This window comes from Trachypithecus francoisi, unplaced genomic scaffold (genome assembly GCF_009764315.1).
Source record: "Trachypithecus francoisi isolate TF-2019V2 unplaced genomic scaffold, Tfra_2.0 Lachesis_group20, whole genome shotgun sequence".
In the NCBI taxonomy this organism is placed as follows: Eukaryota; Metazoa; Chordata; class Mammalia; order Primates; family Cercopithecidae; genus Trachypithecus; species Trachypithecus francoisi.
In genome coordinates this window covers 16492254-16553201 of record NW_022681466.1, presented here as the reverse complement: position 1 = coordinate 16553201, position 60948 = coordinate 16492254, and the positions used below count along the sequence as shown (strand labels likewise).

The 60948-nt window shown below is 47.4% G+C and overlaps 2 protein-coding genes across 8 annotated transcripts in view; one reads left to right on the top strand and one right to left on the bottom strand.

Moving 5' to 3' along the window:
* Positions 1 to 6068: 6068 nt before the first annotated feature.
* MPP3 (membrane palmitoylated protein 3) lies at positions 6069 to 39727 on the bottom strand. Of its 4 annotated transcripts, XM_033182833.1 has the most exons (20): positions 39489 to 39727; positions 39148 to 39206; positions 38281 to 38342; positions 37975 to 38093; positions 37660 to 37737; positions 36433 to 36513; positions 36057 to 36194; positions 34166 to 34247; positions 32121 to 32206; positions 30303 to 30377; positions 27192 to 27388; positions 24351 to 24415; positions 22969 to 22989; positions 22333 to 22374; positions 20487 to 20651; positions 20301 to 20381; positions 17448 to 17541; positions 17139 to 17247; positions 15599 to 15721; positions 6069 to 7145 (listed from the first exon to the last, which is right to left on the bottom strand). In XM_033182833.1, the coding sequence occupies exons 3-20, from the start codon at positions 38303 to 38305 to the stop codon at positions 6969 to 6971; spliced, it is 1758 nt and encodes a 585-aa protein (XP_033038724.1). In that variant the 5' UTR covers positions 38306 to 38342; positions 39148 to 39206; positions 39489 to 39727; the 3' UTR covers positions 6069 to 6968. The 4 variants fall into 4 exon arrangements, 3 of the variants coding, with proteins under 3 accessions (XP_033038724.1, XP_033038723.1, XP_033038725.1); XM_033182832.1 differs by lacking the exons at positions 39148 to 39206; positions 39489 to 39727 and having other exon boundaries at positions 38281 to 38395; XR_004430542.1 differs by lacking the exons at positions 15599 to 15721; positions 39148 to 39206; positions 39489 to 39727 and adding an exon at positions 15025 to 15565 and having other exon boundaries at positions 7009 to 7145; positions 38281 to 38395.
* A 14340-nt stretch (positions 39728 to 54067) lies between these two features.
* CD300LG (CD300 molecule like family member g) overlaps positions 54068 to 60948 on the top strand; it is an 8445-nt gene continuing 1564 nt past the window's right edge. For 2 of the 4 annotated variants that reach the window (XM_033182831.1, XM_033182827.1), the window contains exons 1-3: positions 54068 to 55222; positions 56489 to 56824; positions 60152 to 60253. In XM_033182831.1, the coding sequence (XP_033038722.1) occupies positions 55180 to 55222; positions 56489 to 56824; positions 60152 to 60253 (481 nt within the window). In that variant the 5' untranslated portion in view covers positions 54068 to 55179. The remainder of the gene's footprint in view (positions 55223 to 56488; positions 56825 to 60151; positions 60254 to 60948) is intronic. The other 2 variants (XM_033182830.1, XM_033182829.1) reach the window with 1 other exon arrangement.

Below are 60948 nucleotides of genomic sequence, written 5' to 3'. Positions count from 1 at the left end.
TCAAAGGTCTTTTCTGCATCTATTGAGATAATCATGTGGTTTTTGTCTTTGGTTCTGTTTATATGATGGATTATGTTTATTGATTTGCATATGTTGAATCAGTCTTGCATCCCAGGGATGAAGTCAACTTGATCGTAGTGGATAAACTTTTTGATGTGCTGCTGGATTCAGTTTGCCAGTATTTTATTGAGGATTTTTGCATCGATGTTCATCAGGGATACTGATCTAAAATTCTCTTTTTTGTGTGTGTCTCTGTCAGGCTTTGGTATCAGGATGATGTTGGCCTCATAAAATGAATTAGGGAGGATTCCCTCTTTTTCTATTGACTGGAATAGTTTCAGAAGGAATGGTACCAGTTCCTCTTTGTACCTCTGGTAGAATTCGGCTATTAATCCGTCTGGTCCTGGATTTTTTTTGGTTGGTAGGCTATTAATTATTGCCTCAATTTCAGAACCTGTTATTGGTCTATTCAGGGATTCAACTTCCTGGTTTAGTCTTGGGAGGGTGTGTGTCCAGGAATTTATCCATTTCTTTTAGATTTTCTAGTTTATTTGCGTAGAGGTGTTTACAGTATTCTCTGATGGTAGTTTGTATTTCTGTGGGATTGGTGGTGATATCCCCTTTATCATTTTTTTATTGCATCTATTTGATTCTTCTCTCTTTTCTTCTTTATTAGTCTTGCTAGCAGTCTATCAATTTTGTTGATCTTTTCAAAGAACCACCTCCTGGATTCACTGATTTTTTTAATGGTTTTTTGTATCTCCATCTCCTTCAGTTCTGCTCTGATCTTAGTTATTTCTTGCCTTCTGCTAGCTTTTGAATGTGTTTGCTCTTGCTTCTCTAGTTCTTTTACTTGTGATGTTAGGGTGTCAATTTTAGATCTTTCCTGCTTTCTCTTGTGGGCATTTAGTGCTATAAATTTCCCTCTACACAGTGCTTTAAATGTGTCCCAGAGATTCTGGTATGTTGTGTCTTTGTTCTCATTGGTTTCAAAGAACATCTTTATTTCTGCCTTCATTTCATTATGTACCCGGTAGTCATTCAGGAGCAGGTTGTTCAGTTTCCATGTAGTTGAGCGTTTTGAGTGAGTTTCTTAATCCTGAGTTCTAGTTTGATTGCACTGTGGTCTGAGAGACAGTTTGTTATAATTTCTGTTCTTTTACATTTGCTGAAGAGTGCTTTACTTCCAACCATGTGGTCAATTTTGGAATAAGTGTGATGTGGTGCTGAGAAGAATGTATATTCTGTTGATTTGGGGTGGAGAGTTCTGTAGATGTCTATTAGGTCTGCTTGGTGCAGAGCTGAATTCAATTCCTGGATATACTTGTTAACTTTTTGTCTTGTTGATCTGTCTAATGTTGACAGTGGGGTGTTAAAGTCTCCCATTATTATTGTGTGGGAGTCTAAGTCTCTTGGTAAGTCTCTAAGGACTTGCTTTATGAATCTGGGTGCTCCTGTATTGCGTGCATATTATTTAGGACAGTTAGCTCTTCTTGTTGAATTGATCCCTTTACCACTATGTAATGGCCTTCTTTGTCTCTTTTGATCTTTGTTGGTTTAAAGTCTGTTTTATCAGAGATGAGAATTGCAACCCCTGCATTTTTTTGTTTTCCATTTGCTTGGTAGATCTTCCTCCATCCCTTTATTTTGAGCCCATGTGTGTCTCTGCACGTGAGATGGGTCTCACACTGATGGGTCTCGACTCTTTATCCAATTTGCCGGTCTATGTCTTTTAATTGGAGCATTTAGCCCATTTACATTTAAGGTTAATATTGTTAAGTGTGAATCTGATCCTGTCATTATGATGTTAGCTGGTTATTTTGCTCGTTAGTTGATGCAGTTCCTTCCTAGCATTGATGGTCTTTACAATTTGGCATGTTTTTGCAGTGGCTGGTACCAGTTGTTCCTTTCCATGTTTAGCGCTTCCTTCCAGAGCTCTTGTAAGGCAGGCCTGGTGGTGACAAAATCTCTCAGCATTTGTTTGTCTGTAAAGGATTTTATTTCTCCTTCATTTATGAAGCTTAGTTTGGCTGGATATGAAATTCTGGTTTAAAAATTCTTTTCTTTAAGAATGTTGAATATTGGCCCCCACTCTTTTCTGGCTTGTAGAGTTTCTGCCAAGAGATCTGCTGTTAGTCTCATGGGCTTCCCTTTGTGGGTAACCTGGCCTTTCTCTCTGGCTGCCCTTAACATTTTTTCCTTCATTTCAACTTTGGTGAATTTGACAATTATGTGTCTTGGAGTTGCTCTTCTTGAGGAGTATCTTTGTGGCATTCTCCATATTTCCTAAATTTGAACATTGGCCTGCCTGGCTAGGTTGGGGAAGTTCTCCTGGATAATATCCTGAAGAGTGTTTTCCAACTTGGTTCCATTCTCCCCGTCACTTTCAGGTACACCAATCAGATGTAGATTTGGTCTTTTCACATAGTCCCATATTTCTTGGAGGCTTTGTTCATTTCTTTTCACTCTTTTTTCTCTAAACTTCTCTTCTCACTTCATTTCATTCATTTGATCTTCAATTACTGATACCCTTTCTTCCACTTGATCAAATCGGCTACTGAAGCTTGTGCATGCATCACGTAGTTCTCGTGCCATGGTTTTCAGCTCCATCAGTTCATTTAAGGACTTCTCTACACTGTTTATTCTAGTTAGCCATTCACCTAATCTTTTTTCAAGGTTTTCAGCTTCTTTGCGATGGGTTCAAACATCCTCCTTTAGCTTGCAGACGTTTATTATTACTGATCGTCTGAAGCCTTCTTTTCTCAACTCATCAAAGTCATTCTCCATCCAGCTTTGTTCCATTGCTGGCGAGGAACTGCGTTCCTTTGGAGGAGAAGAGGTGCTCTGATTTTTTGAATTTTCAGCTTTTCTGCTCTGGTTTCACCCCCTCTTTGTGGTTTTATCTACCTTTGATCTTTGATGATGGTGACGTACAGATGTGGTTTTGGTGTGGGTGTCCTTTCTGTTTGTTAGCTTTCCTTCTAACAGTCAGGACCGTCAGCTGCAGGTCTGTTGGAGTTTGCTGGAGGTCCATTCCAGATGTTGTTTGCCTGGCTATCACCAGCAGAGGCTGCAGAACAGCAAATATTGCAGAACAGCAAATGTTGCTGTCTGGTCCTTCTTCTGGAAGCTTCTCTCAGAGGGGCACCCGGCTGAGAGGTGTCAGTCGGCCCCTACTGGGAGGTGTTTTCCAGTTAGGCTACTTGGGGGTCAGGGACCCACTTGAGGAGGCAGTCTGTCTGTTCTCAGATCTCAAACTCTGTGCTGGGAAAAGCACTACTCTCTTCAAAGCTGTCAGACAGGGACGTTTAAGTCTGCAGAAGTTTCTGCTGCCTTTTGTTCAGCTATGCTCTGCCCCCAGAGGTGGAGTCTACAGAGGCAGGCAGGCCTCCTTGAGCTGCCGTGGGCTCCACCCAGTTTGAGCTTCCAGGCCGCTTTGTTTACCTACTCAAGCCTCAGCAATGGTGGACGCCCCTCCCCCAGCCTCGCTGCCACCTTGCAGTTCAATCTCAGATTCCTGTGCTAGTAGTGAGTGAGGCTCCATGGGTGTTGGACCCTCCGAGCCAGGCATGGTATATAATCTTCTGGTGTGCCATTTGCTAAGGCCTTGGAAAAGCACAGTATTAGGGTGGGAGTGTCTGATTTTCCAGGTACCGTCTGTCACGGCTTCCCTTTGCTAGGAAAGGGAATTCCCTGACCCCTTGTACTTCCCAGGTGAGGTGATGTCCTGCCCTGCTCCATGGGCTGCACCCACTGTCTGACAAGCCCCAGTGAGATGAAGCCAGTACCTCAGTTGGAAATGCAGAAATCTGCGTCGCTCATACTGGGAGCTGCAGACTGGAGCTGTTCCTATTCGGCCATCTTGGAACCTCCCCTCTGAGCCAATTTTTAAATTTTTATTTTTATTTATTTATTTATTCAAGACACAGTCTTGCTCTGTTGCCCAGGTTGGAGTGCAATGGCATGATCTTGGCTCACTGCAACCTCTCTGAGGTTCAAGTGATTCTCGTGCTTCAGCCTCTTAAGTAGCTGGGATTATAGGCACGTGCCACCATGCCTGGCTAATGTTTGTATTTTTAGTAGAAACAGGGTTTCACCATATTGGCCAGACTGGTCTCAAACTCCTGGCCTCAAGTGATCCACCTGCTTTAGCCTCCCAAAGTGCTGGGATTACAGGCGTGAGCCAACATGAGCCAATGCTGCTGGCCCTAATTTTATGTTTAATAGAGACAAGGTCTTGTTATGTTGCCCAGGCTGGTCTTGAACTCCTGAGCCCAAGTGATCCTCCTGCCTCAGCCTCCCAAAGTGCTGGGATTACAGGCGTGAGTCACCACACTTGGCTAAGGATCACTTTTTAATACTCTGCTTCATAATACATATAAAGAGAATTACTATCATTTCATCTGACAATTGTGTAAAAATATTATGTAAGCAGCAGAAAACGCCTGTGGAGTGGTATAAAATGCAGAAAGAATGTCATCGGGTGCCCAACCACTGTGTTCCCACACTGGAGGGAAAACCGCCTACATGGGACTTTGAGACTTGATTAGGATCTCCACCATAGTGCCTCCCAAAGGGATCTTCAAAAGTAATTTTTAATGTATGTGGGTTTGTTTTGTTTTTGCCTGTGAGCAGACTTCAGATCTCAGCTCTCCTGAATAACAACTTTTTTTTTTGAGACAGAGTCTCACTTGTCACCCAGGCTGGAGTGCAGTGGCACGATCTCAGCTCACTGCAACCTCTGCTTCCCAGGTTTAAGTGATTCTCCTGCCTCAGCCTCCCAAGTAGCTGGGATTACAACAGGCCCCTGCCACCATGCCCACTATTTTTTTTTTTTTTTTTTTTTTTAGTAGAGACGGGGTTTCACCATTTTGGCCAGGCTGATCTCAAACTCCTGACCTCAAGTGATACACCCACCTCCGCCTCCCAAAGTGCTAGGATTACAGGCATTATCCTGCATAACAACTTTGCATGTGCTAGTTGTCCACTTCAGGGACAGCTGCCCTCCCTGGCCTAGCTCTCTGTGGATCAGCTCAAGACCAATTTCACTTGATAAGAATCCAATACTCTCTAAGTGCAAAGAAGTCTCCATCTTTTTGCTAGAAAGTTCTGAAGAATGTGATCCTGTTACGTGGACCTACCAGGTTCATGAGCTAGAGAGTTGCAAAGGTATCCTTGTGTAGAAGGTAAAATGGAAATTTCTAAATGGGTGGCAAACCTTCTCCCTGGTGGTTCACCTTCAACCTGGCCTCCTTTTCCTTTCATGAGTAAAAGAACTTGAAAATGTACACGTGTGTATGTAGCCTTTTCAGTCTTAGAAGTTATAGTCACACTTCATATTATAAATTCTAGCTGTGAACACATTCATCATTTACAAGTGAATTACATTAGTAGCCTCGATTATGGGTCCACAAAAGAATGAGGCAGTATAGTATACTGGTTAACAATCATCTCTGGTATTTGGGAGATTTAGGCTCAAATACCATAGCTCTGCATTTTTTTATTTTTTAAATTTTTTTTTGAGGTAGGGTCTCACTCTGTCACCCAGGCTGGAGTGCAGTGGCACAATCATGGCTCACTGCAGCCTTGACCTCCTCGTTCATCCCACCTCAGCCTCCTGAGTAGCTGGGACTGCAAGCACACACCACCACACCCGGCTAGTTTTTGTATTTTTTGTAGAAATGGGATTTCAACACATTGCCCAGACTGGTCTCGAACTCCTGAGCTCAAGCAATCCACCCACCTCGGCCTCCCAAAGTGCTAGGATTACAGGCATGCACTACACTGCCTGGCCTGCAATTTTTTTTTTTTTTAATCTGTGCAAACTTGGGCACATTATTTAAACTGTCTAAGCTTTATTTTTTTTTTCTCATTTGTACAATGAGATAAGAATCCTACCTTATTAGCTTGGTGTATTTATCAGGGTAATGTATGTAAAGGCCTTAGCATAGCATCCAGCACAGAATAAAGACTGTTGTTGGCTATTAATAATAATAAAAAAATTCTCTGAGCAGCTAAGATATATCATGAATCCTGGGTGATAATCATTTTTGCTCAGAGACAACCCATTAGGCCCACACTCTGGGTCTACATACTTTTATTCTTGACAAATGGTTTACAGCGGCGTAGCCATAGTTTTGACAGGGAGAGTCATTTGGTTTCCCAAGATCTAGCACAACAGGAGCCCCTATGATCTCATGGCAGGGACTGGCTAGGACCAAGGCAACTGTCAGTAACAAAAGGAACAATGGATGGAATAGAACAAATCAAACAAAGCAAGGGCTCAATGTTAGGAATCTGAGGGTATTCAGAAAGGGGAAAGGCAACCTTACATTCCTCCAGTCCCTGAAGGCACCACTGCAGTATAGAATAGTACAGTGATTCATGTTGATGGTGAAGTGTGCCTCAGCCTTCCAGAGACAATTTACGTATATTCACTATTTTAAAATAGGCAGAGAACCAATTTTCTATTACCAGGCAAGCACTTCAAAACAAGGTTAAGATCAACATTTTAGTGCTTGAAGACAGGGAATTTCAGTTACATGTAAAATCCCCTTGGATAAAACAAGTTAGCTTCCAAATAAACTACTAAGCGTCACTATGTTTAAAATGCTTAAATTAATTCTGCAAATCAGTACTGTATAAATTAACCACTATCACCTGCAAAAGACAGTGGCTACTTAACTTTGGTACAAAGAATCAGGGTCAGCTTGCCTGTGATACTTTAATGAATGAAATGTGCTGTTTTCTGATATGCCCCTTTCAAATCATGATCCAAAGAGGTGCAGTGAAAAACAACAGACAAAAACCAACAACAAACAAGACTTCCCACTTATACTCTTCTCGACAATGCAGTTTGTGGAGAATTCTCCCCCTCTCTGCGCTCAAGATTCCTTGATGGTAAAATGAGGGAGTCTGGACTAGTTGATCTTCAAGGTCCCATGCAGCTTGGATGTTCTGGGATAAAGTCACCTGACCCAACTAACAGGTACCCAGTGAGTGTCCTTGCTCAGCTTCTCTAAGACTACTTTGAGCTGGCTGTAGGCACCCTGGAGATCCTCCTTCACCAGCACGGCGTCTACCAGGTGCCCGTAATGCTGGTCTATGAAGGCGGCGGAAGCGGCCATCTCTTGCTGCTGCTCATCCTGCAAGGAAAGGGGTGGTAAAAGGAGCAACTGGGTTGTTCTCCTGTAACAAACCTATAGCCTTTGTCTTGAGCAATGTTCCAACCTTTAACTTTTAAGTGATGAGTGGATGACTACGTCTCACTGACAAACCAACCGTGTACACAAGAACAGAGTGTAGGGACAACATCACGTCAAACTTCAAAGAAAGTTAATGGGCAGTAGACACAATCACTGTTCAGTCATTCACTCACAGGATATCTCCTGAGGACCTATGAACTCAAAGCCATGATAGGAAGTGCATTGGGAATGCTGATTCTATATCCGTGTATATATGCCAATATCACACTTCCTGGCTCAGAAGTACTTCCAAAGAAGTAGTAGTATTGTGCTGCATGGCATTTAGTACACAAGTTAAATAATTGTAAGAAAGAACTATAAATAATAACTATATAAAAACAGAGCAAACATTTCTGTAATCAACTAGTGGAAGAAGAAATCATTCCAATGCCCTCCTGAAGACGCCTAAATTCATAGTGTAGAACTAAATTCTTTTCATTTCCTCACACCAGAGCTAAACACTAGCACAGCAAAGTGGAGTTATTTAAGAAAGCACTGGACAATTCTAATCAAATTCCCCATGTCCTTAGGGCAGCTGATCTCTTTAATCAGATTGCCTTCCTGACACCTAACATTAAGGTATAGGCAACAACTCCATCTTACCCAATGTGGGCACTGTTTGCATCTCCATTCAAAAGAACCTCTAATAAGTATCAGTTCGGGTGAGTAGCTGTCTGACAATCTGCCTGGTTTTGGAAAACAGGAAAGTGGTAGGCCCATTCTAAGTAAAATTACAAAATGAAATTTTTTTTTTTTTTTTTTGAGGCGGAGTCTCGCTCTGTCGCCCAGGCTGGAGTGCAGTGGCCGGATCTCAGCTCACTGCAAGCTCCGCCTCCGGGTTTACGCCATTCTCCTGCCTCAGCCTCCCGAGTAGCTGGGACTACAGGCGCCCGCCACCTCGCCCGGCTAGTTTTTTTTGTATTTTAGTAGAGACGGGGTTTCACCGTGTTAGCCAGGAGGGTCTCGATCTCCTGACCTCATGATCCGCCCGTCTCGGCCTCCCAAAGTGCTGGGATTACAGGCTTGAGCCACCGCGCCCGGCCTACAAAATGAAATTTGTTGCTGGCATTCACTCATTCCCCTTTTTAGTCCTCTGTTGCCATCTCCGCTCTGTTTCTAGGGGCTCGGTGTTTTCATGCTGCCACAGGGAAAGGGTGAGTTCTGTTCTCTCCCAAAGAGACGTACATTCCAAAATATTCCCGTCTTCTCTCTGTCACCAGTCAAAACCCAATTCCTACTTTAGTGAGAGCATCTGAAATTTCAGGATTTGAGTCCTCAAGATCTAGGAAAAGGGTGTGGCATGCTACTTCAAAGACAGTTGAAATGTACTATCTAAGAAGGCTGAGATAATTTCTTCTTTTCTCCTCCAGGAGGGAAAAAATTGGATTAAATTGGGAGACATTTCTCAATTCTATATTCCATATAGAATATTCTTGCAGGGCTACTTTCATACTCAGAAGCACTTCGCACTATCCCATAACTGCCCTCTGGCTCTTCAACCCCTCCTTTCCCACTCCCTGACACACATCCATCCTATAGACCTGTCTGCTGCTTCCCGTTTCTCCTCCTCCAGGCACCCACATGGTTCATCCTGGAAGCATTTGGCTAGTTGAGAAATTATAGAAGAAAAATTTTTGCCACAAAGAACCACAATCTTCCTAATAAATATCTGCATCTCAAAGAACTTCAGTAAATCTCTAATGGAATAAAAACACGTGACATTTGCTTTGCAGTCATAAATCCCCTGAAACCCTTTCCTGGCCTGTAAAGATGGAACTCGCCACCTATGTCTTCAGCAAGAGTCACAGTCCCGAAGATCACATAGGAAAGATTCCCCCATGCTGTCCATCACCCCCAGGTTGGATTAGCTTTGCTGGGTCAGAAGCCAGAAGCCTCATTAACTTGTGGTCAGCAAGGAAACAGACAGAGGATGTTTTGGGTCCCCTACCAGGAACTCAGGTGGGGGAGACAATGGACAGATATTTAACGTTACACAAAACCCATGCCTTTGTGAGGAATTTCTCCAAATGTCATCTGGGGTCTGCCAACATACATCAAAACCACATGAAAGGCTGTGTGTTTAAAAATGGAGTGCCTGGGCCCCACTCCAAACCCCCTAGGTCAGAATCTCTGGGAGTAGAACCGGGGACTCTGTGTTGAACAGCCTCACTGTGACCTTGCTGCCTACTCACAGCTGCAGGGTGGTGGAGCTCGAATGGACCAGCTGCATTTCATCATCAGCCCACCTGCTTGGAATGCAGTATTCTGGTGGGCAATACAAGAGATGGGATAGACGGCAAAACGGGCCAGGCTGGAAGGACACTGGGAATAGAGTGCAGCTGCTTCTCTTGAAATAACAATCATGGGCCAGGGAGGGTTCTGACTCCTAGAAAGCTGGCACTGCCTGTGGACCTGATTATTTGGCAGAACCTTCCTTGAGTCCTAGAAAGCTGCCTCTTATTCTCCTAATGACTTCTTGACTCTTTGAAAAATGAGCCATTTCTCCCCTGCTTATTCAAACCTGAAATATTTGCAAAACAAAACAAAGCCAATACAGTAAAACGAATGGGCAGATTGATCCTAAAACTCATATGGCAATGCAAAGGACCCAGAAGAGCCAAAACAAGCTTGAAAAACCTGAGTTCAAAACTTACTACAAAGCTAGTAATCGAAGCAAGACGGTGTGGTGCTGGCCTAACAATAGACATGTAGACCAGTGGAATGGGACTGAGACTCCGGAGAGAAACCCTTACTTTTCTTGCCAATTGATTCTAGACAAGGGTGTCAAAATAATTAAATGAGAAAATAGTTTTTTCAACCAGTGATGCTGGGGTAACTGGCTATCCACCTGCAAAGAATGAAGTTGGACCCCTACTTCACACAATCCACAGAAAATAACACAAAATAGATGATGGATCCAAATGTAACTGCTACAACTATAAATATCTTAAAAGAAAACAAAGGAGTAAATCTTTATGACCTTGGATTCAACAATGATTTCTTAGATACGATACCAAAAATATAAGCAAAAAAAGAAAAAACACATTGGGCTTTATCACATTTTAAAATGTTATGCCTCAAAGGACGCTATCAAGAAAGTAAGGGCCAGGTGTGGTGCCTCCCAGCACTTTAGAAGGCCGAGGCAGGCAGATCACCCAAGGTCACGAGTTTGAGACCAGCCTGGCCAACATGGTGAAACCCCATCTCTACTAAAAATACAAAAAAAATTAGCCGGGCGTGATGGCATGCGCCTGTAATCCCAGCTACTTGGAGGTTGAGGCAGGAGAATCACTTGAACCTGGGAGGCGGAAGTTTCAGTGAGCCAACACCGCACCATGGCACTCCAGCCTGGGCAAGAGCAAAACTCTGTCTCACACACAAAAAAAAAGAAAGTGAAAAGACAACTCACAGAATGGGAAAAAATATTCGCAAATCATGCATCTCACAAAGGACTTGTATCCAAAATAAAGAATTCTTACAACTCAATAATAAAAAATGGACATTTAAAAATGGACAAAGTATTTGAATAGACATTTCTCCAAGAAAGATATAAAAATGGCCAATAAACACATGAAAAGATGTTCAGCTTCACTGATGATTAGAGAAATGCAAATCAGAACCACAATGAGATACCACTTCACAACTACTAGTAATGCTATGATTAAAAAGACAGACAATAACAAGGGCTGGTAAGGATGTGGAGAAATGGGAACTCTTGAACGCTGCTGCTGGGAATGTAAAATGGTACAGCTGCCATGGTAGAGTCTGGCAGTTCCCCCAAATGTTAAACATAGAGCTGCCCTATGACCCAGCAATTCCACACCAAGGTATACACCCAAGAGAAATGAAAACATGTTCACACAAAAACTTGTATATGAATATTCATAACATGATTCATAATAGCTGAAAATCCATAAATGTTCATTAATTGATAAATGGGTAAACAAAATGTGGTACTCTATACAATGGAATATTATTCAGACATAAAAAAAAAGAATGAAGTACTGATACATGAATGAACCTTAAAAACATTATACTAAGTGAAAAAAGCCAGATACAAAAGGTCTTATATTGCATGAATCCATTTATACGAAATGTTTAGAATAGACAAATTTATAGTGACCATAGATTAGCAGTTGCCTGTGGCTAGGAAGGGGCTGGAGGAAAACAGATAATGGGAAATTCTAATGGGCTCAAGGTTTCTTTCTGAGGTAATGAAAATGCTCTTAAATTGACTGTGGTGGTTGCAACAACTCTGAATACATCATTGAATTGTATGCTTTAAATGGGTGAATTGTACAGTATGTAAATTTTATCTCAATAAAGTTGTTAACTCCTCTTCCAAAAAACACACAGTAAAACACAGAAAACAAAAATTAGTCAAGAGCCCACTATTCAGGGAGAATTGCCTTTAGCATTTGAGTGTATTTTGTGTGTAACACAAAATTAGAATCCTGATTTATTTTCTGATTTATTTTTTCTTGTATTTAGCTATGTCATCAAATATTCCTCCAACACATGGCTTTTAAGTATTTAGTTAGTTTTTTTTTTTTTTTTGAGACAGAGTCTTGCTTTGTCGCCCAGGCTGGAGTACAGTGGCACGATCTCAGTTCACTGAAAACTCTGCCTCCCGGGTTCAAGCGATTGTCCTGCCTCAGCCTCCCAAGTAGCTGGAATGACAGACGCCCGCCACCATGCCCAGCCAATTTTTGTATTTTTAGTAGAGACGGGGTTTCACCATGTTGGCCAGGCTGATCTCAAACTCCTGACCTCTGGTGATCCACCCACCTAGGCCTCCCAAAGTGCTGGGATTACAAGCGTGAGCCACCACGTCCGGCCCCAACATATGGCTTTTAACTGGCTAAAATAATATTTCAATACATTCTGTAAGTGTCATGTAATGGAGTATATTGAACTGAGTCCTGATAGTGAACATTTAGGTTGTCTCTGATTTTTTTGTTATGTGATGGGCATACTGTACATTTCTGGTTTTCGTTTTTGAGATGGAGTTTCACTCTTGTTGCCCAGGCTGGAGTGCAATGGCACAATCTCGGCTCATTGCAACCTCCGCCTCCAAGTTCAAGCAATTCTCCTGCCTCAGCCTCGCAAATAGCTGGGATTACAGGCACGTGCCACCATGCCCAGCTAATTTTTTTTTTTTTTTTGAGACGGAGTCTCGCTCTGTCACCCAGGCTGGGGTTCAGGGGCCGGATCTCAGCTCACTGCAAGCTCCGCCCCCCGGGTTCCCGCCATTCTCCTGCCTCAGCCTCCCGAGTAGCTGGGACTACAGGCGCCCGCCACCTCGCCCGGCTAGTTTTTTGTATTTTTAGTAGAGACGGGGTTTCACCGTGTTAACCAGGATGGTCTCGATCTCCTGACCTCGTGATCCGCCCGTCTCGGCCTCCCAAAGTGCTGGGATTACAGGCTTGAGCCACCGCGCCCGGCGGCTAATTTTTTGTATTTAATAGAGACGGGGTTTCACCGTGTTGGTCAGGTTGGTCTCAAACTCCTGACCTCAGGTGATCCACCCGCCTTGGCCCTCCGAAGTGCTGGGATTACAGGTGTGAGCCATTGCACCCAGTCAATACTGTATGTTTCTAAATGATTCTAAACTTAAGTTGATACTCCCCTTAGAGTTTCTTGTGTGTGTGTGTGTGTTTTTTAAGACAGAGTCTTGCTCTCTTGCCCAGGCTAGAGTGTGCAGTGGCGTGATTTTGGCTCACTGCAGTCTCTGCCTCCTGGGTTCAAGTGTTTCTCCTGTCTCATCCTCCCGAATAGCTGGAATTACAGGCACGCGCCACCATACCTAGTGTAATACACAAAATCATTTTTGTATTCTTAGTATGAGACGGGGTTTCGCCATGTTGGCCAGGCTGCTCTCCAACTCCTGACCTCAGGTGATCCGCCTGCCTCGGCCTCCCAAAGTGCTGGGATTATAGGCGTGAGCCACCGCGCCAGTCTTCCCCTTAGAGTTTCTAAAGGAGAAAATTTCTTTTTCTTTTTTTTCTTTTTTTTTGGAGGCAGTCTCACTCTGTCACGCAGGCTGGAATGCAGTGGCATGGTCATGGCTCACTGCAGCCTTAACCTATGAGGCTCAAGTGATCCTCCCACTCCCATCTCAGTCTCCTGAGTAGCTAGGACTATAGGTGTGTGCCACCACACCTGGCTAATTTTTGTAATTTTTTTGTAGAGACGGGGTTTCACCGTGTTGGTCAGGTTGGTCTCAAACTCCTGACCTCAGGTGATCCACCCGCCTTGGCCCTCCGAAGTGCTGGGATTACAGGTGTGAGCCATTGCACCCAGTCAATACTGTATGTTTCTAAATGATTCTAAACTTAAGTTGATACTCCCCTTAGAGTTTCTTGTGTGTGTGTGTGTGTTTTTTAAGACAGAGTCTTGCTCTCTTGCCCAGGCTAGAGTGTGCAGTGGCGTGATTTTGGCTCACTGCAGTCTCTGCCTCCTGGGTTCAAGTGTTTCTCCTGTCTCATCCTCCCGAATAGCTGGAATTACAGGCACGCGCCACCATACCTAGTGTAATACACAAAATCATTTTTGTATTCTTAGTATGAGACGGGGTTTCGCCATGTTGGCCAGGCTGCTCTCCAACTCCTGACCTCAGGTGATCCGCCTGCCTCGGCCTCCCAAAGTGCTGGGATTATAGGCGTGAGCCACCGCGCCAGTCTTCCCCTTAGAGTTTCTAAAGGAGAAAATTTCTTTTTCTTTTTTTTCTTTTTTTTTGGAGGCAGTCTCACTCTGTCACGCAGGCTGGAATGCAGTGGCATGGTCATGGCTCACTGCAGCCTTAACCTATGAGGCTCAAGTGATCCTCCCACTCCCATCTCAGTCTCCTGAGTAGCTAGGACTATAGGTGTGTGCCACCACACCTGGCTAATTTTTGTAATTTTTTTGTAGAGACGGGGTTTCACCAAGTTGCCCAGGCTGGTCTTGAATTCCTGGGCTCAAGCAATCTGCCCACCTCAGCCTCCCAAAGTGCTGAGATACAGGCGTGAGCCACCATACCTGGCCAAGGAGAGAATTTCTAATGTTCCTTGTATGTATGCCATTGTAAATAATTTACTGAGACCAGGTATGGTGGCTCACACCTGTAATCCCAACACTTTGGGAAGCTGAGGCAGGAGGATCACTTGAGGCCAGGAGTTTGAGACCACCCTGGGCAGCACAGAGACACCCTGTCTCTATAATTTTTTTTTTTAATTGGCTGGGTGTTGGTGGTACATGCCTGTAGTCCCAGCTACTTAGGAAGCTGAGGAAGGAAGACTGCTTGAGCCCAGGAGTTCAAGGCTGCAGTGAGCCATGATTATACCACTGCACTCCAGCCTGGGCAATATAGCAAGACCCTGTCCTAAAAAAAATAAAAGGCCAGGCACAATGGCTTACACCTGTAATCCCAGCACTTTGGGAGGCCAAGGTGGGAGGATCACTCGAGCCCAGGAGTTCAAGACTAGCCTGGACAACATAGTGAGTCCCTGTCTTTAAAAATAAAAAATAAAATAAAAAATCTATCAATGTGGACAGTTAAAACTGAAAATCAGTATGAACTAGGACTGAATCAAAATCTTGACTTGGAGGGAGCTTCCTGACCAAGGGGAAGGATCCGAGAAGGCCTCCTTCAGATGAAACCAGCTATATAGGACAGCAAGCAAAGTCTATTCTGGGACTGAGTTGCTTCTGACTGCCCCCACCACCCATAATAACTTCCAGCTCATTCTGCTGACTGACCCTGTTAAGAACCAAAAAAGATGAGTCACCGAGTCCATACCTCCTGGAAGAACTCTGTCAAATACTTAGGTTTTGGGTGAGGGTTTCGCCATCCTGACATAGACTGGGCTGAACAAAGAATCTATGACAGTGAAACAGAAGTTCATTTAGGATACATCAGATGATCTCATCCACGAGTTTTAGAAATCCCTTCATTCATTGATGATTCAAACTGGTTTGAAAGCAGTGATAATGACCTTGTTAGTTGGGATTTCAATTAAAAATACTTGGGTTTGGCCTAGGAATGTAGTTTGATGAGTGTAGTCTGTCACACTCACATGAGGTCCCTGACAGGTGTCATATTTTGGGGGAGGGTGTTTATGTGAGGGAGTGGAGGGGTGTGAGCCCAGGAAAAGCCACCTGCCTGGTTTGGGAGGCACTTCCAGCTGTTCATCTTGAGCCTTCTGGCCATGCAATCATCTTAAGTTTTTCAATAGGCAAAATGGAAAGACAATCATGTGCAGAAGGTGCATCCCGCATCCCTCTTCAGCTGCAAGCACCTTATGCAGCTAGAAGCATTCCTGTAACAGCCTCCCTTAGGCCTTCAGAAAAGAAACAATCAACTTTAAACTTACAAATGGGGCTGCCGTGTCCTCACAAGCTGGGGACATAGGTGGGGTCTTTCTTTTTTCCTGAATTGCAGGCTTTACAAATATAATATAGGGTTTGAATTCTGAGGTCCTCAGTTGTTTCAGTGCCTGAGAAAGAAAGTTCAGGATTATTATATACTTTTGAAGTGTTTTATTGTGAAATATACTTTGGAAAACTCAACGTGTGCTTCAATCCCATAACCTCAACAGCAAAGGTCCTGGTTACATGGGTCCCATGACAATGGACTTCAGTGGGGCAGACCAACTGCTCCTTTTCTCGTCCTTCACTTCGACATTGAAATCAGTGGGGCCCTGAAGTCACACTCACTGCAAATAGAAGGTTCCTAAGCCTCAGCTCAGAGAGAGTTGCTGTCTCTCTTAGCTCTGACCCTTCGGGCTATAATTAACCTTCTTAGGCTCCTCTCCACCTTCCATTTCTGATGGGTGAGGACGCAGGAGTCAGTGTGTATCTATTTAGTCAAATGTCATCAATTGGACTACACTATTACCAAATTTGTGCTATTACATCTCCTCTTGGTATTCAAAGAAAAGGTCTGCAAAGCAAATGAGATTACCGAACAGATCACTTAAACTGTAGACTGTAGAAACTGTACTCTTGATTAACGCATTTTTATCTAGAATGTAAGGGCTCCACTTGGAAACACTAAGTATTAAACTGCTATATGCATTATCTGCACCCTTGATCAATAAAGTGATCCATAAAATCACTTTTCAAAAAAAATTTTTGAAACTCAGACTTTTAATTTTGATTACTAACTCCCTGTAAGTCCAAATGAGTGAGCGTTTTCCTTTGTAGGCATAACGTGCTTTTTGGAATATGTTTCAAGCAAACTTCTTTAAAATAAAGCCTACAGTTTATATCATAAAATCAGAGAGCTGTTTCTATAGAGGGGAAAAAAAAATCCCAGATTGAGTTCAAAGCTTGGAAGTTTTTCTAAAAGACAAGGTTAAAAAGATGGCTAAGCCCCTGCTGAGCCCACAGCATGCTGGGTGTGCAGGAGTGGAAATGTTTTTGAAGCACTTCACAGGGCCATGTCTCCCTCCCTCTTTGTCCCCTTTAAACTGCTCTCCTCACTGCCTCCCTGAGTGGTTCTCTAAGCCACTGACTCCACCTGCCTTGGTTGGGGAGGGGGAGGCCTGGCACCGAGCGCTCAGCCTCAGCTTCACCTGGGTACTGACATCTAATTCTCTGGCACATTGCAATGGCCAATCAGCGCCACCAACTATAGCATGATCTGTTCCATGCAGGGGTTACTAGCCTGGGTCTGTGGGCCACCAGAGTGTCCACAAGCTCCCTACAATTAATGCAGAATTTGTGGATAGAAGGGCATGTTTTGGGGTACAAGGCTTTCATTTGATTCTCAAAGGAAGACCCAAAGAAACTGAACAGTTAGTGTTCCAGACTAAAAATTCCTTAGGCTGAGGTTAAGTGTTGTATAAAACGTACAATCCCCTAGTTATAAATTCCATTAACCAGAAATGGCCAGCAGGCCCAGGAACTCACTTCTGGCTCCACATCCACCAAACAAACTTTGTTTTTGGCCATAACAGCCTGAATGGCCTCCAGGCTGGTTCCATAGAAATTTTCCTTATATTCACCATGTTCCAGGAACCTAAAACACCACCAAAGGGGAAAAGACCTTTAGTTCCTCAGCTTTCCTAAATTAGCAAAGGAAAGGGGACCTCCCAACATGACTTCTCTCCCGCTTCCCCCATCCTTTCTGGGAGCCCTCCCGGGAGCTCCAGTGGAATACAGGCAGATACAAAAATACGCAGCTGCCTAGAAGGCCAACTGGCCCATCAAGCAACGTACTTGTTGTGATGTAAGTCGGCCTCAAATGCTTGCTTAGACACAAAGTGATATTCCACTCCTTCCTTCTCATGGCTCTTTCGGGGCCTGGTGGTATCTTTTAAAGAAAGAAGGAAAGCTGGGCAAAGAGATATCACAGCACGCGGGGACAGCAGCAGGCTTAGGCACTCATTTGGGAGTTGGCTGCTGCTGTGTCTAAACCAAGCACTTCTACCTCATCGTATGTCCCTGTATCAGGCACTGTGCCTTTCCAGGCAGGTGTATCACTGATTCACACAACAACTCTTCGATGCAGCTGAGAAAACTGAGGCACAGAAAGGCTCGGCACTGTGCACAGTGACACACAACCAGTAAAGAGCACAGCCAGAATCGGTCTCTCTGCCAAATGCCCAGCTTATACCCTTAACCACTCTGCTAACTGACTCCCTGATGCTCTGGCTTTTTTTTTTTTTTTTTTTTGAGACAGAGTTTTGCTCGTTCCCCAGGCTGCAGCGCAATGGTGTGATTTCGGCTTACCACAATCTCTGCCACCCCGATTCAAGCGATTCTCCTGCCTCAGCCTCCCGAGTAGCTGGGATTACAGGCATGCACCACCACGCCCGGCTACTTTTGTATTTTTAGTAGAGACGGGGTTTCTCCACGTTGGTCAGGCTGGTCTCGAACTCCCAACCTCAGGTGATCCACCCGCCTCGGCCTCCCAAAGTGCTGGGATTATAGGCATAAGCCACTGTGCCCAGCAGATGCTGTGGCTTTTGAAGAATCACTTAAGAGACCCCTAGGTCCTAACTTTTAATTCTTCAATGCTTTTTCTTTTTTGAGAACAAAGGAGCCACATATACACTTGACCCTGATGTATGCTTTTAATTCTTTAGTCAATTAGTTCTCATCTCCAGAAAAAGGAGACAGGAAGACAGATCGTCCCTATATGGATTGGATGTGTTTCAGCAAGGCTGGCTCTCAAACAAAAATGTTAAAACACATGGTGTTTTCTCATTGATTTCCATAACAGAATTGGGATGCACACTTCTGAGGAAAATCAGGTCTTCCACATAACAAGGGCACACACAAAGCCACACACGCGGCATTTCCCAAAAGATAAAATGGGATCTTGGGGCGCTGTGTCTTCTGGCCCATAGGAACCATCCAGGGGATGCCCTGTTTTCTATCTGTGGCATCTTAGTCCAACCTCCGGCAGAGCTGCTAGGGTCACTTTTCCAACCACATCATCCCCCTGCTTAAAAACTTTTATTTATCTATGCATTACATTCTAAACACCCTAGCTGAATATATGAGACCTGCATGATCTGCCCAACCTCTCAGCTCCATTTTCCAGCACATCATCCACACTAATCTCCCTAGTCCCTAACACTGCTCTGTCCCTTCACACATGTTGTTTACTCAGTACGGAAAACTATTCCTTTCTCTTCTGCCTGGAAAACTCCTATTTACACTTCAAAACCCAGCATAAAAGTCACTGCCTCTGGGAAGGCTTCCTTGACTCCCCCAGTTTCTAAAACCAAGGAGGAAAGTCTCCTATCTGTGGAGTGCCTAGAAGCAGGTGGGCCTGACCATCCAGGTACCTCTTCCCCAGAGGATGGATCCAGAGGGTTCGGAACAATCAGTGTGTTAGCAACCCCTGCATGTCCTGTTTCGCTCCCCCTGAAACTTGGAAGGCTGTGGCTCCCTGAAGCCCTCCAGGTTCATCACAGGTGTCCTGCCAGAATGGCCTCCCCAGTGCCACCACCTCCCCCACATCCCTGCCACTTCAAATTGGGCTCTGGAAGACAGCTCTGACAACCCACAGACTAGGTGCTGGGCCCAGGGAGAGCAGTGTGATCAAAGTAAGGCTTCGTGGCTGCTCTGCCCCAGAACACTCTGAGGAAGCCCCATTACCACGGCCACAGCACCCCTCTCAGTAGCCACCAGGCATTCACATTGCATCCCTCTGAGGCCAGGGGGACTGAGAGTGAGTCCCAGAAAGGAAAGAGGCAGCCAAGGGCACGAAGTGGCAGGCAGCAGGTGAGAGGCCATTGTGCACCCTCATTAAGAACATGACTGGGGCAGGCTGCCTGGGTTTGAATCTTGGCTCCACCATTTACCAACTGTGTGACATTGGACAAGTTAGTTAATCTCTGTGACCCTCACTGTCTTCCTCTGCCATACAAGACGATAACAATCTCTCTTCTCAGGGGTACTGGGAGGGCTGACCCAGGGGACTGCACATAAAATCTCTTGGCATATTACCTGGCACCTTCATTCTCCTCCTCCTCATCCTCCTTATCACATTCAGAACCAGGATCCTCTGCCCACTGGAGCTTGACATCCCAGAGTGCCCCTAGCAGCAGCAAGCCCCAGGAATTGGCAGGGGAGGCATCACCCAGGAATGTACCCAGCCACCCTGACAAACTGGAATCTGGCTATGAGAGAGTGCCAAGAAATACCACTCACAGGGTTCTGTGGCTTCTCTGACCTGCCCTCTCATCCAAGCAGAGGGCAGGGGCCATCGGAGTCAAAATTCACCGTGATGAGGAGGAATGCCCCCTACTGTGGGGGCCCCTTGGTGTCAGGTTGAGGCTGCCACTTTGCCTACAATGTGCTCTGGACTCACCTCCCACCCCAGGCAGGAACCAAGCAAGTGGTCCTCCAGCTTCTGCCTCAGAGGGTCTCAGAGGACCACTGAGAGTGGATTTCTTCCCATCATGCCTTTGTCCCATAATTTGCCAATAGCAGGCAGTACCTGGTGATCCTTTAAACCCAAAGTAAGGATTTGGATGAATCTGGGAAGTTAAGTCCCCATGAAATACTTGTGCGTGTGCGTGTGCAGGCAAACACACACCCCCACATGGGCCCTCTTACGTGGAACAGCGACACCAAAGTGCTGTGGGTTCTCGGCCACCACCTTTTGCTTCAGCTCGTGCAGTCGGGCTCCCAGAGACCCTGGGAGACAAGAGGAAGGCTGACCAGGGTCCCTGGTGAGCTCCCTCCCCACCTGCTCCAGGGAGGAAACCAGATCACTTCCTGGAAACACAGGATGGCACCTACCGATCAGAACCACCAGGCGGGGCCGCTCTCCGGGCTGGTGTTGGTACCTGGCCACCTCCTCATAAGTCAGCAGCTCTGGAGACTCAGCTCCGGAGGACATCTTCCCTTCCTGGGAGCCACCCAGTCTCTCCCTACAGCCCAGCCGGAAACTCCTCCGCAGACCAGCTTGGAAGGAGGGGCAGAGGGACACTATGGCATTTGTCTCAGGATCTCCCAGAAGAGACTTTTTCCACCTGGCCAGACCTGGAGATGGGACTGAGTCCCACTGACTTCTCCCAACCTCCTCCTGCTACTGGAAGAGGTTGTTCGGGAAACACAATGGTAAGATGAAAGGGTGACCCCTGCATTCATAAACTAGGGCTCAAGATCACTGTTTTACTTGGCACGTGACTGACCTTGGACAAGTCCCTTCATCTCTCTGAGCCTCAATTTCCTTATCTGTGAAATTAGGATATGAATCTACAAATACCATGTGTGGTCCTAGATCAGATCCTGGACCAAGGGAAAATGCCATAAAGGACATGATGGGGACAACTGATAACATTTAAATAACAGCATATAATAGATTTGGATGCATTTTAAATTCTCAAAATTTGATCACTGCCCTGAGGAAGTCCTTGGCCTTGGGAAATACATGCTGAGAGATTTAGCGGGAAAGGGACATGATGTCTACAACTAAGTCTCATATGACTCAGGAAAAAAAATGCAGAGATGTGGGAAAGGAAATTGAGCAAACATGGCAAAGGAGCAACAACTGGTGAATCTGGCTGTGGAGTATATGGGAGTTCTTTATATAATTCTTACACCTTTTCAGTAAGTTTGAAATTACTTCAAAATAAAAGCTAAGGGGCTGCGTGCAGTGGCTCATGCCTGTATCCCAGCACTTTGGGAGGCCGAGGCAGGCCTGGGATCACTTGATCCCAGGAGTTCACAACCAGCTGGGCAACATGGTGAAACCCTGTCTCTACAAAAAATACAAAAATTAGCCAGGTGTAGTGGCATGCACCTGTAGTCCCAGCTACTAGGGAGGCTGAGATGGAAGGATCGCTTGAGCCTGGGAGGCTAAGATGGAAGGATCGCTTGAGCCTGGGAGGCTGAGGCTGTAGTGATTTGTGATCACACCACTGCACTCCAGTGTGGGTAACAAAGCAAGACCATTTCTCAAAAAATAATTTTAAAAAAAAGTTCAAAAACTTTTTGGAAAGGAGGATTGCTTGAAGCTAGGAGCTTGAAACCAGCTTGGGTAACATAGCGAGACCCCACCTCTACAAAAAAAAATTTTTTTAATCAGCTGGGCATGGTGTCAGATGCCTGCAGGCCCAGCTACTCAGGAGGCTGAGGTGGGAGGATTGTTTGAGTCTAGGATGTTGAGGCTGCTGCAAGCTGCAATGTCACTACTGTACTCCAGCATGAGTGACAGAGCAAGGCCCTGTCTCTAAAAAATAACCAAAAAACAAAACAAAATTTTTGCCTATCTCTAAGACCTCTGAAAAAACTGACGAAAGTAAAAGAAGTGAAAAGGGGCTCTGGAGAGCCATCAACACCCCTCACTGTGTGGTGGTGGTGTTAACACTGAATAAACTCCAACTGTGATGATGGTGATAATAGAACTGGTATTAATGTAGGGGTGTGTGCCCCATGGCTGGGTTAAAACCTGGGTGGGGACTCAATGCCTGGGCAGGCTCAGCTCCCGCTCAGGCTGAGAGAACTGAGGAGAGACGGGGGTCCCACAGGCTCTGCTGCTCCAGGACTCCTGGGGCTCACATCACCCTGCTTTGACCTCTCCCTGCCTCTGCAGCCTGGGGTGGGGCAGGTTGTGCATGTGGGTGTCAGGGGAGCTACTTACCCACATAGTGCCCTTTGAGGTAGCCCTCACAGTCACAGGTCTCTGGGAAGCAAAAGAGGGAAGGAAGCCAGTGAGTCCCGCCAGACACATCTGGCCCGGGGACCCAGCCCCTGGATGGCCGGGCAGGAAGAGCCCCCTGGGATGGTGTCTCATGGGGAGCTCAGGGGAAATCCCATGTCCTGGATACCCCCAGAAAGCAAAGTCTTCTGTTTTGCTCAGTTTTCCATGCTTAGGCCCCTAACAGCCTTTCCAGGCCCTAAGGGGGATTCTAGGCCAGCAGGCCTCCCCAGTCCCTGAGTGTGAGCAGTGTGAATAAGGAGGGATTCACTCCCGCCTGCCCTGCCCTCCCACCCCTTGTCTCCTACCCAGCCCCATCACAGCACAGCTGAGTCCTGGAAAGGCTGGGCCCCGCATGTCAGGAGGGCAGGGAGGGGCCCCAAGGCCTTGAACCCTGTCCCCACCAACTCTGCCTGCCTCAAGAAACAGCCCAGTCTGGCTGGCAGAGCAGGAAGAGGTGTGCAGACAGCGGGAGGGACAGAGCTGCCCACATGGGGAAAGAACGTGAGTCCCTCAGGCCCCAAACGTTCCATGGAAAAGGGGCCGCGCCTGTGGACAGCGGACAGATACTGGGCCTACCTTTGTCACAAGGCTGATCATCTGCAGTTTGCACAAAAGACAGATGGAACAGCGTTAGTGGAGGGAAGCGGGGACCCTGCGGCTGAGGGCAGCCACGGCCCGGGTGCCTGAGGAGCCCGCCATCTGGCCTCTCTCCCTTTCCTCCAGTGAACCTGTGATCTGAGCTGTGGTACATTATTAAACCCCAAGACCTGCTCTAATTAGTCTTCTTGTGTGTGTCTCATTAGCAGCCCAGAGAAAGCCAGCTCGTCAGTGGCGCAGCAGCCTCAAAGCCACTGCACTCAGTGGCCCTTCTAACCTGACAGCAAGTCTGGAAAAGTGGCCGTTGTCAGGGCCCCAGGGAGCAGCTTACTCTAGGATCCTGCAGTGAGAATAGGACCCACTCTCTCTTTTCTGGGGCTGGAGTCTGGCCCTGGAAAATGCAGATGCCTGAGGGTGGAGCAGGGTGGAGCAGAGCTGCAGGCCATCTGTGTTCTGGTCACCTGGCACCTGCTCAGGCCACTCATTCGGTTACAAGTCTGCCCTCTAGTACCGGAGAGATCATGCCCTGGAAAAGCTTCCTTGCTACATGGGGTCCTACCCTGGGGCTCTGATCACAGGCCTTCAGAAAATGTGACCCCACCTCTGCTCACTTAACCTTGTGACCCTACATATTCCCAGCTTAGAAAAAATACCTGACTCTACTGACTTCATAGCGTTCCAAGAAGTAGGTTGACGTGTTTTCTAAAGTGTAAAGGGCTACACGGTGTAGAGTTGCCAGATAAAGTGCAGGACACCCACTTAAACTTGAATTTCAAATAAACAACAAGTAACTTCTCAGTGTAAGTATGTCCCAAATATTGCACAGGACATACTTATACTATAATAAAAACTAAATAAAAACATACTTATGCTATAAACCAATCTGTCATCTATCTGAAATTCAAGCTTCAACTGGGCATCATTTATTTGTATTTGCCCAGTCTGGCAGTCGGCAGCCCTACCAGAGGCATCGGGTCACACACGGCCTTCTCCATTCCCTTCCAACGCCACTGCTTCTTCCATTTTCAGGGTCAGAGAGCCCTTGGGAATCTAACGAAAGCTGTAGATCCTCACACGCACATGCATACGCGCGTGAACACACACACACACGTCTGCACATCCTTTTGGGAAAGTTGTTAACATATCCCCCAGCATCATCTATGGATTCCAAATATACAAGCTCCTCTCCAGGGACTCCAGCCACCTGCTACTTCCCACCTCCTCCTTCCTCTGGAGTCCATGAGCTCAGACAAGACCCCTGATGCCCCCTCCACCCCACTGCCTGCTTCTTCCCAGCCTGAATCCTCCCTCATCCTAACCCCGGGCCCTCCCCGGAGTGCCATCTCTGACAATCTACTCACAGGGCGGCTTCTTGAGGCTCTGGGGACTCGGCAGGGTGCCCGCGGCTCTCCGGTAGCTTAGTCGTCTGCAGGGGCACAAGGGGATGGGCGGGCCCGTGAGCTGGGCCAGAGAATCATTTGAAAGGAACTTTCTGGAAAACTTGGGAAACCAAGGCCTGGATCCCACAGGTGGGCACACACTGGACACTCTGAGGGCCTCCTGCTTCGCACTAAGTTCCAACAAAGGGAACACTTTCACAGGGCTCACTGGTTCGCCAGGAGGAAGAAACTGAGTCTCTAAGTCCAGAAATAGCTCATCCAGCTCAAGATGGCCACACAGGGATCCAGCCCAGCATACGATCCTCAGCTGGTCATTACTCTCCTATGGCCCATTTCCAAGGAGAGGCGGCCCCTTCTCTACTCTCCAGCCTCCCCATCTCTGAGGGAGCTGGGAAACAGCAGAATGACTCCCAGGAGAGGCCGAGGACAGAAGTGACTCTAATTTAACACTCTCCCCTCAGTGGAAGGCTCAGCCCGGGCAGACTGTCCAGTGTGGCTGTCAGTGGAGAGGTGAGGCTCTCAGAGGTGTCTAGATTTGCACATTGAAATGCAGCCGAAGGGTTGGGTGTGGCGGCTCACATCTGTAATCCCAGCACTTTGGGAGGCCGAGGTGGCAGGATCACTTGAGGTCAGGAGTTCAAGACCAGCCTGGCCAACATGGTGAAAAAATACAAAAAGTAGCTGGGCATAATGGTGCACGTCTGTAATCCCAGCTCCTCGGGAGGCTGAGGCAGGAGAATCACTTGAACCTGGGAGGTGGAGTTTGCAGTGACCTGAGATCACACCACTGCACTCCAGTCGAGGCGACAGAGTGAAACTATGTCTCAAAAAAAAAAAAAAATGCAGCTGAAGGGCCCTCCCCACATTCTCTGGTAAGATGTTGCCAAGACCTGTGAACCCTAAAATGGAGATGGGTCTGGGGTTCCCGAGGGGACAGAGCTTCGTTCTCAGACTTCGGCACCTCAGAATCAGCTGGAACATTTGTTAGAATGTGGAGTTTCTGGGTGGGACCCATGGATTTGCATTTCTAACAAACTCCCAGGTGATGCTGAAGGCCCTGGCCAGGGGGCCACACCTTGAGGGCCACTGAAATGGGTGAACCCTGAGGTTCTGTCCTTACCACAGTCCACACACCAAAAGATGTGAGGGCTACAACCCACAGAGGAAGTCACAACTGCCACCCTCTGACCCAAGACTGAACTTCTTGGAAGTCTAAAGAAATAATTTGAAATATGAGGAACAGTCTATGTGCAAGGTAAGTATACTGAAGCCTTTTAACAGTGAAGAATTGGGAACAACCTAATAAAAGTGCAGCCATAGGAAAGCAGTGAAATCACTTAGCTAGTTCCTCCGAGAAGCCTTCCCTGCATTCCTGGATGAGGACGCAGTCTCCTAATATGAACTCACAGAGCACCACGTCCTCCTCCCTTGCACCCATTACATTTATATAAACTGTTTGTTTGAAGAGTGTCTGACTTTTCCACTGAACTATAAGCTCCTCCAGGGCAGAAACCCCAGGTTCACAGCAGCCTGCAAGATGCTCAGCACAAGGCCAGCTCAATTCATCCTAAGTACCTGCCGCCTAGGAATGAATGGCACAGTTTCTGATGAGTTAGTATATAGCCACTAAAATCACACCACAAAAACGATGCTATAATATGGAAAATACTCATGCCAAAAATGTTAAAAAGGAAAAAAAAAAAGGCAAGACCCCAAATTCTGTATGCAACACTCACATAAAAAGCACAGTAAGGAAATAAACTGCTGTTAAGACAGGGGTGAGGCATGGGGAATTTTCTTTCATAGTCCTCCTCTTCTGTATTTTTTTTTTTTTTTTTTGAGTCAGGGTCTCACCCTGTTACTCAGGCTGGAGTGCAGTGGTGTGGTAACAGCTCACTGCAGCCTTGACCTTCTTGGGCTCAAGTGATCCTCCTACCCCAGCCTCCCAAGGAGCTGGGACTACAGGTGTGTGCCACCATGCCCAGTTAAGTTTTTATTTTTTGTAGAGATAAGGTCTTACCATGTTGCCTAGGCTGGTCTCGAACTGCTGGGCCCAAGGGAACCTTCTGCCTCGGCTTCCCAAAGTGCTGAGATTACAGTTGTGAGCCACCACCATGCCCAGCCTCTCTTCTGTATTTTTATATTTTGTTTTTCAGCATTCTCTAAGCATGCATTATAAAATATACATTCACTTAGGCTGGGCCCAGTGGTTCATGCCTGTAATTCCAGCACTTTGGCAGGTTAAGGAAGGTGGATCACTTGAGGCCAGGAGTTTGAGACCAGCCTGGCCAACATGGCGAAACCCTGTCTCTATTAAAAATACAAAATTAGCCAGGCATGGTGGAGCACGCCTGTAATCTCAGCTACTCAGGAGACTGAGGCAGGAGAATCGCTTGAACCCGGCAGGTGGAGGTTGCAGTGAGCTAAGATTCACCACTGCACTCCAGCCTGAGTGACAGAGTGAGACTCTGTCTCAAAAAAAAAAAATGTGTGTGTGTGTATATCTATATAGATATATATATACACACACAAATATATATATTTGTATATATACATGTATTTTGTGTGTGTATATATATATATATACATACACACACACACAATAGATTCCTTTAAATCTCAAATAGCCATCACCACTAGTTATGGGAAAAGACCAAACACAAGTGCAGCTGGTACTTACCTTGGGGAAACAACGCTCAGCAGGCCCCTCTGGCTGTGAGGACACAGAGACTTGGGGGCCTGTCATGTACCTGCACCTCTGCCACTCTGGAACCAGCCCTTCACAACACACCCCAGACCCACCTCTCCTGGAACCGCTTGGAGGGGATGAGGCCGGCTCGAAGGTTGGTGTCCCCGACTCGCTTGGCCTGCCACCACGTGGGGTCGTCCTGGCTCACCACTTCCAGGACCTGCCTGCGCTGGAAGGGCAGGCCCGCCTCCTGACAAGGGATGGCCCGGTCCTCGCGAGGGTTGTAGTGGAAGAGGGCGCGCATGAACACCTGCACAAGGAGGGCTCTGGTGAGGCGGCCCTTCCCCACGTGAGCACAGACAGGTCATTGCCACATCAAAGGCCACATGACAACGACCACCCACACTTAGGAAGGCCAAGCGGCCTTTCGAATAGAAAGCTACTTGGAAACACTGCACATACATTCTTAACTGTTCTTCAACCATTTGGGATACTATAGTCAGGAATTCCATCAAGAATCAGAAAATTAATAGGCCCCATGACTGAATATCTCTTTCTCACCTAAATATTTCCTTATTTACTTGACCAGCTGTCCTCATAACAGCCTCTTAGCATACACACAGCAACAACTAATCCTGGGAACAAAAAGTAAAGGCAAGCACAATTTCTAACTCAAGTGTTATTTTTGACACACCAACTGAGCTGACGGAAGGCAGCAGCCATCTGTTATAGAAGTAATCTAGATGTTTGGGTAAGAACACAAATATCAACAAAACTACTGTTACTGACTCCTCACCATCACTTTTCAGTGGGTAATTGACACCCACACCTCTTACAGCTCAATCCTGCCTCATCGGCCATAGACTCGGCCAAGCCCCAATTCCCCCCTCTACTCTAGAGTCACCCTCTCTGGGGAAGATGGTGTGAGTACACAGCATTTTTCACACTTCCTTGTTCTCTTCTATAATTTGGTGGCATGCGTTAATTTTATTTATATTTTCAGACCATTAGAGCCCAATCACTTCAGTGGCAAACAGAAAAAAAAAAAAAAAGCAATCAGGGGTCTTCCTCAGATACAAACTGTATTCCTTTATATGTCAACCAGAAAAGATTCCATTGGACAACAGTAAGAACTTTCTGGCATACGTTGTGGGGACAGATACCCTTAACCAGCCACAGATGTTACCAGGGTCCTAAGCACTCAGAAGAGTGTAATCTTAAGTGGCCAGCCCAAATCAAGCATCTGGATCAAGAAGAAATACTCAAGAAGGATGGGCTGGGGGACAGGCTACTCATTTTGTCCTTTAGGAAAACCAAATTCTCTTCCTCAAAGAGGGTTCCTCAAGTCAGAACCCTCAAAGTTGCATATGGGGACCACATTCGCTTGCCCTAAAAAGAATCACTTTCCATCAGGTAACAGGAAATATTATGCCCTGGGATTTAACCAAAGAGCACAAATAAGAAACAGCTATCTAAAGATTATTTCTTCACTTGCTGCAAAAAACTGTCATTGAAGACACAGTCCATTACAAATCCACATTCTTCGAAGTATCGACTGACATACCCTCTGTGCCAGATGCTGTAACGTCTCTTCTTTCATGCATTAAGTACGGACAGGCAGGTATGGGAATCAATCTTGAAAAACTGGCATGCTTCCTTCCATTCTCTGCTCAACAGTATGTAATTCATTACGCTATCCTTTTTGCCTTGGCTGCCAGGAAACTCAGATCCAAATGTACCGTGAAATCAAAGTGATGCCCTCCTATCTCATCAACCACCATCTCACAGTTCAGGTCTTAATAACGTCTCACCTGGGCTTTTACAAGAGCCTTCTACCAGGCCTCCCTGCCTCCAACCTCTACCTCTACCCACTCCATCCTCTCCCCTTGGCTGCCTCAGGGAGCTTTCTAAAACACAAATATAACTGTACCACTCCCATCCTTAAAAAACACACACACACACACCGAAAAAAAAAACCACCTTTAAGAGCTTATTAGAACCTATGGGACTATCTCTTGGGCTGTGGGATGCCTTCCCATATGCCCCAGGGCTGGACCACTCAGTGCAGCCTGGGCTGACTTCCAGCTGCCAGCACCTGCATCTCTTTGCCTAAGGACTTACTTTCTCTGGCCACTGGAGCCTGCTCTTCTCTAATCCAGCAGGCAGAAGTTGCTAGGAATTAATCCCCCAGGTGCAGCCTGGCAGGAGTTGGTGTATAGATCGCCCAGCTCCCAGGGTCCCTGGGTGGGATGATAGAGGCATGTGTGCCACAGGGGAGGAAGTAGTTCCCCAAGTTCCCAGCAGGACTAAGCTCCAGCTGCCCATAGTGGTAACCTGCTTGATAACACACCCTTAGTCAGATCAGCTGTCTTCCCTTTCCCAGTCCTGTACTGGTGTTTCCTGGGGCCACTTCCCAAATAAACCATTTGCATTAAAATCCTTGTCTCAGGGGCAGCTTCTAAGAGGCCCCAAACTAAGCAAGGATTATGCCAAAACCCTTAACAAGGCATTGAGGCCATTCAGAACATAAGCTTAACCCACCTCCCCAGCAAAACTCACCACCATCCTCCCTGCAAAGCCCCACCACATTGCCCTTAACGTGCTCCTTTCCAGAATGCCAGGGAGCCTCTGTATGGGCAGACCCCACCAAGGTCCTACTCTTCTTTACCTTCTTCAGGCCTCAGTTCCAACACCCCCACTCTGACACCCTCAAAGGTGACTGTAACTCTTTGTACAGAATCTTGACAAAGCACTTATTACATAGCAAGGAAAGATTTGATGCCCTTTTGCACCAGGAACCCTTGAAGCTACCAAGAGTCCCTGTCTCCAGCATCTGGCAGAGTGCCTGGCACAGAGGAGGTGACCAAATAAGGCAGGCTCAGCAACCATTAAACAAATGGCAGTTACTTAATTGGTTCAGAATTCAGCACACTTGGTACCTTCTCCTCCTCTTCATGGCCCTGAGTTTCTATTTCAATTAAAATAACCTCGTCTTTTATTATTAGTAAGCCACGTCAAATCCCGTTTAGAAAGAGGCAGGGTACAAACAAATGAATCACTTTGTGACGGAATTAAAGTCCTTCAATGGGCACAGATTACTAGGACCAGATATATGATCTGTTCCCGAATGACTGTTTCAAGAGGCTGGACTGGATCCAGCCCCCAGCCAGCGAGCTGCATCTCTCAAGCTGAGAGAGGGCACCGCGAGGCCCATCTCCCCATACCTTGCTCTCCTTTAAGCGATCTTCCTCCTGGGTGGCTGGGATGATTTTTAGGGTGATGGATCCCTGGGACTGGGCCTGAAACGAGAGAGAACAGAAGCTTCTCGCCTACCAGGTCTAACCCTCCAAGAGCTCAACTCCTACTTCTCAGGCCTAAAAACTGATGTTCAGAAAGTCAGACTTGCAGCCTCCCAAGGCCCACCCTTCTAGGATGGTGCCCTGGTTGAATGAACTAAAGCAAAACTCAGTAACCAAGTAACTGTACCTTTTTGTATTTTTTTGTATTTTTATTATTTTAAAGCCAGTTCAAATTTAGCAGTGGAGGGTTGGTAACTGTATTTTCAAAAGACAAAGAGACGGAAGACTTTCCATGAGAACCCAAGGACTACGTGTTGAATTCCAATCCTCCATCCCTGCTGACCGCTAGGGCCCCAGAGGGCTCCCTTCCTTGCTTTCCTCTTGGGTCATTTGAACAACCCATTTCAGCTTCCTTTGCCTCTTTCCTGACTGATTTGGGGCTGGCCTCTGATTAATACTTCCCTCTTTGCTTCCATCTCCCCAATCTCAGGTCATGCCCAGCTTTCCAGGAGCTCCCTTCACCCTCATCTACAGAGACCCTGCAGCCCAATGCCAGGGGCCCAACAAGGAAGAATGCTGTCAGACCAGGACAGCAGGGCCCCCAACAGACCACCTCCTGGCCTCTCCACTACCCAGACAGCCCACACCCTTGCTCTGGAGCACAAGGAAGTTGGCACCCAAAGCCACAAAAAAGCAAGCTTGGGCAAAAGGACCGAAGGGCCTGCCTGCAATCTGCATCCTCTACAGAGGGGGCTTTATTTTGTTGGGTTTTTGTTTTGTTTTGTTTTTTGAGATAGTTTTGCTCTCATTGCCCAGACTGGAGTGCCTGCAACCTCCGCCTCCCAGGTTCAAGCAATTCTCCTGCCTCAGCCTCCCAAGCACCTGGGATTACAAGGGCCCACAACCATGCCCAGCTAATTTTTTGTATTTTTAGTAGAGACGGGGCTTCACCTTGTTGCCCAGGCTGGTCTCGAACTCCTGACCTCAGGTGATCCACCTGCCTCAGCCTCCCAAAGTGCTGGGATTACAGGCGTGAACACTGGGCCCAGCCCAGAGAGGGCTTTAAACAGTGGGCCTCCTCTCTTCCTATCTTATCCTGTTTCTGCCCCCAAAACTATCAGAAGTTAGCAAAGAGTATCAGGTTGGGGGAGGAATTCTGAGGATAAAGGGGACCAAGCTATGATTGGGGCTTTTCACAATTTCAGTTTTGACTTCAACTCCCCAGAATGGACCATGGAGGTTTTCAGCCAAGCATTGAATACCTTGAAATCCCCTTACACTTCTGAAGGGCTTTACCCTTTTCCAGATGTTGGCATCCCAATGATAACCACACATTGGTTGAGAAAGAATCCCTATCCCAACGTTAAAGGAAAGGAAATGGAAACTCAGATGATCTGATGGCTTGTCCAAGGTTGCATAGCTGGAAGGAGGCAGAGCCAGGATTCATACCCAGGACCCAGGACCCAGGACCCAGGAGGGACCTTGTGAAAGGGAGCCAGGGGAAGGAAGGAAGGCTGTGCTGAGAAGAGGGTCTAAGAGAGGCAGATGGAAGGGAAGTTCCCCTCCTCCTGCCGCCACCCCATACCCCAAGCACACCGTGAGGGGCACACCATAAGGCCACTTTGCCTGCCACCTCCTCAGGATAACAGCAAGGCTAAGCCAGAATCTGCCTTGGCTCCGGAAAGCGCCCCGCTCTGGGTGTCTGAAGACCCAGCACATCCCTAGCAGGCATGTAGCACGGACCAGAATCTGGCTGATCTCGTCGGGCCGCTTGTGCAGGACTGCGATCCCGTTCACTTCTCGGAGCTCGTCTCCAACGTGGACCAGGCCTAGGAGACACAGGGACTGACCATCAGCACAGGAGGAGAGCCTGAGCACCAATCACTCAGAGCTCCAAGCACCACAGGGGCCTGCCTGAGGAGCCCACTGCAGGGCCAACTAGAGGTTTAAAGTTGATGGGTGGGACTCGGGCAAACTAAGCCCCTGAGTGCTGGGCACCTCACTCGGCACGGAGGGCTCAAATTACCCAGTAAAATCTCCATTTTACAAGTTGGCACCTGAGACCCAGGAAGATTAAGCAGCTTGCATAAGGCCACATTGCTAAGAAATAACGAAGCCAGCATTCAAACAGTTATTCTGATGTAGAAAGCCTGTGTTCTTTTTGCTATAACCTCTGCTTCTTTAGAATTATCATTAACTCTTCACCTTCCTAGGTTTACAGATATACTCCTACAATGGCGTTCTTAAGTCTTAACAAGGAAAGACAAAAGCACCAGTGAAGACATCATTAAGACTGTAAACACAATATGAGCCTCTGCCTGAATGACAAATGTCTCGGCATATTAGGGCCCTATTTGCTACTCAAAGTGGACACTGGCCTGGCTGCATCAGCATCACCTGGAGGCAGGTTAAAAGTGCAGAATCTTCAGCCTAGCTCAGACCTGCTGAATCAGTCTGCATTTTAACAAGATGCTCAGGGAATTCGTGCACTTGTTAATGTTTGCAAAGTGCTGGTCTAGGATTCTCTGCAACGGTGACCCCCCAGACTTTGGGGGTAACATCCCCCTATATCAGGAGGTTTGTCTCCCAGCTTAGTAGCTCTTCCACACACCAGTGATTCTCAACCGTTCTACCCAAATGAATCTGGGGCACAAACACTCTCTTTGTAATAGCGGCTTGACAAGACCTGGGGTGGTGGGGAAGGGTGTCATCCCTGTCCCACAGTTAGTAATCCCCTAAGCCCATGCTATATTCTTAACTGTCACAGTCCTTGGACTAAACCAACGCATGAGCTTTTTCTCAATCACCCCAAAGTACTCCATGACTATATTATATATATATATATACACACGTATATAAAAAAAATATATAAAATATATACATATAAATGTATATATAATTTTTTCTTTTTTTTTTTTAGAGACAGTCTCACTGCGTCACCCACGCTAGAGTGCAGTGGTGTAATCACAGCCCACTGCAACCTGAAACTCCTGGGCTCAATCTTCCCACCTGGGCCTCCCAAACAGCTAGGACTATAGGTGTGGGCCACCACACATGGCCTATATTTTCTTTTTCTCTTTTTTTTTGAGACGGAGTTTTGCTCTTGTTGCCCAGGCTGGAGTGCAATGGTGTGATCTCGGCTCACCACAACTTCCACCTCCCAGGTTCAAGTGATTCTCCTGCCTCAGCCTTCCCAAGTAGCTGTGATTACAGGCACGCGCCACCAATCCTGGCTAATTTTGTATTTTTAGTAGAGACGGGGGTTTCTCCATGTGGGTCAGGCTGGTCTCGAACTCCCGACTTCAGGTGATCTGCCTACCTTGGCCTCCCAAAATGCTGGGATTATAGGTGTGAGCCACAGCACCCGGTTTTTTTGTTTGTTTGTTTTGAGACAGAGTCTCACTCTGTTGCCCAGGCTGGAGTGCAGTGGCATGATCTTGGCTCACTGCAACCTCCACCTCCCAGGTTTGTGTGTTTAGTAGAGATGGGGTTTCGCCATGTTGGCTAGGCTGGTCTCCAACTCCTGACCTCAAGTGATCCGCCCACCTTAGCCTCCTAAAGTGCTGGGATTACAGGTGTAAGCCACCACGCCCAGATGGCCTATATTTTCTATTAAAATTTCTACTGACTTGGGAAGGAGATGAGAATTCCAGCCACAACCCCAGAAAGCAAAGCACATCCCAAACAGGTGGTCTGATAGGAGAGAAGGGGACCTATGAGCAAAGGTGGAGGGCTCTGGAACAATGGCCATGATCGGGGGTGGGCCAGCTTTGCACGCCGCCACTCACCGCTCCTGTCTGCTGCGCCTCCTCGCATGATCCTGGCCACCACAACAGCCCCTGAGTGCTCGTCCCGCCGGATGGTGGCACCCTGAACCCGAGACAGAAGAGACAGGTTCGTTAAGCAGCAGCTCCAAATCTCAGACCCCTACTCTCTGGACCCAACACAGCCTCCCCAGTCCCTCCCTCTGACAGTCCTGAGGGCAGATCAGTGGGGACCTTCTCAATGCTGAAGACAAAACAAAACCAACATCCCCCATTAGTACAGCCCCGCACTTTTCAGTTTACAAGGCACAATAACACTGCAACATTTTAGATGAGGGTCTGGGGCTTAGAGAAGTTAAATATCCTCAAGGTCACCCAGCTGGTAAAGGGGAAAGCTTTTTGCGATGCCAAATCCAGTACGTTCTTCATCACATCTCTGTCATATCACAGTTCCTACCACTTGTAAAGACATTTAATAATGAGGATGATACGTGCCAGCTAATTCTCACCCTGCCTCTACCCAATCACAGGGTTACCAGGCCTTCTGCTGCTGCTGAGGGAAACCAATTATGCACCCCAGCCAGAGCTTCGGGACCAGGACTTGGCCCATGAAGCACAGCAGAGATGACACTTAGGATGAGAAAGGCACTAACGAGCCCTCGATTTCCTGCACCACAGAGGCTGGACTGCAGCAGGATAGCAGAAAGCTTAAGAGCTAAGCTCTAGGGCTGGAGAGCCCTGGGTGTGAACACAGTTCTGCCATTTACAAAAAGCATGTGGCCTTAGCAAGGAAATCTCTTATCCTCTTCAAGCCCGTTTCCTGTGAGATGTGGGATAGCATTTAACTCAGTGTTGTTGTTGCAAGGATTCCACGCAAGGCACTTAGTACACAGTAAGCACTCAACATATGTTAACCACTTATTAGTGGCTGTAACTGCAAACACATTTGCACACTTATTGTTAACATCATCTGTGCCATCTATTTGAAGTACATAAAATAATTATTGCTAGAAAGAGAGGCCATCAACTAAGAACCCCAGGACTTCTAGCCCCCCGAGACCTGAGAACTTTACAGCATCGCTATCCATCATTTATTCGGCTCTGAACTGCCAGCACCCAATACAGAGCCTGGATAGGAGGGCTCACAATGTGTTTGCTAAATCAATGGATGGCTGCTCCATTTTACAGGTGAGGAAACAGAGGGAGAGGAGAGATCCTCATCTGCTTGCAGAAGAGGCTCATCCGAGGTCATCTGGGGAAAGCTGGAAATAGAGAACGCCAGCTGTAGGATCTTCTGGAGCCAATCTCAATTCTCTGGGCTTCCACCACTTCTGTGCATCTCATAAACAACACTGTCCCTTTGCTCAGTAAATCAATGCTGAACCAGGACCAAAGTGATAGCAATCTGTCTACTGGGGAGAGGAATGCCCCGTGCTTCCTCAATATTCAGAGCAGGCATTGTCACACGTTTTCTGTAAGAGGCCACACGTAAATATTTGAGGCCAGCTACACAGTCTCTGTCACAATGACTCAACTCTGCCATCGCACTATAAAGGCAGTCACAGCCTATCTGTAAGTGAATGGGCCTGGTTGTGCTCCAAAAAAGCTTTATTTTAAAAAATAGCTGTGGGCTGGGTCTGGCCCTTGGGCTATAGTTTGTCCATTTCTGGCTTAAAGGATGATCAGGGTCACCCTATACAATTGTGCAGGTTATTTACTGCACAAAGGGGGTTGGCCACAGTTGGCCAACTCTGCGTGCCCTGCACACAGAGGCGCCACAGGGACGAGCAGCAACCCCGGCAAAGCTGCTGTCACTCACTCTGAAGACTTTGGGGAGGGTCTTGTCCCAGTGTTCTGGGTGGGGGTGAGAGGCAGGGGAAGAGTGGGTGAGAGAGAAGCAGGCAGCAGCACCTACCAAGGGTTCCTTGTTCTTCACCAAGCGGACAATCTTCACAGATTCCTCATCAAAATCCTCATCGATATTGTCAGGCAGAGGCGGGAGAACGGGGTCAAAATTCTTCTGGGCAACCGTGTCATGTACCATGAGCACAGCCTGCCGGGGAAGCAAGAGAAAAGGAGGGCTGGCCCGCCGCTCACAGGGTCAGCAGGCCGTGGCTGGGTGGTGGTCTGGAGCGTTGCAGATGCCAAGCCAGAGAGACAACTGCCCAGACACTAGTGCTGAGGATCGCTCCCTCAGAAGTCTCCACTCCTCAGCCTCACGAGGAGAGCTCCCTCCACCTCCATCCCAGGAGACACAGAGGCATGGGTGGGCAGGGGCTCTGCACGACTACCCTCAGGTGCGGGGTGGACAGCAGCTGGAGCAGCTCCCTCTCATCACTGTGCACGGAGGCGGCCTGCAACTCCTCCATCACCTGCAGAGAATGAGACAGGTGCCACCGATGGCTAGAGGTGCCCCTGCCCCACATCTGCTGGGTCCTTCCTCTTTGGGCCACAGACCCAAGGGCCCACCCAGCTGCAGCCCCCAGGGGCTGAGGGGCAGACCCTCAAGCACCCCAGGATGATGATCCCGGGAACATCACACCAGGGGTCAGGAGCAGCTCGACGGGGCCATCCTCCAAGGAGCCACCATTTTAAGCCCTATGTGTTTTCTGCTTTATGTGGATCTTCTCGCTGAACCCTGCAACCAACTCGATGCAGAGGGTCTTGTTACTTTGCCATTTTACAGATGAGAATTCTGAGACTCAAAGAGATTAAACATCTTGCCTGAAGTCACAGAGCTCATATACAGCACAGCTAGGATTTGAACCTGGGCTTACCTGGCTCTCAGATGCTATTTTATGAATGAGGAAATGGGAGCTCAGAGAGGTTGAGAGGCCTACTTAACATCACAGAGCCAGTGGGACAGGCAGCGCTGAGTCTGGGAACCCGGCACCTAATGTGCCCCTAATCACATTCCACAGTGGAGAAGGGCCCAGGGCTCTGCACCCACAGGCTGCACTCATCCCTCCCCAGGCCATCTCCTGGGGTTAGGAGAGTTTATTCAGGAGTTGATCTTAGTAATCAACCAGAATGGCTTTTCCCCAACCATGCAACACAGACGACTAGGTCCACAAGAAATTAAGAAGCATTCCTTTAAAAAATGAGAAGCCTGAGCCAGTATGCGGGGACACACTCTAGGTCCCTTGACTTCAGGAAAGCACAGATACAATGTCTAATTGATCTATTCAAATCACCGGTGTTCAGAGCAGTTTGGGAACAGCTCAGCCAATCCAATGCTCTCATTTACAGCAGAGGAAAAAGACTTGCTTAAGAACACACAGATAGTGGGCAGCCCCATGTCAGTGTCTCCCAACCCAGTCCAAGGCTCACCGGTTTCTCCCTGCCTTTCGGGGAACCCAGACAGAGGAAGAGAAAGAGGAGGACAAGGGAAGAAAACACCTCTTCACCTTTGCGCTCCTGATTCCTGGTGTCCCCAGACTAAGCAAACGACGCAAGATGAAGAAATTCTACAGGGTAGGGAGTGGGGCAGACACTCGAAGGAGAAACCTGGGGCTTACGTCCTCAGCGAGGGCCACAGCGCTGTGCAGAACTGGGGTTGGACTTTGCCTTTCATAATAGCGAAGCTTCTCATGAATCTGCAAAGACAGAGTATTTCAGATGCACCCTGGACACCACACATCCCACCCATTGCTGTGGGGACAACTGGGGCAGCAGACTGGGCCACTGATGGGGCACCGTAAGAGAAAGTCCTGTGCAGTGGGCAAGTGAAGGCCTTCCTGGGGCAGGGAGATGACTAGGATGATCTCAGATGGAAACAGACAGCTAGAAAGACCTCTAGACACCCTTCCAGGCAGGATGACGTGGGACTTCACCTTCATTAAGTAACTGAGGCTTTTTTCACTGAAAACATCCCTCAGGAAGCCCATCTCCTCCTTGTGGTTGGAGTCAGGTCTGAGCTGGGAGGTCAGCAGGGCCAGGGTTTCATGCAAACCTGGGGAGAGGTGAGAAAAACAAAGGATAGCAAACGCAGTAGGTGCTCCCTGCCCCCAAGGAGCCCAAGTGGGGCCTCAAACAGCACTTCCGTCCTGCCGTGAGGACATTCTCTCCCCAGGCTCCCACTGCCAGGGCCTGGAGGCTGCCAGGCAGGCTCTTGTCTTCAGTCCGGGGGAGGTACTTACCAGAGTCCTCCGATAGCACTGGCATGCTGGTCTTGTCACGTCCTGACCTCTCCCTGCAGATTCTGGGAGAAGGGGATGGGGGTGGGTATTGAAGCTCCATCAGGCATATTTATTCAACAAACTGACTACACATCTACTGTGTTCTCTGAGACCAAGCTGTGGACAGAGAAGATGGGAACAAATAACTCTGCTCACTTTTTTCAGAGAGGAAGGAAATAAAGCTAAGATGTGCTGAGTGTCCTCAATGTGCCAAGCATTGTGTGGGGTGATTTCTATGATAAATTTTTTGTCTGCACAAAGTCCTGAGAAAAGACTGCGAATGTTCCCATTTTATTGATGAAGAAACAGCGGCGTGGAAGGGTTCAGAAAGTTGTGGGTCAAAATCCACATTCAAGCGGGCTCTTCTTCCAGGCTGGCCTTGGAAGTGCCAAGTGACCCTGCCTGACAGTGTCTGCTGTCCTCCGCAGCGCGCCCCCTCCACTATAACCTTGTAAGAGTCCTGGCTCAAGCCCCCGCTGGGATCCACCTTCCACAACTACCGGGCTGGGTCTACAAGCCCCCTCTCCCCGACCCCCCAAGACCCAACCCAAAGGGAGTCTCCAGACTGGAGTGCAGAGAGGAGGGGGAGAAATGGGAGTCGGGCTTCCACTCTGCGGGGGGGACTCCTATCTCAGTTGGCCCCCCAAGGTGCTCTGCAGCACGTGGACCTCAAAAAGTCCTCCTTAGGAAGAGGAGAAGGAGAGTCATGATTGATTCATTCCGCAAACATGGAGCCAGCCCGCGGCGCCGAGCCCAGGTGCCACTAAGAGGCATAAGAACCGCCCCGGGCCCGCCAGCCTCGGCCCCGCCCCGCCACGCCGGACTCACCCTTGGGCTGCTCCCCGCAGGAGGCTGAGCACCGACTCCCGCTCGCTCTCTGAAGGAACCTGTGGGAAGAACAAGGAGCGCGCTGGGTGCAGAAGCGGCGACCCCAGGGGACCTCGGAGGGCGGTCCCGAAGGACGCGGAGCGGCAGGGAGCTGGGGGCGCGCGGCAGGGCGGGCGCGGGAAGAGGGAGGCGGGGGCCGAGGGGCGGGGCTGAGACCCCCGCGGTGGGCTCGGTGGGCCGCGAGGCTGCTGGGGAGCACGAGAGGAGGGTCTCGGCCCAGTCTCCCGCCCCTCCCGCCGCGGCGCCCAGCTCCCTCGTCCGTTCCCCGCACCGCCTCCTACCTCGTCGCGCCAGGATGTGTGCTCCGCGAACGCGAGTCGCGCGGGTGCCCCGAGCCTGGGCCGCCGCTGGCTCCGCCTTCCTGGGCCCCTCCCTGCGGCTGCCGCGCAGGGCGAGGGTGGCGGAGCCGGAGGAGGCGCGGCGTGGGGAGGAGGCGGGGGAGGAGCGGAGGCCGCCCTCCGCGTCTGGCACCGCCGCCCCCCCGGGCCGGGCTCCGCTAGCCGGCGTCGTAACCCCTCCCGCTCTCCCGCTCCCTGAGCCCCCTGCCTGTGTCCCCCCCCCGCCCTGGCACACAGCCAGCCTTCCCTTCCGGCCGCACAACCCACCCTCCGCGAGTGGAGGGGTGGACACCTGCTCAACAGAGAATTCGATTTTACAAACTATTGAGCGCCCTCCAGATGCCAGGCGCTGTGCCGGGGGCCGGGGCTTCAAAGACGACCAAGGCAGAGATCTGGGTTTGAAGATCTCCCGAGCTGGGGCGGGGGGCCGGTCGGATGCGAGGGCAACTCGCTGTAACAATGCAACGCGCTGGGAAAGATTTATCAGTGCACGCTGCCCTGGGGGCGCGGAGCAGGGGAGGAGAAGTCAGGCTGGAGAGAAGGGAAACTCCATTCTGCCTGGCTGCAGGGGGGTGAGGCTACATAGCAGAGGCGACCAGCATCCAAGGGCTTTACTGGAAAAAGAGCTCTGAAATGGCCATGACGATAACTGCCTTCCATTGTGCTATCTCTACGCCCAGGTACTCCTCAGATCACTTCCTTTCACAGTAGCTCCTGATATCAAGACCATTATTATTTTGGTTCTGCAATTGAGGACACTGAGGTTCCAGGTGGAAGAATGTGTATAGGGGAGAGCATAGGAACTGCTGGGCGACTGAACAGGTGGTTGTGGGTATTAGAAAGTGAGGAGTGGGTGAGTGAGTGGGCCCCCTTCCCTCAATCCCAGCAGCAAAGAACAGCACAGCACATGTTAGGAGAGGTGGACCCAGAGGTTAAGTCTGGAAGTAAATCCTTCCCAGGAACCAGGGAAAATGGGTTGGCAGGCCCCACAGGCTGTAGTGCATGGGGAGGCTGTGAGAGGCAGCAAATGTCATGATGACGTTTCCCCTCATTCCTCAGAAATTATCCTCATTCCTCAAAAAATAGCCACACTATTGCCGCTCAAAATGTAACTTGCCTGAGACTCACTAGGGGGTTGTGTAATGCTGGGATGGTGCCAGATTCTGAATTTCTAACAAGCTCCCAGATGATGTGATGCTGCTGGTCTGCAGACCACACTTTTTGAGTGGAGAGAGACTGCATGAAACACATTTTTAGCTGCAATGCTTAGTGTTGGAAAGAGAACGAGAACCATCTGATACGGGGTCAAATGATTTTGGACAAGAACACCAGGAAGTGGTGTTGGAACAAGTAGATATTTATGTGCCTGAAGGGACCCAATCCCTACCTCACACCATATTCAAAACACAATTTAAGAGAGATCATTTGCCTAAACATAAAGCAAATTGATAACGCTACTAGAAGAAAACAGGAGGGTGTTTTTTAAATCTTGGGGTATGCAAAGATTTCCTAGAAAGGATACAAAAAAGCCAGGCATGGTGGCATGAGCCTGTATCCCATATACTCAGGAGGCTGAGGCAGGAGAATTGCTTGAGCCCAGGAGTTCAAGCTGCAGTGAACTATGATTGGTCCACTGCACTTCAGCTTGGGTGACAAAGAGACACCATCTCTTAAAAAAGAAAAAAAAAAAAAAAAAAAAAAAAAAGCATGGACCCTGAAAACAATTGATAAATGGACCTCATCAAAATTTAAAACTCCTGCTCATCAAAAAACACTATTGGCCCGGCGCAGTGGCTCATGTCTGTAATCCCAGCACTTTGGAAGTCTGCGGTGGGTGGATCACCTGAGGTCAGGAAATTGAGACCATCCTGGCTAACACAGTGAAACCCCATCTCTACTAAAAATACAAAAAATTAGCCAGGTGTGGTGGCACACGTCTGTAGTTCCAGCTACTCAGGAGGCTGAGGCAGGAGAATTGCTTGAACCCTGGAGGTTGCAGTGAGCCAAGATCAGGCCACTGCACTCCAGCCTGGGTGGCAGAGTGAGACTCCATCTCAAAAAAAAAAAAAAAAAAAAAAGACCGGGCACGGTGGCTCACGCCTGTAATCCCAGCACTTTGGGAGGCCCAGGCGGGCAGATCATGAGGTCAGGAGATGGAGACCTTTCTGGCTAACATGGTTAAACTCCTTCTCTACTAAAAATACAAAAAATTAGCTGGGCATGGTGGCAGATGTTGCAGGGAGTGAAGATCACACCACTGCACTCCAGCCTGGGCGACAGGGTGAGACTCTGTCTCAAAAAAAAAAAAAAAAAATTAAGAAAATAGGACCAGGGACCAGGTGCAGCGGCCCACACCTGTAATCCCATCAAGCACTTTAAAAGTTCAAGGCGGGTAAATGGCTTGAGCCCAGGAGTTCCAGACCAGCATGGACAACACAGCAAAACCCGGCCAGTATCTACCAAAATTGCAAAAACTAACAAGGCGTGTTGGCTTGTGCCAGTAGTCCCAGCTGCTCAGGAGACTGACGCAGGAGGATCACTTGAGCCTGGGAAGCAGAGGTTATAGTGAGAGCCATGATTGTGCCACTGCACTCCAGGCTGGGCAGCAGAGTAAGACCCTGTCTCAGAAAGAAAAGAAAACAAAAGAAAGAAGGGAAGGGAAGGGAGGGGAGAGGAGGGGAGGGGAGGGGAGGCGAGGCAAGGGAAGGGAAGCAAGCCACAGACTGGGAGACTAGGAAGAAATATATCTGACAAAGAAATTGTATCCAGAATAAAGAACTCCTGTAACTCAATAAAAAGACAACCCAATCAAAACAATAGGCAAAATATATGAATATACACTTTATAAAAGAAGATATACAAATAACCAATAAGCATATGAGAAAGCACTCATCCAACATCATTTGTCATCAGGGAAATGCAAATTAAAACCTGTCATAGTCAGTTCCTGCAGCTATAACAAAATACCACAGTAATTTATAAGTAATACAAATGTATTGCTTACAGTTCCAGAGGCAGGAAAGTCCAAGATCAAGGGGCCAGCCAGTTCAGTGTCTGGTGAGGGCCTGTTCCTCTCTGATGATGGCATTGGATAAGTATCCTCACATGGTGGAAGAGAAAGACGGGCATAAAGGGATGAACACTGTGTCCTCATGTGGCATAAGGGGCCAAAGGGGTTAGGTTGCTCCCTTCAAGTTCTCTTATAAGGGCATTAATCCCATTCAAGTGTCCATCAGCAAGTAAATGGATAAATATTCATTCACTTGTGGTATATCCATACAATGGTATATTTACTCACCAATAAAAAGAAACAAACTACAACTTGAAGAGTATCCCTACCATGCAACAACATGGATGAACGTCAAAATAGATGACTGGGCCAGGCACAGTGGCTCACACCTGTAATCCCAGCACTTTGGGAGGCCGAGTCGGGCGGATCACTTGAGGTCAGAAGTTCAAGACCAGCCTGGCCTGGCCAACATGGTGAAACCCCATTTCTAGTAAAAAAAAAAAAAAAAAAAAATACACAAAAATTAACCAGATGTGGTGGTGGGCACCTTTAATTTCAGCTACTCGGGAAGCTGAGACATGAGAATCACTTGAACCCGGGAGGCAGAGGTTGCATTGAGCCAAGATCACACTGCTGCACTCCAGCCTGGGCGACAGAACAAGACTCCATCTCAAAAATTAGACAGATAGATAGATAGATAGATAGATAGATAGATAGATAGACAGAGATAGATAGAGAATAGATAGACTGAATGCAAGAAGGCAAACACAAAGAAGAACATACTGTATGATTACTGGTGTGTTGTGATCTTGGTGCCATGACTGAGGTCAGAGGCCTTCATTAGGTCAGAAACCCACTTTATTATTTTAAAAAATACCAAAACTACCTCAAAAGAAAGATAAAATATAATAGATCAATGTTACTAGAGTAGAGCTGTCAACTACTCCCTCAAAAATCACTAGGTCCTGCTAGTTCTGCAGGATAACTTCACCAAACATTTAAGGAAGAAACACTTATTTTAATTCTTCTGGAAGGTAGAAATAGAGGGAAATCTTCAAAATTCTTTTCATAATAGCCTTGATACTAAAACCTGTCAAAAAAGGCCAAAAAAAAACTTGCAAATGAGTCACATTTATAAATATTGGTGCAAAAATCCTAAAAACTGTGTTAGCTAACAAATTCACCACAGCATGAAAAGAATAACACCCCATGAGGAAGTAGTGTATTCTAAAAATGATTTAATGTTTAGAAATTAAATTTCTTAATATTTGGAAAGCTATTACTCTCACTCCATGTAAGATAATCTATTAATAGGATAAAAAGTTAGGCAGGGCACAATGATTCACGCCCGTACTCCCAACACTTTGGGAGGCCGAGGCAGGCGGATCACTTGAGGTCAGGAGTTTGAGACCAGCCTGGCCAACATGGTGAAACCCCATCTGTACTAAAAATACAAAAATTAGCTGGGCATGGTGGCACATGCCACCACAGCTACGTGGGAGGCTGAGGCAAAAGACTGCTTGAACCCAGGAGGTGGAGGTTGCAGTGAGTACAGATTATGCCACTGCACTCCAGTCTGGGTGACGGAGCAAGACTCTGTCTCAAAATAATAATAATAATAATAATAATAAAGTTCTTATTAAAAGTAAATGGTCTAGTCCAGGTGCAGTGACTTACATGTGTAGGTGAGGCCAAAGTGGGAGGATCACCTGAGATCAGGAGTTCCAGCCTGGGCAACATCATGAGACCTCATCTCTAGAAAAAAATAATAATACACAAAACTAGCCAGGTGTGGTGGCACTCATCTGTGGTTCCAGCCACTCAGAAGGCTGAGGTGGGAGGATTGCTTGAGCCCTGAGATGGAGGCTGCAATAAGCCATGATCATGCCACTGCACTCCAGCCTGGGCATCGGAGTGAGACCTCATCTCTAAAAAACAAAAACAAAACAAAAGAAAAAGTAAATGGTCTAAATCCTCCAATTAAAAGGCAAGGATTGTCAGACTAGATTAAAAAGCAAGACTTAATGTGCTTTCTAGAATAAACTCACTTGAAAAATAAAGACAGATATGAATTTTAAAAAGATTTACCATTGAAACACTAATTAATAAGCTGGAATGACTACATTAATATAAGGCAAAGTGAGCCAGGCACAGTGGCTAATGCCTGTAATTTCAGCACTTTGGGAGGCTGAGGCAGGTGCATCACCAGGTCAGGAGTTCGAGACCAGCCTGACCAATGTGGTGAAACCTCACCTTTACTAAAGATACAAAAATTAGCCGGGCATGGTGGCGTGCGCCTGTACTCCCAGCTACTTGGGAGGCTGAGGCAGGAGAATCGCTTGAACCTGGGAGGCGGAGGTTGCAGTGAGCCAAGGTTGTGCCGTTGCAGTCCAGCCTGGGCGACAGAGCAAGACTCCGTCTCAAAAAAGAAAAAAGAAAAGAAAAAGGAAAAAAATATATATGGCAAAGTAGACCTCAAAACAAGGAATATTACCAGGGATAAAGGGGGATATTTCATAATGATAAGCAATCAGTTGATCAAGAGGACATATCTTATGTGTATGAATCCTATGAATCCCTACGTGTGTATGAATCTAATAATCCAGCCTCAAAGTGCCTACCAATATGAATCATTTAATATCACTCTGAATGTCGACCAATATCAGCAGATGAGAAAAAGAAACAATAGATATTAGAAAAAGGTGATAGAAAGGTATACCTTGAAACCCAAGGAAATTGACTGAAAAGCTAGTAGAAATGATGACAAAAATTTAAGATGGAAGAGTATACAATTGATATTAAAAAGTTATGACTTTCCGGCTGGGTGCGGTGGCTCACGCCTGTAATCCCAACACTTTGGGAGGTCAAGGTGGGCGGATCAAGAGGTCAGGAGATCGAGACCATCCTGGCCAACATAGTGAAACTCCATCTCTACTAAAAATACAAAAATTAGCTGGCTTGGTGGCACATGCCTGTAATCCCAGCTACTCAGAAGGCTGAGGCAGGAGAATAGCTTGAACCAGGGAGTCAGAGGTTGCAGTGAGCCAAGATCGCACCACTGCACTCCACCCTGGTGACAGAGCAAGACTCTGTCAAAAAAAAAAAAAAAAAGATTATGACTTTCCTATGAATAAAAATAATTATAAAGTATAATGAAAGAAAAAATCCAAACTAAAATATCAAGAGTAAGATTAAATTCCAACTTATAAACTTAATAGGAAAAATGAAAGACCTATTGATATTTGAGGGAAAAAACTTGAAAATTCTAGGGAAGGACATAAAAGACAAAATATACCTCAAATGGCTAGGGAAAGAACAGTTCAATAGTGCAATTATATTAATTCATTCTGAAATAATCTTTATACCCAATGCAATTCCAATTAAAATATAAGAACGATTTTTCAAAGGGAATTTATTAAATGCTACCACAATTCATCAGGAAAAATAAACATTGGTGAATAATAGGAAAGTTCCAGGGAAAAAAAAGAGTTGTGGGACCAGGGGAGGTGGGATGTAAAAATATGAAAACAATTTTAAAGTTTAGTATTGAGTCTGTAGTCCCAGGACTCTGGGAGGCGAAGCAGGTAGATCACTTGAGCCCAGGAGTTCAAGACCAGCCTGGGCAACATGGCAAAACTCCATCTCTACAAAAAATGTAAAAATTAACTGGGTGTAGTGGTGCTCACCTGTAGTCCCAGATGCTTAGGAGGCTGAAGTAGAATTGCTTGAACCCAGTAGGTTGAGGCTGCAGTGAGCCATGATCGCGCCACTGTACTTAAGCCTGGGTGACACAGCAAGACCCTGTCTCAAAATAAAATTAATTAATAAAGTTTAGTACTAAAGAGGCAATCAACAGCTAGACAAATAGAACAGAACTGAAAGAACAGAAATAGTCCTCATGTATATTGTCTTTTAATATTTGAGAAAGGTGACATTTAAATGGAAGGAGAGGAACTTTTTTCTTTTTTTTTTTTAATGTGGGGACAGCTCAGGGAAGTGGCTCACACCTGTAATCACAGCACTTTGGGAGGCTGAGGCGGAAAGATCTCTTGAGCCCAGGAATTCAAGACTAGCTTGGGCAACATAGCAAGACCTCGTCTCTACTAAAAATAAAAAAATTTTTTTTTTAAATGGATGCATGTGCAAGTAGACTCAGCTACTCAGGAGGCTGAGGTGGGAGGATCGCTTGAGCGCAGGAGATAGAGGCTGCAGTGAGCCGTGATCATGCCACTGAACTCCAGCCTGGGCATCAGAGCAAGACCCTGTCTCAAAATAAAATAAAGTATGGCAACAATTACAACTAGCTACTCTTTATGAAAAAAAAAAAAGAGAGAGAGAGAGAGAGAGAGAAAAGCTGGGTGCAGTGATTCATGTCTGTAATCCCAGCACTTTGGGAGGCAGAGGCAGGCAGATCACCTGCCGTCCTCGGCAAGATTATAAAAATAAAACTACTGAGAAAATACTTTTATGTGAGAAGTGAGGTAGGGATCCAGCTTTGCTTCGCTTTTGTTTTGAGACAGAGTCTCGCTCTGATGCCAGGCTGGAGTGTAGTGGTGCGCTCTCCCTTCACTGAAAGCTCCGCCTCCCAGTTCACGCCATTCTCTTGCCTCAGCCTCCCCAGTAGCTGGGACTACAGGCGCCCACCACCACGCCCAGCTAATGTTTTGTATTGAGACGGGGTTCCACCGTGTTAGCCAGGATGGTCTTGATCTCCTGACCTCGTGATCTGCCCGCCTCAGCCTCCCAAAGTGCTGGGATTACAGGCGTGAGCCACCTCGCCCAGTCTAATTTTTGTATTTTTAGTAGAGAAGGGGTTTCACCAAGTTGACCAGGATGGTCTCGATCTCTTGACCTCGTGATCCGTCTGCTTCGGCCTCCCAAAGTGCTGGGATTACAGGTGTGAGCCACCACGCCCGGCCACAGTGAGGGAAACATTTCTCAGTAAATTCCATGTCCAAATCTATAAAGAAAAAGGTGGATATGTGTGACTAAAAAAAAAGGGTAAACATTTTATAGGTAAAAATATTATTTGCAACATATGATATATGCAATATGATAAATTCCTCAATTTAAAAGAGTTTACACAAGTAAATGAGAAAAAATGAAAAAATTTGAAACAAAGAAAATAGTCTAATACAAAAAAATATAGCCAATAAACACAGAAAACTGATGCTAGATCTCCCATCAAAAAAAAGGAAAAAAACCTCCAAAAGATGCACAACCTCAGTCATAATCAAAGAATTCTAAGCCAAAATAAGAGGTGATGTCCCTTGTCACCTATTAAGACAAAAATGTTTAAGTCTGTTGATATCCAGTGCTGTCAAGGATGTGGGGAATAAAAACATTTACACATCTGGAAGGAATATTATTTGGTGCGAACTTTCTGGGACATGATCTGGTAATGTTTGTTAAAATATTTGTACATGTCCTTTAGTCCAGAGGATATTTGGGCAAGCAGAATGGAAGAAAAGATAAGCAGAGAGAGATGTCTGAGTGAATGAGAGCTTGGAGCGGGAGTGCTGGGAGATGCTGCATCCTAGGACAGGGCAGGTGCAGCGTGGGCAGAGTTGGACCAGATGGCTGGAAGCCCACGGCAGGAGTCGCCTCACCCAGCCAGGGCTCTGTCAAGGTCGTTTAGAGCAACTGCAGAGGGAACAGGGAGATGAGCTCAATGCCAGAGGAATGAATGACTTCGGGTCCATCTGCACAGGGAGAAGAGAGTTTACCAAGCATGCTCTGGAAAAAAAAAGAGAATGCCAACGATCCTTGAAGAGGTGACAGAGAGAATCTGCTTCAGGCTACAGGTGTGCATTGTCATTGCATTTGGCATTCAGCCCAGACACCATAGGAAACCAGAAATAATTCCAAGAGGAGCAATGGGCTGGTGCCCAGGCATGAAGCAAGACGGCAAGTCAGAAGAGAGTGGAGAAAGGGCAGGCTCAGCTCCATTTACTTCTCAATGAGAAGGGAAATTACTGTACTGGGGTTTTGGGGGGTTTTGTTTTATTTTGTTTTTTGAGATTTTTGATAACTTTTCCTGCTGTTTGTGGTTTTTGTTACCTATTTCTCTTATTTTTATTTTTATTTTTATTTTTATTTTTATTTTTTGAGACAGAGTCTTGCTCTGTCACCCAGGCTGGAGTGCAATGGTGCGATCTCGGCTCATTGCAACCTCCGCCTCCTGGGTTCAAGCTACCTTCCAGCCTCAGTCTCCCAAGTTGCTGGGACTACAGGTATGCGCCACCATTCCCAGCCAGTCCTAGAATTCTTATGTTGTTCTTTTTTCAAATCTGCTGTCACTTTTTATTCTTTCCAGTTCCCTGCCAAAAATGTCAAGCTTGACTTTTACCTCCTTGAGCACAGTAAGAATAGTTGTGTTAAGGCTGATCCTGCTTTTTACAGTCTATGGAGTCCCCACGGGTCTGTTGCGTTGTCTCTGCATATTATTGCTTATTGAGTCTTCTCATAGATTTGGTTATCTTTGATTACATATTAGACGGTATTTGAAAAAACTGCTTGTAAAAATGATCAGGTTAGGCTGATGCTATTTTCCTCCAGAAAGGATTTTTCACTGATACCTTTAAGGTACCCGCGCGTAGGGATGGGGAAGGTGCTGCCAGACAAGAGCCACTTTTAATTCAAGTTCAGAGCTTGAAGTTTCCGGGGGCACTTAAATGACAGAAAGTTGGGTGGAAGTCCACGGTGGTCTGGTTTGTACAGCCTTTTGGGGTCCCAGCCTAATGTGACCAAAAATATGCCAGATTCCATTCACCGCCCCCAGAGGGCCCTAGACTCCTAGTTCATCCTCTTAGCTGCTGCTTTGGAATCAGAAAATGCCCACAGGGAAAACAAGCACATATGCTGAGTTTATCTTTCTGACTTCCTGTCCACTTGCATGCAGACTTACGCCTGGGAACCCCATGCTCTTTTTAGCTTTTTTTTTTTTTTTTTTTTTTTAGCTTTTCACTGCTTTGTTCTTTTTCTTCTTTTTTCTTTCTTTCTTTCTTTTTTTTTTTTTTTGAGACAGTCTTGCTCTGTCACCCAGGCTGGTTGCAGTGACATGCTCACGGCTGACTGCAGCCTCGGCCTCTCAGGCTCCAGTGATCCTCCCACCTCAGCCTCCCTGGTATACTTTCTTTTTTCTTAACAAACTTTATATTTTGGAATAATTTTAGATTTACAGAAAAGTTGCAAAGATAGTACAGAGAGTTCCTGAACACCCTTCCCCCTGTTTTCTCTAATGTTAACATCCTACATAATCATGATACATTTGTCAAAACTAAGACATGAACACTGGTATGTTATTATTAAGGAAATTCCGGACTTTATCAATCTTTCACTAGTTTTTCCACGAATATCCTTTCTCTGTTCTGGGATCCAGTCCAAGATAATACATTGCAGTTAGCCTTCAATGTTTCTGAGAAGATTTGAAATTTACCTATCAGTAAATGTGGGAATTTACTGATTCAGCTTCCAAGGCATTACCAGTCTCCCATTACTGCCCTCCTCCATCATATTCCCTGCCATTCCCAGAAGTAATTGGTCAACATAAAAAATTTGAAAGGGGCTGGATGCGGTGGCTCACACCTGTAATCCCAGCACTTTGGGAGACCGTAGCAGGCAGATCATTTGAGGTCAGGAGTTTGAGACCAGCTTGATCAATGTGGTGAAGCCCTGTCTCTACTAAAAATACAAGAAAATGAGCTGGGCATGGTGGTGCATGCCTGTAATCCCAGCTACTCAGGAGGCTGAGGCACAAGAATCCCTTGGACCCAGGAGGGGGAGGTTGCAGTGAGCCGAGATCGCACCATTGCACTCCAGCCTGGGTGACAGAGTGAGATCCTGCTGTCTCAAAAAAAAAAAAAAGAAAAAAAGAAAAAAAAAAGGAAAGAGAGTTTTCAGATTTGTTTGACAGAGAAAGTTGAAAAATCGAGTTTGCAACCAGCTAGGGTAGGGAAGCTGAGGGGAGACTAGAGGATGAATGTATGACAGAAAACAAAAAGCATGGTGGTGGTCTACACTGTGCTACAGCAACAAGCAAACTGCAAGATCTCAGTGGCTAAACACAGAAAAGTCTGTCGCTTGCTCACTCCAAGTCTGCCGCACGCTTGGTGGCTGTCCAGGGCAGTTGTCTTCCAAGTGGTAGCTCAGGAATCCAAATTTTCCTGTCTTGTGGCTCATTTGTCTTTGCTGGGGACGCATCTTCCCCACTCCTGATGTTTCCTTCCATGAGCAGAGAACCCCACTGGCCCAAAACTCTAGGTCTCTGCCACGCCTCTCTCTATGCCTCTCCATGCCTTTCTCCATGCCTCTGCTGATTTGATTGATGAATGTTGAAGGAGGAACAAGGCGTGTGTAACCCAGCCCTCTTATTCCTTTTCTCTGGGGAGCTGGCCCACCTGCAAAAAGTATATATTCTAAATTGCTACACCACACCTCACCCTGAGTATTACAGGCATGGCCCCAGCTCCACTGAGGGAGGAGGGATGCAGTTTTACCTAATTCTGGGGTTCAGCATTAGGTTCTGCCCACTGTCCTGTTTCCAAAACCTTGTTACTATGCCTACATCAAGCTTATCCACCCGCGGCCCATGGGCTGCATGCAGCGCAGGATGGCTTTAAATGCTGCCCAAAACAATCATTAGTGTTACTGTATTTTATGTATGGTCCAAGACAATTCTTCTTCTTCCATTGTGGCCCAGGGAAGCCAAAAGATGGAACACCTTGACCTACATAAACAATAAACATAACTTACACAAAACTGCACTTACTTGTTCCATAGACTTATTCAACATCTAAGACAGCAATTCTCAACCCAGGATATTTTTGCCTCCCAGTGGAATGTTGACAATGCCCAGGGCCTTTTTTTTTTTTTTTTTTGAGACAAGGTCTCACTCCCATCGCCCAGACTGGGGTGCAGTGGTGGGATCTCGACTCCCTTCAGCCTTGACCTCCCAGGCTCAGGTGATTCTGTCACCTCAGCCTCCTGAGTAGCTGGGACCACAGGTGCACACTGCCATGCCTGGCTAATTTTCTGTATTTTTTGCAGAGATGGGGTTTTGTCATGTTGCCCAGGCTGGTCTCAAACTCCTGGGCTCAAGCGATCCACTCACCTTGGCCTCCCAAAGTGTTGGGATTATAAGCGTGAGCCACCTCACCCAGCCTGGAGACATTTTTGATCATCACAACTGGGGAGGGACTACTGGCATCTAGGGGGTACAGCTGGAGACACTGCTAAACATCCTATAATTCACAGGACAGCCTCCCACAACAAAGAATTATCTAACCCCAAATGTCAATAGTACTGAGGTTGGGGAAACCTTGATCTAAGAGAAGCAAGTGACCCTCATGGAGCAGCTGAAGTGATTTAGTCCAAGTCCAAACTGAAAGGAATTGGACCAGGGTGACCATCGAAGACCAAGAAGCTCAGTCCCCTCATCCCTGCAATTGCACCTCTTGGGCACACAGAGCCCTTCCTGAGGATGTGATGAGGCTGCCACGAGCCCAGTGATCTGTCCAGGAGCCCTTGTGCTCCGTTGCTTCTCCCAGATGCAGTGATGGTGGGACACCTCCCCGTGCTTCTGGTGGGAAGCGGGACGAAAGTATCCTCTCTCCTCAGATTCCCAGCCCACCACGGTCTGTCTGTTGGCCCCTTCTACCCCAGAGTGTGGCCTAAGGGTAGAACTAGGTGCAAGGCTCATGCCAGCACCTCACTTTCACCCTTCTCCCCAGCCCTTGCTCCACTTCCCAGCCTAATGAATCTGTTTCTAATGGAGTTCTTGAGCCAGCCTCCTGAGCTAGGTGTGGGGCTGGGAAGTGGAGGGGAAGGACCTTCAAATATGCAGGAAGAGGGTAGGGACCCACTCAACACCCTCTTTATATAAACATTTGATAACACCTCACTTACTCTCTTAAAATGACAATCGTAAATAATATGCCTTCTTGTGCACTTACTTTTTAAAAATCACACTATAGTGCCTGAGCTATACTAGGGAGAAAAAAATAAAAGGAAAGCGATTTATAACCAAATGACACATATTTCAATCTGTCAGTGCTCAGGTCCCATGACACTAGAAAGCGTAATGAAGTGTCAGATACTTATCCTTGCATATAATAAATAAGTCTGAATTTAAGAAACGTAGAGGATCGGAAATTATTCTGTGTAAGGACAAAAATAAATAAATAAAAGAGCAAAGATATGCTATCAAATGTTAGAATAAATATTATTTTAAGGCCAGGCATGTGGCTCGTGCCTGTAATCCCAGCACTTTGGGAGGCCAACGTGGGAGGATTGCTTGAAATCAGGAGTTTGAGACAAGCCTGGACAACATAACAAGACCCTGTCTCTACTAAATATAGAAAATTAGCCAGGCATGGTGGTGTACGCCTGTAGTGCCAGCTCCCTGGGAGGCTGAGGTGGGAGCATCACTTGAGTCTGGGAGTTTGAGGCTGCAGTGAGCTGTGATGATGCCACTGCACTCCAGTTTGGGCAACAAGAGTGAGACCCGTCTCAAAATAAGTAAATAAATAAACAAATAATTTTTTTTCTTTTTTTAGACAGAGTTTCACTCTTGTTGTCCAGGCTGGAGTGCAATGGCGTGATCTCAGCTCACCGCAAGCTCCACCTTCTGGGTTCAAGCGATTCTCCTGCCTCAGCCTCCCTGAGTAGCTGGGATTATAGGCATGTGCCACCACACCTGGCTAATTTTATACTTTTATTAGAGGCTGGGTTTCTCCACGTTGGTCAGGCTGGTCTCAAACTCCCGACTTCAGGTGGTCCGTCCACCTCGGCCTCCCAAAGTGCTGGGATGACAGGCGTGAGCCACCGTGCTGGGCCATAATTTTTTTTTTTTAATTTATTTTTTGGAGACGGAGTCTTGCTCTGTAGCCCAGGCTGGAGAGCAGTGGCGTGATCTCGACTCACTGCAACCTCTGCCTTCTGGGTCCCGGTTCAAGCAATTCTCCTGCCTCAGTCTCCAGAGTAGCTGGGATTACAGGCACGCACCACCATGCCCAGCTAATTTTTGTATTTTTTTTAGTAGAGACAGGGTTTCTCCATGTTGGCCAAGATGGTCTTGAACTACTGATCTCGTGATCCGCCTGCCTCAGCCTCCCAAAATGCTGGGATTACAGGTGTGAGCCGCTGTGCCCAGCCAAATATTTTTTAATATGTGTTTTTTTTTTAACTGCAAAAACAGGTCAACTTTTGTAGCCTGTACATGTAAAAGGGAGGCAGGGGCTGAGATCATGGTAACAGAGTTTTCACCAACGTGAACAGCTGTCCCTGTCCAGAAATGGCAGCAGTGCTTCGCAGTCATTGTGAAATTAAAACACTTCTCCCCACATTACTAGACTCACACACACACACACACAATCTCCCCTCCCAGAACCACTGAGTTAATGCTTCAAATATTAACCTGACAAGTGAGTAAATTCCAACTGAACATTTGGAATGATATATGCCAAAATATTAATGGTGCTTTTCTAAAGCAGGAGGGGAATTACAAGAAACACTCCCTTTTTTCTTTCTTTCCTTTTTACGTTCTGTATTGTGTAAAATTTTCCTTACAATCTGTATGAACTTTGCAAACAGACCAAAAAAAAAAAAAGTCATTTTTGAAGCCAGTGTCTGGGCTCCCAATAGTTTGCATGTTTGTTTTGGTCCATTCAAGGAGGATTCAAGTCCGCGATGGAGAAACCACCAATTCACTTTTTCAAACGCCAGAACAACTCCGCAGGCGTGGGGGAGATCTATCTTGCAGCCCTGCCGGCCCAAGGCTCCAGGGAATTCGGCTCAGCTCAGCCCTGCGACTTTGCTCAGCCCCGTCTGCACCGCCGCCCCGTGGCCAAGGGCAGTACTGCGCCCTCCAAAAGGCGATGGCAGAGGAGGGGCCCGGGGCCTTGCCCCAGGGACAAGCTTCTTTCTGTCCCACTGACCACATGGCAGTCTGCTGAAGTTTATGGACCCCTCTCCCAGTATAATGGCGCGTAAATATATAAATAAAATATATATGCTGAAAAGAAAACTAATACTGGTGAGATGATTCTCAAAACTCTTTATAAATGTGTAATATAATAATAGCCTTTTCATTATGGTTAATAACCAGCTCTAGAGGCAGGTCTCGGAACTCATTATTTTCTAAGCAGTGAGGAGTACACACGACGTTTCAAGATATCCACAACCTGATGTGCCAGTGTCTGTGATTGTAATTGGTAACAAAGTTGCAGGTACTGCTAACAGTACACCGTTAATACGAGGAAAAGCTAAATATTAGAAGTTGATGAAAGTCAATATGTAACTTTTTCCCATGCGAATTCGACTTACAGACCCCTTAGGGCGCACGGACCGCAGGTTAAGGCCCCCTTGAAGGGGCAAGAGTTTGGGAGAAGCGCCAGTGTGGGTTTTCAGTCCTGGGAGGTGAGCCGAGGGGGAGGCATGCATGGGCGCTCAGAAAAGGGAAGGCAGAGGCGCCTCTCCGGCTGGGCCTGCGGAGGGGTGACCCACAGGCCCCTCCCCTCACTTCCTTGGCCTGGTTTCACGAGACTAGAGGAAGTTAAAGACCCGCGTAGCTGAAGAGGAGCTCACAGTTCCCAGCGTCTGCTCCTGCGGTGTCCAGCGCCCAGAATGCGGCTTCTGGTCCTGCTATGGGGTTGCCTGGTGCTCCCAGGTGAGATGGGGAGGGGGTCTTGGGAGGGATGTGGGGCTCACCCTTGGGGTCTGCAGGTAGCCCACCTGACTGCCTGATAGCCCACCCCACCTATCCTCAGCCTCCTCAACCCTAGGGGAGCAGGGCAGAGTGGGGGTGGGGGAGGTGGGGGGCGGCGCCGGGCCCCACTTGCTGTCTCTGGAATCTAGAGCCAGGTTTTCTCCCAGACCTGTGGGTTTCCCCTCATGGCAATGTGGCTGTGAGAGTTGCTTTGCCTCTCTAATCTTAATTTTTCTACCCTGTGCCAATCCTGGAGGCAGACAAGACACCCTGTCTGGTTGCCCTGTTAAACTCAGCATATATTTGTTGAATCTCGGCTGTGCCTCTCCCCACAACCCTGAGAGATGAAGAATTATCACATTTCGTCAATTCTTTCGCTTTCTTTTTCTTTACCCTCTAACACTTAAATCAGGATGCATCCTACAACTGATGTCAGTTGTTCATTTGGCAATGGTGAGACCCCATCTCTACAAACAAACAAACAAATTAGCCAGGCATGGTGGTGCACACCTGTAGTCCTAGCTAGTGGGAGGCTAAGGTGGGAGGATCGCTTTAGCCCCAGAGGTCAAGGCTACAGTGAGCCATGAGCACCAGTGCCCTCCAGCCTGAGCAACAGAGTGAGATCCTGTCTAAAAACAAAACAAGGCCAAGCGTGGTGGCTCATGCCTGTAATCCCAACTCTTTGGGAGGCTGAGGCAGGCGAATCACGAGGTCAGGAGATCAAGACCATCCTGGCCAACACAGTGAAACCCTGTCTCTACTAAAAATACAAAAAATTACCTGGACATGGAAGCACATGGCTATAGTCCCAGCTACTCGGGAGGCTGAGGCAGGAGAATCGCTTGAACTTGGGAGGTAGAGGTTTCAGTGAGCAGACATCATGCCACTGCACTCCAGCCTGGGCAACAGAGCGAGACTTCATCTCAAAAACAAACAAAACAAAACAAAGCACCCAGAAACCCTGCTGGCTATCTGACTGTCAGATTCCATCTGAACCTAGAACACTCCCTCAACCCCAGTTCCTCAATGGGCCAGGGTTAGGGAAACAGCAACAGCCCTGCCCCAGGTTCGCCCAGAGTAGGAAGGAAGTAATGGCTCTCCCAAGGCTGTCCCCAGAAAGGATGACTGAGAAAAGCCTTCCTTCCTCCTCCTAAAATGGAAGCTCTGGCCTTGACCTCGGTACATGGAGCCTGGTTATTCCAAACTCCACTCCTGCTCTGATTTTAGGTTATGAAGCCCTGGAGGGCCCGAAGGAAATCAGTGGGTTCGAAGGGGACACTGTATCCCTGCGGTGCACCTATAGGGAAGAGCTGAGGGACCACTGGAAGTACTGGTGCAGGAAGGGTGGGATCCTCTTCTCTCGCTGCTCTGGCACCATCTATGCGGGAAAAGAAGGCGAGGAGACGACGGAGGGCAGGGTGTCCATCCATGACAGCCGCCAGGAGCTCTCGCTCATTGTGACACTGTGGAACCTCACCCTACAAGACGCTGGGAAGTACTGGTGTGGGGTCGAAAAACGAGGCCCCGATGAGTCTTTACTGATATCTCTGCTCGTCTTTCCAGGTAACAAATATCTCTCCTTTCCCAGGCTGGGGACAGGAGCTGCAGAGGGAAGCGGGAGGGGTGGTGGGGCATAATCCTGGTGCAGACCTTATGGGCACTGAGTCCTTAGGGAGATCATGCAGGTCAAGCGCTGAGCAAGGCTTGGGGCACAGAGGGAGCTGCATGAGTCTTGGCCATTCTTTCACTCTTGCTACCCATGGTCACACCACTAGTAGATGTCAGAGCAGGACTGGACCCAGATCTGTCCAGGGCTGGACTCAGCGCCTTTCCTTTCTGCCCAGATGTGCTGGAAGGAGATTTCCATAGGCTGGGTACAAGATAGACATATCAGGGGATAAAGAAGACTCCTCGCCTGGTGTCAGAGATATTCCTGAGGCCTCCCGAGGCTGGGCCAACAATTGCTGCATTCCAGACCCAGCCCACAGCATCACCTCAGCCCTGGTCATGCTGGCCTCACCCTGCATGTACCCTCAACTCTGCCCTCCTGGCCTCCACCTCCCCAGATATTGAAGTCCAGCCACAGGTGCTAGAGTGGCTGGGAACCAGCCTCTGGGTAGTGTGCCTGAAGGAGAGATCGTTAAATGCAGGCACACTAGGGGACCAAGGCTGGAGCTATGGGAACTGGTAGAGGATAGAACACCTCTCTGGGAGCCCAGAGCCCCACCTGGACCTGATGAGCTGAGGAGAAAGAAGCCAGAGAGGGCCCAGGGGAGTGGGAGCCTTGGTCTGCTGGCCAGTGAGGGCGAGGTATGTCTTTGTATCCCCATTTCACAGATGAGGGACTGAGGGTCCAAGAGACTAAGTGATTTGCCCAAGATCTCACAGCAGGAAGTGGTGGAACCAGGATTCAAACACAAGTCATTTCCAACTTTGATGTCTGCTTTATTCCTCTTCTAGCCCCATAGCTGGGACCTATCCCAATCCCAGGCCCATCCCTACCACCATATCCCCTAATTTTTTTTTATTCCCTTATCCATGGATCTTTAATTTGGGGAAATAAAGGTAAACCTGCCAAAAAGCAGCAGCATCAAACTACATTGAATCTGTTCTTCATTATTTACAAGATTCTCTTATCTCTTCCAATTCTTATCAGTGTTCATATGTCATTTCTACAAGTTATGAGCAAGTTCACCTGTGTTTTAGACTTACCCTCATTTGTAATTCTTTATTTGCGTATGGTATGTGTATTGCTATATTATCCTCCTGTATCAGACTTTGTTGGCCTCTCTCTGATGGCAGTTGGGATATTGAAAATGAAGAAGAGTCACGACAGTGGTGTGCTGGTAAATGCTGAGCAGCTGGGATGCTGATGCTCTCATTCGTGGTGTTTTCCAGTTTCTGTGGTGTCCATTTCTGTGGTCCAATTCCCATGGCCAATTTCCAGCCATCGACAGTAACAACGGTCTCACCAATTCCTGAAAAGTTGACAATGAGCTCTTGTGAGCCAGTGCGAGTCATCTCCAGCACACCATTGAGTATGGTGAACCATGAGAAGAATTTCTAAGAAAGTCAGAAAAAGACAAATGTACCCACTATCATTTCTTTTCTTTTTATTTATTTATTTATTATTCATTCATTCATTCATTTTTTTGAGATGGGATCTCACTCTGTCATCCAGACTGGAGTGCAGTGACACAATCTTGGCTCATTACAACCTCTGCCTCCCAGGCTCAAGTAATCCTTCCACCTCAGCCTCCAGAATAGCTGGGACCACAGGCACAAGCAGCTATGCCTGGCTACATTTTGTTTTTTTGTTTTTTTTAAGATGTGGTTTTGCCATATCGTCCTGTCTGGTCTCAAACTCCTGAACTCAAGCCATCTGCCCACCTTGGCCTCTCAAAGTACTGAGATTGCTGGTATGAGCCACTGCGCCTGGCTAGCCTACTATCTTTTTTATTCATCGTCTTGTCTGAAGACCCTAGGCAATGAACTATGCAAGATTAAGAAGTATAAGGCCAGGCGTGCTGGCTCAGGCCTGTAATCCCAGCACTTTGGGAGGTCAAGGCGGGTGGATCATGAGATCAAGAGTTCAAGACCAGCCTGGCCAAAATGGTGAAACCCCGTCTTTACTAAAAATACAAAAATTAGCCAGGTGTAGTGGCAGGCGCCTATAATCCCAGCTACTTAGGAGGCTGAGGCAGAGAATTGCTTGAACCCGGGGGCGGAGGTTGCAGTGAGCCGAGATCATGCCACTGCACTCCAGCCTGGTAGACAGCGAGACTCAGTCCAAAAAAAAAAAAAAAAAAAGAAGAAGAAGAAGAAGTATAAAGTTGGAAAGGAAAAGATAAATACTCTGTATTTGCAAAAGATTTTATCATGTACTTAGAAAAATCCAAGATAAACTGACCTAGTGTTACATATTGAGTATCCCTAATCCAAAAATGCAAAATACTTCAAAGTCTGAAACTTTTTGTGTGCCAGCATCACACACAAAGGAAATGCTCATTGGGGCATTTTGGATTTCAGATTTCCAGATTAGGGATGCTGAATGAGCAGATATAATGCAAATATTCTGAAATCTGAAACACTTCTGCTCCCAAGCATTTTGGATAGGGGATACTCAATCTGAAGAAGAGAAGGTGGTGGACAATGAGGGAGAGTCCAGGATGACACACAGTCAGCAAGGACTGGGGAGGTGACAGACAGACTTGGGGAAGAGGGGACCGAGTAGCTCCTGGGGGGTTGGTTGCATCAGGCTTCTGCCCATTGTGCTGGGCACAGAGGATAGGATTTTGCCCTTAAGAGTCTCAGCCTAGCAGGGAGACCCCAGTACACAAGAAATTGCAGTGTGTAGGTGGCATTAGCGCCACTGGAGGCATGCACAGGGGACTGTGAGGCACAGAGGAAAAAGAGATTCGCTGCTTCTGGGGAAGACATTTCAGAGGAGTTGACCTTGAGCTTGTGGGGAAGGACAGAACGAAGTGCTTTAGGCCTGAGCAACAGAGCAAGACTCCATCTCAAAAAAAAAAGTTGAGCTTCGGCTTATAGGCAATGGAGAGCACTCACTGTTCTAAGGCAGAGAGGGATGGGATCCAACACAGACTTTTGAGACAAACTGGCATAATGTGAAGGGTGGCAGGGAAGAAGCAGGCTGAGAGGCAGGTGGGGACAGGGGAAACTGAGGGTCTGAGCTAGGCGGGAGGCCAGGGGCTGCAGAAGGAGAAGACCAGGGATCTGCTGGAACCTGCCACGTGGCTCCTGGTTGGCGAGGCGAAAGACAGCAGTGCTCTGTGCTGAGGTGGGGGTAGAAGCTGCCAGCTGCTCCAAGGAAGGAAAAGGGGTTCAGAGCAGTGCCGCCCCTGAGAGCAGCCTCTCCCTTTCCTCTAGGACCCTGCTGTCCTCCCTCCCCTTCTCCCACCTTCCAGCTTCTGGCTACAACACGCCTGCAGCCCAAGGCAAAAACTCAGCAAACCCAGCCCCCAGAATTGAGTGAGTGAATGGCAATTCCGCCTCGTCCCTTGCCACCCTTCTTACAGAAGCAGCCAGTGAGTGCCTGCCTGCTACCAGACACAATACTTTATGACCACTTAGGTGTCCCCACAAGCCTGGGAACTGGGTTGTCCAGCTGTGGAAGTACAGGCTCAGCAGGGTTAGGTCACTCGCTTAGGGTCAGGTCACACGCTTAGGGTCACGCAGGAAGCGCCAGAGCCTGGAAGTGGTCACAGCCTGACCCCAAAGCTCGTGTTCTGTCTGTGCCATCCAGAGTCTCGGGGGCAAGCCAGAAAGGCCGGGCGTTGGGCCCTGACCTCTGGACTCATCCGTGCCACCCTGCCCTTCTTGGTCTCATGGCTGCAGAAGGAAGTCAAGGCCTTACTGAGGCACGGGTGGTGGGGAGGGGAGGACCTGCCCTTCTGGTGAGGAAGGAGGTGACAATTGACTGTGACTATAGAGGGAGGGCAGGAAGATGTCCACTGAATGATCACTGGAAAGGGTCATGGAAGCGGGGAAGGGGAGTGCTTATACCTCCCCACAGAGGGAACAGGCTGTGGGCACAGAAAGAGACTGAACATCACACACAGCTGTGGGGTGTGTCTGATCTACGATCTCCTTCCTCAGAATGGCTTCATCTACATCTGTTTGCTTACTGGGATATTCTTTAGCTGGGGATGTTCTGAGAAATGGGT

What these genes read in the sequence shown, in the direction of transcription:
- MPP3 (XM_033182832.1), bottom strand. Translation starts at nt 38,380, where the DNA reads ATGGAGCTTCAATACCCACCCCCATCCCCTTCTCCCAGAATCTGCAGG. An exon ending in CCTCAAAGGGCACTATGTGG is followed by an intron (nt 20,652 to 22,332) that starts GTAAGTAGCTCC and finishes CCTCCTTCCAAG; the next exon opens with CTGGTCTGCGGAGGAGTTTC. An exon ending in CCGCCTGGTGGTTCTGATCG is followed by an intron (nt 20,382 to 20,486) that starts GTAGGTGCCATC and finishes CTTGTCTCCCAG; the next exon opens with GGTCTCTGGGAGCCCGACTG.